The 72,089-nt window shown below is 44.3% G+C and overlaps 1 long non-coding RNA gene across 1 annotated transcript; it reads right to left on the bottom strand.

Moving 5' to 3' along the window:
* Positions 1-48,559: 48,559 nt before the first annotated feature.
* Positions 48,560-54,047, bottom strand: LOC309674832. Its single transcript, XR_014269427.1, has 3 exons — positions 53,998-54,047; positions 49,447-49,546; positions 48,560-48,634 (listed from the first exon to the last, which is right to left on the bottom strand). It is a non-coding gene; the product is annotated as an uncharacterized lncRNA (long non-coding RNA).
* Positions 54,048-72,089: the final 18,042 nt, after the last annotated feature.

Raw genomic sequence — 72,089 nt, 5'->3', positions numbered from 1 at the left:
CTTCTGGTTCAGACTTTGCAAGTCACATAACCAGGAAAAAGCTTTGTTACTAAATCTCAGTGGGATTTTGAAGTAAGCTTGTCATAACTAACAGTATATCTGTTTTTTTTTCTATTATTTTTTATGTTTCCAGGGCTCAGCTTTTCTAGTATTTGAGCTAGCTCATATAAAGCTATCTTAGAAGTCCCTATAGTACATTCAAATTATGAAGCAGATACTCCTCAAGGTGTTCCTTGCCGTGCTGTTGGCTGGGTTGTAGCCAAGTTGAATGCTGAAAACCTAACTTGGGTGCCTATGGATCTTACCACTTCCAGCAGCAATGAGCTGTGATTACACAGGCTCCTCTTCAAGGCTCTTACCTTCTCTCAGCTCATCCAGAGATAAAGGCAAAACAATTTAGGAGTACCTTAATTCAGTGTTCTCCATCAACTCCCCACCATTTTGGCATGCGCATTGTACTGGTTTGAGGCCTAAACCACAACATGCATCAATGGTGCATGACAGGATATTGCCCAGTACCACTGACTTTGTCCCTTTCTCAAAAGTGTGAGAGATTAAACTGGTGGAGGATGATTCTACCTGTGTACCTGCTTTGTACAAGTGGCCTAAAGAGTAATGGTTAGTCCCTCGCCCAGGCATGTCCATGACAAACCCCGGGGCTCCAGGGTGTCTGGGTTACACAAATGCCTCAGCAAACAAGGCAGAGAGTGCTTGGAGGGGCAGGACAGACACCTCGGAGAGGTAAAGAAAATTTCGGTGCCTCATCTAAAACTGATACAGCCACCTTGGGCTGTAAAGGACAAAGGAAAAAAGCTTTGCCAATTTTGGCCATGGACACAGGTTTCAGATATATCAGTGAGTATGAGAAGGTCTCACAGATCAAAACAAAATCACTAGCTCGCACTTACTCAACACTGTTGAGGCTGTTCATTACTACAGCTGTAAGAGCAATCTTTTGTAACAGAGATGCATTTTATACAGCAAAAGTGTTTAGCAAAAGCATTTCCCAAACAGAATAAGCTGGGAAAACCACTTCTTTCTTCCACTACCATGTTTACAGTAAAGTTTTTGGCACTTCAGAAATTGTAAATTAATCACATGTCCAGCTGATATTTGCTATGAGACCTGTCTGCATCTCAGGATGAGTATCTTCAGTCTCTTAAGCACCACCATTCTTCCTACCTAAACCAAGTGCTAACATGTGAGCTAATAACAATCCATATCTCCAGGCTGATCTCCCGAGGAGTGTAGGTGTGTCCAACGGCAATGCCATGCTGTCTCCAAACAGCTGCTCACCTCCCTCATGCCATCAGAGCCTTGAGGGTGCTAATGGACCTTTGTGGACGTCAGCAGTCTCGCCTAGACCCTCCCCACATCCTGCCTATGGGCCTGGTGGCTCCATTTCAGCAGCCTGGAGCTGCCCATCCTGCCCCAACACCACCATGAGATGCCAGTCTCCAGCCCTGCCCAGCTGTGGACCTGTCCATCCAGACCCTGACCTCATTCCAGCTCTGTCGCCATAAACTGATGATCTGATCTCTTGATTGAATGTGTCCACCATCGCCAGGCTGGCCCTGCTCCCTCACTAGGGTGGTGGGATGGATCCTGGCCTGTTGGTCCGGGGATCCCCCACCGCTCCCTGCCCCCCCCCCCAGAGCCCCTGGCCCGTGCTGTGCCCTGTGCTGGTTTGTGCACGTCAGTCACGCTTTCCTCACCCCCAGACGTGGGATGTTGTCATTTAGTTTAGGTTAGCACTGATGTACACTGATGGTTTTGAATAACAATCACAAAACTGGGTTTGGTTGGGGGTTTTTCCCCCTCTTTATTTTGGGGTAAACATAGTAAGGTGAGGTTACATATGCTGCTCTTGGGGAATGAGACTATACTGGCTTTTAGGATGGAGTACCATAATTGAAAGATGATTTTTAGCACAAGTTGCATTTCATATAAGAAGAGTATATGTATAGTCTAATGAAAGAGCGTGATACTCCTGTTACCACACACCTCCGCATTTGTCTTCTGGCTGAGCTTCAAGAAGAGTCACGTAGGCTCAGAGTTTCAGAAACCTATCTGTAATTTCAGAGTAAAACTTCAGAACTAACTACAGTAATGAATAACATCACAGGAAGTGTTTAGCACTTCTTAAAGTCCAGCTTTATAAATCTGAAACTGGATACTCAAAATTTGAGTGTGCATATATATGTATTTCTTATTTATTTAATTAAAAACATCCATTTGTGGCCTACTATTCTAGAAGTAGGGTGCAATAATCTACCATGCAGGGATGTCTGCGGTCTCTGCAGACAAAAAAGAAAATAGCTGTGAACGTGACAGTTGATGTTCCTGCAGCCATATGAGACAAATAGACATATGGCTGCTGTGTCTGAAGTTCCTACAATGCTTTATGTCTTCAAAGTGCAGGAAAACATTGGCTGATTAACATAATTAAAGCATTTTACAAATGATTCCTAATTATTTTTGCAAATGTAAATGATGATGCTGACATGAAGTTTTTTTGCTGTGCATGATGAATACCAAGTTCTTATTTTACTGAGTACTGTAATCAAATTTAGAACAAACGTTATATAAGTGCATAAGCAATCCTAATCCTAATCCCTTTTCTGCTGTCTCACTTTCTCCATCTAGGCCTGCTGCAGCTGTAAATCTATAAATCTCCCATATTTTGTGATTTCCCCACATATTTTCATTTTTGTTTCCCAACCTTCTGTCTTTTTCTGAAAGCAGACATTTTTAGTTGATAATGGTTCTAATGGAATGAGAGGTCTGGTTTTTAGCCTTCTGCCGGCTTCCTTATTATACCGTATGATCACAGCAAAGGTACTTCAGTGATGCTATAGCTATACATTTTCCCAGTCTCATAAGATGTTAAGCCTCACCCTGTTGAAGCACATACTGGAACAAATATAGAGGTCTTTAAACATCTTTTACTCTGGTCTTAGTTGAATACCTATTGTTTTCAATGTTTTATTAATATCAGTAGAGGTTGGCTGAGGGTATGTCAACAATGCATAATTCCAAGTAGCCAGAAGATATCAAAGATAGCTACAAACAACCTAGTTGGTAAGAAATCAGTTCTAGCTTTGGAGCACTAAATTCCCTGTGGGCAACCTGACCCTGTTTCTGATTTTACCCTAGGATTTGTGCCACTGGTATAATAGGAAATTATTTCACTGACTCTATGAAAAATGGCCAGGAGGGACAGGATCCTGTACAGATTTAAATGCTGGACTCGGAAAAACAAAGGAGAGCATGCTAGCGATTCTGTTTTGTGATATATTTCCAGGAGATGTTTTGGAATTTACCAGCTTTGTAAAATTCACCAAAAACTTTATAAAATAATCCACATATCAATTAAATCATCTTATGACAATTATTATTCTTAGTTTTTATGAAAAAGTCCCTTTTATCGCTCTGTATCTTTTATTTGGAATATTTCTAAGGGTGCACAATAGCAAAAGATAAGTATTACAGCTGAGTGGTTCACAGCATATAATTTATCCAGTTAATTTAATTTCTTTGTATTTGTCTACAAATTGCTTATAATTTTATGTAATTAATCCATTACATGAACCTAATTGCTAAAATAGCTGTGAGATCGCCCAGCTGAATAAACAGCAGGGTTTTCTTTGGCTTGAGTGGGAACAGTGCTAGGCCACTGGAGGTTTATCCCTACTCTGTAAATGTTACTGGAGTTATTCTATGGAAGTACTGGAAGAACGAGCTGTTTCATATTTAACATACTACACCTTCTATTCCGTGGTTGCTAAAACAGAAGTAATTCCTAAGCAGAGAATATTCACATTTATAAACTGGAGAGTGACTCCTGCCCGTGTATCTGTTTGCTAAAATATGTGCGGAAGAAACCCAACACAATCACAAAATGTACTTCTGAATTGAAATATATATTTCTAGTAATTCTTTCTGTGGAATCCACACAGATTAACTAAGTACTTTTTTGCCTTGTATAACTAACCCTTGGTGATGTGATATATAATATTATCTGGTCAGAGGCTAAAAGAACTTTCAATACTTTCCAATACTTCAGTATCACTGACATCAATTGTGAGTTACACCACTGTTTTCTAGCAAATAAAATGGTCACAGGTCTTCCAGCCCCACACTCCTGCTCAAGGCAGGACCAGCTGCACCAGCCAAACCTGGTCATCCAGCTGCTCCTGAAAATCAATGACGAAGGCTCAACATCCCCAAAGTACTAAGTTTTTCTGAACCTCTAACCTACGTCTTCTTTGCCAGAGGTTAATTTGTTTGCTTCTTGTCCTTGCCCAAATATGAGGAACAATACTGAGGAATAGCGTTGTAGTATCTGAAAACAGTCCTCCTTTCTTAACCTGAAGAACCCCCAGTTTATTCAAGTTTTGGTCATAATATCTGTGATTAATTTTGTCACTTTCATCTGGACTTTTACCGGTTGGCCACCTCCTTTCCACATTGCCAAGTACCAAACAAGGCCAGTACTTTAACTTAGGTCTTACCAGTGCTGCACAGAGAGGAAAAATCATTTCACTTACCTTGCATATATTTGTGTAACCCATAACAAGATACAGTGTTTTTTCCCCCATTGCTATTACACTGTTGATTACTGGTGAATGCATGCCCTACTATGACTTTTTTTTTTACTTTTTTCCCTGCAGGCCAAATCAGTTATTTTATATCTAATGTTCATGCAATTTATTATTCTTAAGTAAATCCTATTTTTTCCTTCATCAGTTTTTAACACCACCCAGGCTATTTATCTGGTTTGCCAAGATTATTTTGAATTCTGCTCTTTTTCTTCAAAGTGCCTCCCAGCTTGGTATCGTCTGCAAATATAATAACACAATATTCCCTAACCTGAATGCTTGATGAAAATACTGATTAGTATTGGACCTAGAACAGATTCCCACAACGACCATTCTTCCATTTTCACAATGAAAATGGATTTGACTGGCACTAGCTCTTATTATCAACCTGAATTTGAGTAATCCTTAGAAAACAGACAGTTTCCAGTACATCCGACTTGCATGGCTACCCTGGAGCCTTTCTTGAGACAAACAGGATTCTGGGTTAGTCAAAGAATTCATTACAGAGCACACAGATGGCTAAAGCAATAGTTATTGAACTGTGTTAGCCCTTTGGAGAAATGCCACCTGAAAGTACCTGAAAGTGATATGGAGAAAGTGCATCGTCCAACTTGTACAATTTTAATAATATTCTGCAAGGCAAATGTATCGGTGCCAGCTGAGTTAGCCCTTCTGCTTATTGCCAAGAAGATACTGCAGGTGACCCAGAAAGTACAGCAGTTAACAGCTGAGGTTAGATCATCCACACAATTGCTAAGGTTCCTTATGTTCCTTTTTCACTTCTCATTTTATTGCATTTCGAGCTGTGGTGTTGGATTGATGCTACCCTCAGGAATACAAATCTTGGCTGTAAAACTACCATGAAAGCTACCCCAAAGAGATGTGTTCTTGTCTGTCTGCCTTATGTGGTCAGAGCAGCAGGCATTGCTCATGACATTTTGGGAGGAAGACCAGAGAAACTGAGGGACTCATGGTCATGTTCAAAATTCATCAAAGCCGATGCAGTTAGCATTTATTTATTCTTAATAGCTTTTTCTTTCTTGACCTTGCCTATCTTTCTATTTGAACGCATATATTTTTAAGCTGAATAAGGAACTGGGTATTTGCCGGTGTAAAGGCACACGTAAATTAAAGGAAAAAACCCTTCTTCTGATAGAAAAGGCTGTTGCTCAGAAAAAAATCTGTAAGGAAAGATTATTAACTGTTTTATTTCAGATTTGAGAATCTGATTTTCATTCTGAGATTGAAGCACACAATTAACAGTATAATTTAGATATCAGATGTACCTGCTCTCTTCTCCTGCCAGCCTGTATTTGGTTTCAGAGTTCTTATGTTGACTATTAACCTGTTTAAATATTCACCAACAGCCTTCTGCCAAGGCAGATTAATTCACCGTCTCGCATCCCTGTCAAGTTGTCAATTTGTCAGATATTTTTCAGTTGCCAGTGCCCTTTATAGTGACAACGATGGCGTACAGCTGAGCAACAGTTTTTCTGTTGGTATCTCCTGTTACAGAAAAGGTCTGCAATATTTGAGTAGCTAAAGCTTTCTGTCTTGGCAGGTCTGCAAATCATAGAATCATAGAGTTTTTAAGGTTGCAAAGGACCTATAAGATCATTGAGTCCAACCGTTAACCTAATGCTGCCAAGTTACCACTAAACCATGTCCCTCAGCACTACATCCGCATGTCTTTTAAATACCTCCAGGGATGGTGATTCAACCACTTCCCTGGGCAGCCTGTTCCAGTGCTTGACAACCCTTTTGGTGAGGAAAGTTTTCCTCATATCCAACCCAAACCTCCCCTTGTGCAACTTGAGGCCATTTCGTCTTGTCCTGTCACTTGTTACTTGGGAGAAGAGACCGACTCCCTCCTTGCTACACTCTCCTTTCAGGTAGTTGTAGAGAGCAATAAGGTCTCCCCTCAGCCTCCTTTTCTCCAGACTAAACACCCCCAGTTCCCTCAGCAGCTCCTCACAGGACTTGTGCTCCAGACCCCTCACCAGCTTTGTTGCCCTTCTCTGGACACGCTCCAGTACCTCAATGTCTTTCTCATAGCGAGGGACCCAAAACTGAACACAGTATTCGAGGTGGGGCCTCACCAGTGCCGAGTACAGGGGGACAACCACTTCCCTAGTCCTGCTCACCACGCTATTTCTGATACAGGCCAGGATGCTATTGCCTTTTTATAGTCTTTTAACCAAAAAGCAATTGTACACAGAAAGGAACCAATGTACCATCTTGTTTGATTTATGACAGCAGGGACCTGTAATGCTAATAGAAAAGTGACCTCAAAAGCTAAAGAAACACTGTCAGTTTTTATACCCACTTTATTTTTCATCTAGAACTGTGAGAAAAAAACTTTAACATGAATCATGGAAGGATTCTGGCTCTCCCGCCAGTGATGGCCAGAATTAACCCCATGTCAGTCTTTGACAGGATACAGAATCATTAATTTATACACTGAATCAATAATTAATCATGAATTAATGATAATTAATGTTATATTTATTTAATGTAACATATTATGTACGTTATAATTCATACCAGTGCCTTAAAAATATCAGAGTTCTTTTGGTTAACTCAACTTTTAGAACATCTTTCTGGGGGACACTTTAATCAGAAACATTCAAGACATACTCATGGAACTGATGATTAATATATTTTTCATGACAAAAATCAAGTCAGCTGCATCAAGTCCACAAAGCTCCTTTTATAGCTCAAGTGCTTCCAGCTTCCAAGTGAGTATTAAAAAAACAAATTAAATAAAACGGTTTTCCAAAGCAAAGAAACTCTGTTGAAGTTTATAGAGGCAAATGTTTATCTATGTATTTTGGAGGTATGTAGGAATGGGAGTCATTCAGGAAGAAGTCTAGGTAAGCCAGTGGAGTTAAACCAGGGATGTGAATGGGATGTGAGCGAGATGCTTGCGTTCCCAGACATGCTTCCCTCCCCGGGGGCTGTCAACATACCACTGAGGAAAGGGATTTTCCCTCTCTTAGGCATGTGCCCAAAGGCATATCTGATGCAAAGGGCGAATAGAATGCGCTCCAGTCTGACAGCAGGTCAGAGCCCACAATAATTTATTGCAGCCATCCCAGAAAGGCATTGCCAGAAAGTGGTAACAGCAACATGGCCTTTTCAAGCTCAAACCTCCCTAAATCCATCTCTGAGGACATGCACATAAGGACTTAGAAGAAACCCTAGCTTTAGCTAGAGCTCCAGCTAGAAACTGAATTTTCTCCCTAATTACATAGAGGCCCTGACTCCTGACACCCGCTGACTTCCCAGCAGTTTGGTTCCAAGTTTAGAGAAGACCCAGTTTTCATTTAGTTAAACATAGTAGAAACAGAAAAACATTTATTTTGTGTGCAAAAGGACTTACATTCAAGATTATTAGCTATGTTAAAAAAGATGACTAAACACACAAAGTCTGCATAGTTAAAACTCTACTCAGCTGACTGACTAGAAATAAGCTGGGCAGATATCACAGTATCACTGTATCACAGATATCCTGTCCTGTTTGTTGCAAGCAGTTTACGTACAGTGATTGATTTCAATGTAGTCTGCGATTCTGTTCAGCGGGTGCTGTACTAGCAAATCTATCATTAAATAAATATGACACAAATGTAATTCTATACGTGGGGATGCTTTCACGAGGCTTTGGACATGTTACAAATTGGTACACAGATAGGCTGTGCTATATAAGATCAAACAGCTAAGGCTGCAGCCTGTACTGTATACAGTTCCACTCTGGTAGCAATGGAATAATGCTCCTAAGTTAACAGTAATGCCAAAATAAAAATAATCCTGCAAGAGATCCCTATTTCCTGGAGAATAATTAATCTTTTTTTTTTTTTTTTTTCCTTTTTTAAGTTTTAATAGAGGCTGAAGAACAGTGTTCGAATTGGAGAGAGAAAAGGAAGGAAATGATGTGTTGGTAGGGAGAGTCAATCTCTTGGGAGATCAGTTCTAGCAGGTCCATGGAAATGAACCTCTTCCCATCAGCCTCCTGCTCCAGTGATGCTCCTGTAGGTGCTTGGCTGTACGAGCAAGGACTGGGCAAACCAGGAGCCTTCAGGAGCGAAGTTAACGGGGTGCACATTATTTTGCACCCAAAACGAGTTCCAGAAGAAAGCTAGTATGGTCAAATAATTATTTGTATTTGTTTGCATTTTTTTGTTCATATTTAGTCCATAGGGCTGTGAGCTGGCTGCACCAACAGTGTGTTTCCCGAGGGACAACTCATCCCCATCCTTCCAATGCTGCAATTAAAGGAGAGGTAAGATGTTCCTGCAAATGTCACAACCTGGCTTCAAAGTATTCCAGTATTTTATTGTCACCTGTTTGCTTATGGGTTTCCATTTTGTTCAAATGGCAGGTAAAATTTAACTTCTCTTGTTCTGACAAAAATTAACAAAGTTTGACATAGACCATACGGAATAAGATTTTAAATAATTGGTGTTTTATATGCCCCAGTGGGCAGATCTGCCACACAGAGCATACCTCTTCTGCAGTAGTTCTCACACACCAAGAAGTGACAATCCAGCTTGCAGGTTGTAGGAAGATGATCCATTCCGGTCTTCTCATGGGGTTCCTCAATGGCCTGGTGAGTTGGGAGATTTGGGCTTTGTATCTTGTCATAATGTTGTTTTCATTACATTTCCACAGTTCGTTTTTTTACTTTCTCTTCAAGAGCTGCTAGGGAATTGCTAAGTTAATTTTAAAGTGATTGTTTTAGTAGTTAATGATACTGTAGATTCACAGGCCAGTCAGACCTTTTAGTCTAAACTTTCTTCCTGCTGCCAGCCAGGCAGTTTCACTCAGTACCTCCTATATGCAGACCCTACTTTTTGGTGAAACTATGTATTTTTATTCCTTAATAGAAAAAAAGAGCCAATTATTTACTTAATGACTTCAAAAAAGGAGGAGCCCAGCCCTCCCTTGCAAAGCTGTTGCAGAGTCTGATCACTTCTTTGTTAAAAATTGAGGCAAGACTTTAACCTGAATCTGATTTAAGGTCCCCACTGGATTTAAGAATTTTAATTTAAAGTCTAGAGAGTCCAATACTATCAGATATCTTGTTTATGTAAATATTTACAAAATACTGTCTAGTCACCACTTCACCTTCGTGCTAATCCACTAAACGGATTAAGGGTTCCACAATTTTCACTGGGAGCTTTGTTTATTTTCCAGAGCTCCGTTTACTCCTCCCGCTTGGTTTGCAGACAGGCAGCGCTTTGTGGGGAATCAGATGGCCAGAAGCGGAATGAATAAAATATAACAGATCAAAATCAGAAAGAAAGAAGCACCAGCGAAGGCGAAACAACGCTTGAGCGTAATTGCTTGGTGTGGGAAATCAGTAATGCAGCCTGGCACGGCCTGGCCAAACCCAGCTCCCGTGCGGGCACGCTGCCGAGGGGCTTTGCAGAGAGCTGGAGCCACGGCACTTCAGAGGTGAAATACTCTTCAGGGGGCTGCACGGTATAGGGGGAGAGAGAGACACTCTTCCCCAAGGGCCCGGTCGAGGTGTTGTGAGCTGAACGCCGAGAAATGAGTGCAACATGGCAGTTTCGCAGCCGGGTTAAGACGGCAGGGGCTGCCCCGGGCCCTGGGTCCTCCCTGCTCCACTCTCAGCTTGCACCGAGGTGGAAGAGGACTCAGACACCCCTCAGGCTCACCCTTGACTTTCTTATTTATTTATCTTTTGCTGCCCAGACCAGCTTCCCCATTGCGTTTGCCATTAACTGGGCCAATACAGAGAACCTAGAGCACAGGACTTCACTTTTTCTCAGAGGCGCAGCCTGCCGTTGCCGCTGTGGAGCGAGCTGGGGCGAAGCCTCACCCCCTGCGGCTTCCTCACACCTCAGCACCGGAAGCAGAAAAAGGATGTCGCACCCTAAAAACAGCCCCGTCCAACAGTCTCCTGACGCGGACATAAATGCGACCTCCGTCTGGGAGGACGACAGGTCGCTCCCGCCCTTCGGCAGCCCTGGATGCACCACAGTGAATCCGGCTTCTCCTCCCACTCCCCGTGAGCTCATTAGAAAAATATTGCTGCCGGGAAGCAGCAATTTGCAGCGGAGGAGAGGTTTACAAGCACGACTGTGGCTCTGGACCTGCCCCGTCACGTTCAGGCTGGAGGGGGACTCACCCTCCCAGGCTCGCTCCAGCACAGCCCAGGGTTTTGGAAGGGAATGGAGAAGCGACACAATTTTTAAGGGGCAGAAAAGTAATCGGGTAATTGCCTTCATGGTTACACGCTCAGCTTTCCATTGTTTGCAGAAATGAATCACAAAGAGGAAGATTGATACCACTGGAAACCTTGGGCTGCCTCTTGAGGCAGACATAATCGTTCATCACATGCTCAGGCAGTCAGTAAACAAACAATAGTGTTTTACACTTCATTTGTCAGCCTACAGGATATGGGTTGTATCCATGTTTTGTCTCTACACCCATCTTACAGAGTGCTGTCATGCAATTTACACTGATTTTTTGGGGGGGGGATTAGCAATAATTATAAGTAGAAATACACTACTGAGCAAATTATATGGTTGCTTGCCATTTCCCCAAGAAGCACATTGCTGCTCTCTTGTTTCAGTTCTCATACACATCTGCACCCGCTACAGGGGAAAATTCAATGTGGTTGGAAAATATAATCAAAAGCAAGCTGAACCGTTCCAGAGAAGAGTGGTCAGTGTTTGGAAAGCACAAATATTCCTGTACAATAAGCTGGACTAATAAGCATTATTAGCATTTCTCAAGTTACATTGTCAGATACTTGTTACAAATAGGAGACCTTTTTTCAGTTTAAAGCACAGTGAAGAATCAGGAAAAAAAAAAAGGTAATAATGTATTTTTGCTGAAGCAATGATGTCTATTTGCTTGCCCCAGCAAGGCCCCAACAGCTCTGGTCATTTCTGAGAACTTGGAAACATCATGGGAGGACAGACCACTTCCTGCGTGCAGCGGAGACCGTTGCTTAGTGGCCTTTAGCATCTAAATACAAGAGGATGACACAATATTCAGCTCTGGGGGAAAGCAAAACCAAAAGAGACATTGGCTCCAAGTTTGACATTCACTGGTCCTTCTCTGTGGACCATTCTCACTGGCACTGCATGATTCATGGCACTCAGCGGCGCACAGAAAAACTAATATGAATCTTAATGGCATCAACCTGCTCAAGGACGTCTTAGGACTGGGGTGATAAATTTCTGTTCTTATCATGTCATAGACTGTACAAATGGGGCGTGATCGTTTACTCTGCAATACCTGAAGTAGTTCAGGAGCCTCTTCCAGCCATTTTTAAAAGGCTTTAAACTTCCAGCCATTATGCTCACAATAAACTGCCTTTACTCTGCCTGTTCTTCCTTTTGGGCCCTGAACACCGTTTACATTCAAATACAGCCTCAGTGTCAAAGCGTATGGAGTAAGCACAGTCAAAAATCAACATCAGGAAAATGTAAGAAAGGCGTGAGCAGTGATTGTAAGTATCCTGTGCCACTTGTTGGCAGCCAATACGCTAGGAAAAATGTGTAACATTGGCTAAGGAAGAGCTCACGCAGGGAAGGCAACGACAACTATCAGCGTATCTTCAGCTCAGCCTTTATGAATAGGGATCCTGGATATATCCACACCCTGGCAGGATTTCCTTTTCCTGGTCTGGTCCTGTGTCTCACACCATGTCACGTTATTCTGCAAGGAAGACACTGTCAAAGATATCCGTAACCCACTTGTAGCTGTTTGTTATGAAAGCCAATGTAATAGAAACATTTCTCTGTCCTGGAATATGTTTGTAAAGAGCTTGGCACTGTGGAATGAGATCCACTAATTTCTGCAAATAATAGATGACAATCCCTAAAGTGTCCTGCTCATCTGTTACTGTACCCTCGGTGTCATTTCCAGTGCTTATACCCATTTATTTCCTATACTCTGATGCTCCAAAATCTATTAACAAGCTCTGTAAAACTGATGTGTATACACCTATCAGAAATGCATCATATTGCCTCATCTCAGAGGCAAGGTAGTTTAATGCCATCCTTTCCACCAAGGCTCCCACTTCAAATCACTTCTTGCCACTCCCCTGATTCCCGTATTACCTTCTCCCATGCAAGTGGTGGTTTTGTCACGCTGTGCAGCTCCAAGCTGGGGGGGCCCTTTCCCCTGCTATTTCCCCTGCCAGGGCCGTGGCTGAGCCACATAACTTGGGTAAATGGTTCTTTCATATGAAATCCCGCCCGGTTTTGCACTCCAGGTCAAAAGACACCACCAATGAGCAACATCAGCCACGAGACCGGATTCCTCTCCAGCTCTGCTGGGACTCGGGAGAACCATATCCCACTAACACAGGGTTCTCCTGTTATGAGCAATACAGAGGCAGAAGCAGGCTCCAGGCTAGGACCTTTGCTTATAAGGCTCTTTATAAAACAATCACTCTGCTGAAGGGCTTCGGTAAACTCAGTCTCTTATTACAATGGACTCCGTTACAGTCTCCTCTGCTTTCTGGCCATTCCTTATTTATACCACTCAAATTACTTGCCTCATTAGTCTGGCATTATAACAGAAGTCCAGTTGAGTTTAGTTTATTTACTGTTTAATAATAGCCTTTGTTTTAACAAAGTGGCATACGCTTGTCTGCATTTGTAGAAATCTGGAATGTAATGGGAGCGAGAGAGTATAAAAATCCATCAGGGCTTTTAAAGACTTTAATCATCCACATAAACAGCCAGCTGATTGCAGTCATTCAGAATAAAAATAAAATCAAAACACACAGACTTCCCTAGGCAAGTGGATGGCTCTTAAAATGACTAACCAGATAAAGTAACAAGCTAGTTAAAAAAGAATATGGACTGAAGCATACTGTTTTTAGAAACTCTGATAATGAGATAGAGCGCAGAATAAAATAGAAAGATTTTCCAAGTATTCTGGCTGCACTGAAACAAAACAAAGCAGATTGCTTCCACTAAGGAGGCTTCAGCTCTTACTGCTCTTCTTAAAGGGGTTGTGTCACCAGGATTTATTATTAATGTGGACATAAGCTTGCCAAGGCACTCAGCTTTATGTTAAGAGGCCTCAGTGCAGATTTAAGGTGCCAATTTGGTATCATGCATAACTTCGAGCAGTTGCTTAACTTCAGGCTCTGTTATTCCCACTGCTGATCCAACAGAAATCATCAATTTAGATTGCCTACATTGGTACGACAGCATGAACGAGAGCCCCTGAATTAGGGGCTCGTGCCCTCTGTGACACGTGTGGTATCTCCTGTCTGAAAGGCCACATCAACGCGTGGGCAATAGCTTCTTAAATCCTTGCAGATGAATTCAAAGGACATATGCTAGAGAGCTACGCCTCGGCAGTCTGATTTGAAAATTGCGCCCGAACAAATTGTTAAAAGGAGTAAGGCCAAATTTTCCACCTTAAAACTTGCACTGTGACTTTCCATATTGGGATCAGCAACAGGCCAAGTTCTGTGGAAAACAAAAAGCTATCTCTAAACAACTGCAGCCAGTTCCAGGAATGGAGCTGGGAGAAAGAAAAGGCTGTTTGCCACATGGTAAGGTCTTCAGGCAGCCAATGATTTGCAAACCTCCTGGTGCAGGGGCTTGGAAAATGCAACGGGCTTCCTCAAGACAGAGATGTCCCCTTACACCAGAGACAACTAAAAGGGAGAATTAAGGTTTATCATCCTTGGCAAGTGTTTAGTTAGAACTCGTGAAACATGATCATTTAATGTTACCCAGAATCTCACATGATGAGCTGAATACCACAGATGGAAACGATAGCTCCTACCTGATAACTCTTGTTACGTCTCTCTTGTTACACGAGATGTTGGTTTATGGATTCCGCTGTGTAGTAGTATATCCGATTGAATTACTTTATCAACGAGCTCTTAACAAAATGACAATGCAGCTAGGTCAGGATAAACTAAAAATAACTTCTAGAACAAGCTATTGGAAAATTAATTAGTTTGGGGTCTAACCCAGTACTCACTGCACTCTTTGGAAAACCATCACTGGTAAGCGCAAGGACCGGCAGCCCAAGCCTTCGCAAGATTCTTTAAGCCTCGCCAAATTATTACATAAATGCAAATCCAGCATAGCACCACTAAGTAAAGAAATGAGGATCAGAAACTGAGTCTCTCACTAGTAGCCCATTTTAGGCATTTGTTCACTGGTCCTGCTTCTCAACTGAAACCAATTTATTTATTTTACACTTGTGCTGTACCCTGCCAGAGGCGAAACATGAGTTAAGCTTGCTGCTGTGTCCTTAGTGTACTCTGCTGTGTCATGAAGGCACCTTTCCAGCTCAGGGCAAGTTAAGGACAATGTCGATGTTAACTGTGAACTTTCTTGCTTTTGCTACTTTGGTTCATGACCTCAACGTTACTTAAACTAGAAAGGAGAGAGCATTAAAATACATGTCCAAGTAATCCAAGGAGAGAGTGTGAACTGCTTCCTAAACTTTAGTAAACTCTCAGTCCTTTTAGATTCTTCCTGCAATATTTTCCTTCTGTACTTGTGCTAAGTAGCCCTCGACCTCACAGCTATGGATTACTTGCCTCCATTTTTAAGTGTTTCGATGTCAATTATGGTATTGGATTCAAGAACTAAATTCTAATGCTTTATTTTGGTATAACCGTACTGGGGAAGCGCCACAGTTACTATGAACCAGCGCTGTAAATGAATAGTGCTACGCTGATCTACATCTGCTCTGGATCTGCTGCCACCAAACCACTCCTCAGTTACACCAGTGCAAGTGAAAGGAGAACCAAGATCTAAATATCAACTAATAATGATGACTAGCATGCACAGAAGTTTGCAATCTTCTGATACAACAGTATTCATAATATGAAGAATACGTAAAAATAATGCAGTTGCATTCCTTGGGTATAAGTAGGAATTTCTGGCAAAGTAATGGAAGATTGGCGAGGAGGACTGTAAACACGCTCAAGTGACTTGCAGCTGAAGGTGTCAAAAAACACATCTATCACACTAATTGTTGTTTAGTCTTGTGTGCTTGACAAGTAGAACATCTGCACTTAGATAGCACAGGCCTGTGATGGACTCAGAGGCACATTGTCAAACATGCTTGAGATTCCTGCCCTGCTGCCGGAAAGATCAAAGCACAGTGGAAAACTACGTCTGCTTGAATCCCCGATATACAGGCGAGAACAGCAGGTTTGGACTCTCTCTCTCGCTAGCAAGGACTCTCTCGTTAACACGTGGAAACTCTCTAGCAAGGACCGAGCTCCGCGGTGCCTGTGTTCCCGCTCGGGTGCCTCTGCCCAGGTGCTGCTTCAGAGATCCCTCGCTTCGCAAGGTATCGAGATTAAATCTACTCTTTGCATTTCATCCGCGGTTTTGTGGTTGTGCCTGCATCCTGCCTGTGTCGGCCCACACAGAATTAGCAGCTCAGTAGCGCGCAGAAGGATGCAGAGTTACTCTAGATTTGCTTGATTTACTCCAATTTCTTTCTCACTCATTTCTGTGCCTCGGAGTCCGAGGTCTCTCTTCTAAGCACGTTAAGCACTTCACAGGGGATATCCTTAGAAACCAAGCGAAGAGAGCAACCTGAGCCAGGAGTGAAAGGCAGACCCGAATCTAGATCACTTCTCTTCTAGGAGAAAGCTCTGATGATGAAGCAGCAGTGTCCTGGGGGATGCAGCCTGCCTACTGAAACGGTTTTTCAGTGAATCAGAAAAATAATCACTGGGACACAGAGAGAGTCTGGTTTGCTTCACATACCAGTTAGGACTTACTTGAGATGTGTGTCCAGGTCCTTGTTCCATAAAAGTGTTGGACCACCTCTGCACTGCATAAACAAAGGAGAGATTTAGAAAGATTCCTTCTCAACAGCCCATAGCCCAACGACTACACGCCTTTAAGTACTTCTGCAATATAAATCAATAATTGTGGTTAAAATAACACTATTACAGCAATTGAGACTTTTACGTGGAAGCTCCAATATTTTTTATAAGCGATACAGTTCAGATGATGTATCATTGAATCCATTTAATTTTCTGTCCTTTCATCTGCTTGAGCGTTTGTGCAAATGGGGCTTGTGACTGACTTCCCAATAATAAAAATGTAATTATTCCCCTACTTCACATTGTAAAATTGTAACTTTTTATTTCATCAATATAAAAGATTAAGTGGTAACATCAAGGAGGAGCAGCTACGTATCAGCTGAGCTATAAGTGACCTACATCAGTGATTGATCTTGCTCTTGATTAGTGTAAGCTTTAAAGCTCATAAGCCGCATTCTGCACTAGGACAGGCATTTAATAAGAGTGATAATTAGCTAATAGCTTGCAGTTTTCTAGTACTAAAGGCTACCTAAGAACATCACAAATCTATATTTCTCTCTATACATGATGTTAACCACAAATTTTGAGCTACTCTGAAATTACATATATTCATATGTGACTCGGGTACAATTCTCTTCTCATCAATATATAGCATTAACAATGATTATGTTATCTAAACAAAATTGCTAATTCAAAACCTCTAATAAGCCCTGTCTGAGGTTGATGGCTTTCTTGACTCTATTGGGGATAGCTATAAAGCAATCTCATAGGAAAATATTTATGTATATAAATACATACATATGAACAGCTTGTAATACGTACATATGAACATACACACATATGAACATCAGTTTACTTTGTAATCTGATGGCAGTTTTAGGCAATATATTTGGACATTGTAGTCATTGTCAATCTTGGGTATTCTGCAAGGGAGGAGTTTCAAAACTGATCTTGGCTAGGTGGGGGCGACAGAAACCCCAGGGCTTTCTATTTCTTAACCATCCCTTCCGGTACAGATATACTCCCTGTGTAACTGCCATGTATTTCCCTTGCTCACGGCTAGGGTTAATCTGTCTGCAACGGGAAGCGTGAGGATGCAGTGGCTGCAGATGAAATGGGAAGAGAAAGAAACCCCATGGCTGCAAGAGAAACTCTGTTTTCTTAAAGGCAGAATCCCCTGCACCATGTTACGCCCTTGCCTCCGCACCCAGAGTACTGGCTGGGCGCCCAAGTGGAAGGAAGATGCTCTATGAAACAGGGTCAGGTACTGAGGGGATAGATTTTTAAACTATTTAAATGGCTAATGGTGCAGACAGGCAATTAGGGGGATTTTCAAATTGCATTTCCTAATTGCACAGTTAAATACTTGAACGCACTTCATAAAATTTGGTCTTTATTCCTTCTAAGATCAAAGCGAGGGGAGAATAGGACAAATTTCAATCCAGCATGTAATCAGACAGTCTAATTTTGTGTGCCTAAATAAGATGCCCATGTGAGAAGTGCAGTTTCTCACATCTTCCCCAGTATTACCAGTTCTGCCTGGCTTTGCAGGGTTGAGCTGGAGGCCACAGCTGGGCTGGAGCTCACCCACAACCCATCCCAGCTTCCAAGCGGCGTGGGCTGCCGTCCTGGGCTAAGCCAGCCCCACCTGTAAGTTGGATCCTTAGGGTGTGAATTGGAGCCACATAGCAGGGCTGAGGGTAGCGAGAGGCTTGTTTTGAGACAGTTATCATGATTTCTTCTCCGTCTTTCACAGATTCAGTTAACAATCCAGGTTGGACATGGCGGCAATGCAAAGGCTGTCTCCAAACTGGGGAGGGGTAGGAGTGGGACCTTGAGGGTGAGATGAAACAGAGAGGTAACACTCAGACCTACAATACATTAAAAAATCAAAGACTTTCTGTGATTCAGAGCAGTTTTTCTGGCTAGTTTAAATATCTGTGGCAGACACTGGAAGTTACATGATGTGAATACCCCGTCAGAGACAATTATTTTGCCGATTTGTTCTTGTGACAGCTCAGTTACACACCAGCACTTACAGAGAATAACAGAACAAAAAAACCACCCAACTCGCAGCATAGCCTGAAGTGAAATGACAAGAGAGATTCATCTCTGGAGAAAATAATAAGGAAATACATTTGAAAACAGGAGCATTAGAGGGTTCAGAAAGTCACTGCCGAGCGTGGGAGGGCAGGCGGCAAAGGCGGCTGACAAACTAACGCACGGATGGCGAGATGAAGAGCTCCCCTCCGGAGGAGACAGCAGTCTCTGCAGAAACACAGCCCAGCGCCCAGGAACCTGCTACGTGGCTTTGGCTACGAGTTTTGCACTGACTCTGACTCCCCCATTGCTCCTTAGCGCCGCTGTTGCGCTGTAGCTGGATCCTTATCCCCAAGGGAGAATTGCTCCTCACCCTCTAACTCGTCAAATCAACAACCCCGATCTGCACTCGCCTGAGCCTGGCCGTTATATTCGTGGTATGCTCTGAGACTGTGTGTCTCTCCCCGGCGTGCTCGGAGGACTTCCCCTGCTCCAGCTGAGAGGTGCAAATCCCTGTGGGTATTATCATTACTGCAGGCAGGCAGATGGGAAGATGCAAGATAAAAAGGGTTTGGGAGCACTAGGCTCGCTCTTCTACTCTCTCGTTCCAGCCCCAGTTGAAAACAGAAGCACCCTTCTCTGTCCCCCTCCGTGCGTACAAATAGGAAAAAAACAGGAGTGTGAGAATGCTTTAAATAGTCGGATCGGAGATGTCTGTCTGACAGCTCCTGCGCTCCGCGGGGAGGATGTGTTCTGGGTACGTGATAGACTTCTTGCCGCCTTCTGAACAAATCTTGGACTTTTTCTGACTTCAGTCCTAAACGCACTTGCCTCTCTGGCTTTCAGATGCTCGGCTCATACCGCCAGCCTCAGGCCGGTGGATCTGGCATTTAACCTGTGGAGATGCCTTTGAAAATGCCGAAGCTGAGCAATATCGTCCAAGTACTTTTCCCTTCAGGAAAGTCCTGGAAATGCAAAGCAGCACTGGGGGGATGGCCCTGAAACGGCGATATGTTTGCTTCTGAGCATTTGCAGGATAACTTTTCCCTCTTTTTTCCAGTGCTACAGCTGACTCTTCGGGTGCCTTTGACAAACCAGCTGTAACAGCATAATCACAACATCAGGTGGATCATTATGTTACTGGCTGCCAGTCAACCTTTTTTTTCCCCCCTGCAACCACAAACCATTTTAAAAGCAGCCCTCCTGCAACACTGAGGGGCATTTCTCACTGTCATTATCTGTTTGAGTCCAGTTGTAAAGTTATATTTTTTCCAGAACTGTTAAAGAGCTTTATTTTAAATCCCTCCGATTTAAAAGAACAATGGCCAATCAGCTGACTGGCAAGCAAACAATGTCGCCATCAGCTTTGGAAACCAAACACACTTTCAAAAATAACGAGAGAACAAGAGAAGCAAAAAGCCAATGCCTTTTGTGACTGAAGCCTGCGACAGAGGCAGGCTGTAAAAAGCATCACTTTGGGTAGTTCCCAGCATACATTTGTTATCCCTGCAATCAGTACGTTGGGGGAGCTAATGTAATAGAAGCCATTCCTGAGGACACTCTTCGCTGGGGAGGACAGCGCACAATAGGCGGATCATTTTGGGCTCAATCACAATTAAGCACTTTGCAAGTGGAGTCAGAAAACTGACACTCACGTCGAGCCGGGGAATGCCTGCGGAAGGCTCAGAGGTGAGCCGCTCGTCAGGCTCGCAGGCGTGCCTGGGCTTTCAAGGATGTCTGATGCAGTTTTGGCAGAAATCGTCATTTGCAGCAGAATGACTGCTATGTCAACAGCAAGTTTCCAGATCTCCTGCTCAGGAGAAGGGAAAACACCCTTCGATAGAATTTTAATGGTGATCAGTAAAATTCAGCTTGAGAAGCGTCTTGAATTTTAAGGCTGATAAATTGCCTAGCAACTAAAGCTTTGATTTAGAACAAAACAGCCTGGAAATAACGTTTACTATCTGATGTTTCGCTAAGGAATCGTGCTTGCTCAGTGCACTCTCCAGTTATGCACGCTTCCCATTGGTATTACTGTGATTTCCAAGAGGTTGCAGTGTATTCAGGCTGAGCTAGAAGCTGTACAGACTCACAGAACGAGCCAGGTGGGCTTAGTCCCGCTGAGGGTGCTCAATCCTATAGTCAGAATTGTTGGATATTACAGAGACCTCACTTGTTCATAGTATTATATCACAGGTTTAATATAGACACAGATTAATACAGATTAATAACACAGTTTTCCCTAACTGTATAGGGGAAATGATTCTTAGGAGAGGACCATTTCAGTTAAATAACAAGTTCTCAGCTTTTACCTGTATGAGAAAGAAACAGTCACATTTTTTCCCTTGTGTGAGCTTGTTTAAAAAGATTGATTTATTATTTCCTCAGTGATATAGAGAGGCCCAGGTCTGGGAAAATCAGCAGCTTCACTTTAAGCTTTACTTCCCTGAGCACTGAACGCCTTCTGCAGCTGCTAAGTCCCTCCTCCCTCGCTAACAGAAACTCCTTTCCCTTTCAGAGAGCTTCAAGATTTCACTCATGGAAGTACAAATACACAGTATAAAACCAGCTGAAGTTAGTATATGCCAAGGTTGAGAAGGGCACAGATATAGTTTTAAAAACTCAGAAAAATACCCAGTGAGCTTGTTGCTGATTTTCAGAAGATATGAGGATAGGGATGTTTTTTTTTTTCTCTTCTTTGTGGATGGTAAAATCAAGTTTGAGTTTTTTTCCTCAGGAAACGCAGTTAAACTTCTTATACCCATCAGGCTCCAGCAAAATATCGACTATCAGATTGGTCTTCACGGAGCCCCTCACAGAGCGGTTTTCCTATCTGTCTAGAACCATTTGCAGTGATTTTGAGTACTGACATGAACCATACTGTAACTGAGCTTCAGAGCTAACATGCACCACAGTGTGAGTAGCAGACAGTGCTCCTTCTCCCAGTGTTATCATCACTCGGGGGCTGTGGATTCAGACAATCTGCCATCAAATGGCATTGTGCCAGAGCAGAGCCCAGCCATATTTTGGAAGTTAATTTCCCAACCATACAGCCAAAAGCTTACGCTGGAACACAGCTACACTGCAGAATTCCAAAATAAAAACACTCAAAGACATGCAAATTGCCTCATTTTATATGTGACATGATGGTGCTCTGCAGATAAGCGTGTGAACTCAGGAATCAGCTCGTGGCATCTCCGGTTTTCCACTGAGCAATAATTTGTTGCTGCTGCTGTTTTCAGCAGAGGAAAAGACATGTGTGATTAGTGATACGGCATGGCAAGCAAGATGCCAAGGGTGCAAGCCAATAGCCAAACCTGCACTGCTGGATGCTTCTGCTTCCAAAGCCCTGAGCTGGGCTCCCTGGCAGAGCCGGGACTGCCAGGACAGATCGTCAGGGCTCCCAGCGGCAGGGCTGTGCCGTGAAGAGATGTTCAAGCACCATCTAGTGGAAAAAAAAATAATCTGCGTAAGGTCAGACTTACACGGACACGCGGAAAAAGAAACAAACGCCGGTATGGGCTTGATTGCCTGGGAACACATGTTCTCTCTTCTCTTTGGGAGGGAGTCAGGGTATAAACTGTAACTGAGAAAAGAAGTTGGGGTTAGAAAAAAAGGAAAAAGGTGACTACCTACCGGGATGTAACGATTTAAGCTTTCTCTCCATTGCTCATGCCATACCCACCTTGAGCTTCTCATGTGTTCTCACTGCTGCTTACAGTCCTTCCCCACCACAGGCCATGTACCAGCTGGCACAGGCTGACCATACGAGCAAGACCAAGGGGATTTAAGGAAAAGCTTTTGTTCATTTGGCTCCATGCTACCATATCAGAACAGGGTGGTAAACCACCTTTCCCATGCAGTGTCGCGGTCTCTGCAGGCCTTGTTCTCCTGGCACACGCAGGGTCCAACAGCACAGGGGTGCCACTGGCTCTTTGAATTTATCCCTTTATAGCCAGGGCTCTCCCAGCAAGGGCAACATGAATCGAGCAGTCCTTCTCTTCTGAGGGTGGTACAAAGGTCTGTAAGTGATGGTTGGGTTTTCCAGTAGACACAGCCACGATGGCTGCTAGCACCTTGCTCAGTTGGCACAACAGAGAGGTCTCAGATGGAGACTTCTGAGGCTGCTCTGCCAGATGGCATTAGGAGCATGTACGGGAGGGATGTGGAGAGCCAGCACAGCCACAGCCAATATTCCTGTCATTCCTGTCCCTGTTTATCCATAGAATCATAGACTGGTTTGGGTTGGAAGGGACCTTAAAGATCATCTAATCCACCCCCCTGCCGTGGACAGGGACACCTTCCACTAGACCAGGTTGCTCAAACCCCCTTCCAACCTGGCCTTGAGCACCTCCAGGGAAGGAGCTTCCACAACATCTCTGGGCAACCTGTTTCAGTGCCTTAGCACCCTCAAATTGAAAAATTTCTTGCTAATATCTAATCTAAATCTACCCTCTTCCATTTTGAAGCCATTCCTCCTCATCCTATCGCTACATGCCCGTGTTTCAAGGGGAGAAGTGCATGTGCTGGACTCGCAGAGATCCAGTCTACCTTGACATTTGAAGGTTAGGACCCAAACCAGAACCGTGACTCCTAATAGGACCATGGCCCAGCCCACACCCTGGACTTGCATCATGAGAACAAGCAATACGTTTGGGCCTGGCTTGTCTCAAGATGCCCAGAGTTTCTGCTCGGCTTCCAGATTCCATTAATAGATGATGCATGTGTGTAAATCCTCCCTATGGCTCCAAAAAAACCTTGATGCAGAGCTTTAGAAAAAATGGAGATAAAAACTTAATACCTTAGGTTATTAAAATCTCAGCACTTCCTTTACTGCAGCAGCTTTTTGCAATATCTACTAATCCTTTTCCTCCATAAAACTCCATATCCTATCTCACAATATACTTTGCTGTGTTACTGCTAATCTTAAAATTTGTGCATGTTCTTCAGTAGGTGGACATTAACACAGGCACTGTGAGAGTATTAAATGTAGAGTATGTTGGGTGTATTGGCTTCAGCAGCAAAGTCAGGGTAAGAAATGTCTCCCCCCCCCGGTCTACCAGCACTGGGGTAGGAACGGCAGCAGGGGAGTAAGAAGCAGCAGCAGGTTGGATAGGGGAGAGGAATTTTTAGTGGTGCTTCCCTGCCAAAGCCAGGGCATTACGGATGCAGACACCAACATCTTTTAGAAAGCAGCTTATTCTGCAAATGGTGGGGTGTTCTTTGCATATTGCAACTGCTCCTTCGGCTCTGCTTTGCAAGAATGAAACAATAAAAGAGAGAGCTCTAAAGTCTGGTGCTACAAAGCCGCGGGTTGTGTTTACAACACTTACATGTTCAGCAGTGTCAGCTTGTGGAGTTTTGTTCGTGTCTCTACCAATAAAGATGAAGAGAAACTTGCAGTTCTTTTCCTGAAAGAGAAACTTGCAGTTCTTTTCCTGAAAAACAACATGCTTTTTTGCCCTTCAAGGAATTTTTTAAAAAGAGAGAAAAATTATAAAGTTTGAATTAAACTGTATTTGCCTATAGAAATAATTTTTCAATAAACTTTGTGGTTGGCTACATACAAAACAGAAGTTCATGCTAAGTAAGGTACATGTCGCTGGACAAACAGAACATTGTTCTGCTAATTGTCATAGAAAACCTCCCTCTGGTGCATTTTCTTGTACTCATAATGCTCATAATAGTACAAACACAGGGTTGATCATATTCTAAACTCAAAGAACTGCTTCTAGAGATGAGACTTTTCAGAAAAAGAACACATCAGACCGCAATTTACATATTAAAAAAGCAATTAACTATAAAGAATATATTAGAAAGTAGAAAAAAATATAGAATTGGGGTGGGATAAGAAATAAAACCACGAAAAGTCATAATACACCAGTGCATGCGGACATAGGCTGTGGCATGGCCAGACCTACATAGGACACAGCAGAAGTTAACTGAGAAGTTTCAGTCTGATCCTATCTTTAAATTATCTGCATTTTCCCCCTTCTCTGCCTGGGCCCATTCTGTCTCCTGCTGAAATGAGAAGCAAAGCAGATGCTGGTACAGCCACGACAGTGTCCTTCAGTCTTTCGGTATTGCTCTTTTCTGCTTCAAACACAGCTGCAATCTCCTCTGCCTTTGTTTCACTTCATCAGTAGTTCAGAAGCTCACATCCTCCAACCGACTCGGTAACACGAGAGCTTGTCCCACCTTTTGGGCCGCTGCTGTATTATCAGAACCATGAGAGAAGGCCTTCAAAACGCTTGTCCAGCACTTTCATTTGTTGTGCTGTAATGTGGCCGCTGTAGTCGCTGAATATGTAGATTTAAAAGTAAGTTTTTTAAAGCGGTGCTCGGGAGGTATGCGTGTTAATCCCATTATCTGATAAACGGATTTGTGAACACACCTCCTGCCATCCTGCATTAATAACGTATCCCTCGGTGTCACTAGGAAATGTAATTTAAATGCTCGTGAGGAGTCGATAGACCATATGTTCAAAACCATGGAATCAAACAAAACAAGTTTATGGAAAGTTGCAACGTTGTCAAGATCTTATCCCCTGCTCTCTCCTGCCAGCTCCCCCATCCTTCAAAGTCACCAATTAGACTCACTACTGATATTCTGCACAGTTGTCACATGTGCTACCACATGCAACTATTCTTCCCCCCTGGAAGCCGAGAGCTCCAACACGAGACCTGACCACTCTTGGGATGGAGGAAATTTAGATTCTCATCCAAAGCTGGGCACTGGCTCCTGCTCCCAAGGAAGCCGTTGATGCTTTATCTTCTTCTAAAGCACAACAAATTCTCTAATATGTGGGGTTCAAATTCACACGTGTACTCTAATATGCCTGCCTGTTATCAGTATTTTTCCATCACATCACTGCAAAGGACAGTAAAGAACTTTTGGGGGCCAGACCGCCAAAGCACTGTATACTGAAATCATACATTTTGCATACAGGCCATCAGTCCAAACTCACTAGAGGCTGCCAGTAACTCAGACTATTGGTTTTCATTTATCTGTACTAAATGGATATGGAGACTCATCTTACATTCTCCTTTACATTCTTCTTGCAATCCCAAGCACAAATACAGGCTCGATGCGGAATGCCTGGAGAGGGGCCCTGAGGAGAAGGACCTGGGTGTGCTGACTGATGAGAAGCTCAACATGAGCCAGCAGTGTGTGATCGCAGCCCAGAAGGCCAACCGTATCCTGGGCTGCATCAAAAGAAGTGTGGCCAGCAGGTCAAAGGAGGTGATTCTGCCCCTCTACTCCACTCTCGTGAGACCCCACCTGGAGTACTGCATCCACCTCTGGAGTCCCCAACATAAGAAGGACATGGACCTGCTGGAGCGTGTCCAGAGGAGAGCCACGAGGATAGTCCGAGGGCTGGAGCACCTCCTCTATGAGGAGAGGCTGCAAGAGCTGGGGCTGTTCAGCCTGGAGAAGAGAAGGCTCCAGGGAGATCTCGTTGTGGCCTTCTAGCACCTAAAGGAGGCCTACAGGAGAGCTTTTTACTAGGGCATGTAGCGATAGGACGAGGGGGAATGGCCTTAAACTGGAAGAGGGCAGGTTCAGATGAAACATTAGGAAGAAGTTTTTCACTTTGAGGGTGGTAAAGCACTGGAACACGTTGCCCAGAGAGGTTGTTGAGGCCCCATCCCTGGAGGTGTTCAAGGCCAGGATGGACGTGGCCTTGGGTAATGTGGGAGGTGTCCCTGCCTATGGCAGGGGGCTTGGAACTCGATGATCTTCAAGGTCCTTTCCAACCTAAACAATTCTATGATTCTATAATTTATCAAGACATACTTTCAGGGAGGAGACACTTAGTGCTCTTTGGATACTTATTATGAGTGCCATAGATTACTTCCTTAAAAATCTGTGATGCCATACATTGCAGTGCGAATTTTGGTGGTCAAAGGGAAGTCTGGAGTTCAGCAAGGCAAGTACTTTTGGCATGCTAGACTCAAGGTAAGGGATCGGAAAGGGGTCTGTAAGCTAAGAATAAAATATTTGTCAAAGAAAAAAATGCAAGGCAGACATGTAAGCAACACTCGTCACCTCAGCAGTTCAGGCCAAATGCTAGAGCGATGACTTCACTCACAAAGCAAAAAACCCCAACAGAAATAAAACAGTTCCCATGAATAATGGATGCAAATCTAAAATTTGCATGGGATCTACGGGGAAGAAGAAATCTTAGAAGGACATTTTTTGTCACAGCCTGAAAAGGTCAATATATGACCTTTCAAGCGTTTTATGTACAGAAGCGTAACTCAATCAGGTTTTCATTGTCAATATTTCCATTCACAGTTGCTCTGGTCATTCACTTAGCTCTTAACAGGCACTTTCAATTCCAGAATTGTATCGTGGTTTATAAGTTGTATGTCAAGGCTTTGCAGCAGCAGGTAACTCCTTGGGAGCTTCTAAGTGCCCTCAGTAGGCAGGGCAATTTACAAAGGATCAGGCTTGTAACAATTTTCCCCCAATATTCAGATGTATAAACAAATGGACTCTATGTCATCAACTCAAGAACTTGATGACAATGTACACAAGTTGCTGGGAATAGGCTGGAGTTCAAACACGGTATCTGACCCACCTCACCTCACAGGCAGCCGTGGCGTGCAGGAGAGGCTGGAGTAGGATCCACTCCCAAAGTGTGGGCTCAGGTAAGCAGAAGTCACATGCCAGAGGCAGCCCATCTGTTTCCAAGGACTCATCGTTGACATTGCTGTCCTACATCCTGTCCTACTTTTCCAGAGAAGTCAGCGCAGTCTGCCCATGGGGTCAAGGGGGAGAGAGGCTGTATGATACAGTGCTGCAAATGCCCCAGATGCACCCACCGCAGTAAGTGGGGAGAGGGAAGGTGAAACAAGCGAGTCACACTCTCAGCACTTGAGATGTAAGAGGCCCACGGTGCGTCCTTGGAGTGACAGGGTAATTCACACCCAGCGGAGAGAGAAGACAATTCCTTCCCTTCCACCTGTCAGGTCCTCTGGTGGCCTCTTTTACTCCCCGCAGGTAAATACTTGGGTCTTGAGGTCTTCCATTATCCTGGGCTGGAGGCACACAGTAGCAGAGCACATTTGGTTTTGTAACCCACTTGACCAAGGAAGGAAAGAGCTGTTTCACGTCACAGCAGTCCCAGCTCTATAAGCTTAGCATTAAAGAGGCACTTGCTTTCCAAATCAAGCAGAAGAACCCCCTCAGCTGGGGGGTTGCAACTGACCAAGGACTCCAGCTTTTTGCTCAGCAAACTATTGCAAACAAAGGAAAGGTCGGTCTTCCGGTTACCAGGTGGCAGTTGGGAGAACTGGCGTCTGTCCCCATCTTTAACAGAGACTTCACGATAAGATTCGTGTCAACACTGCTGAAACCCGGGATTTACGTTAACAGTTGTATACTGATAGGGAAATGGGTTGCATAACGGCATTTCATATTCTCTAAGCTGCAGCGATTTGAAGTCACCAGGAGCCAAACCCCAAGCTGCAGTGCACCGCACACCTCGGGCCGCTAAGGGGCGCTCCAGGCTCAGCGCTCAGCACTGGCTCCCATTGAAGCGAACGTCACCCAAACCGATTTCTTTCCTCTTGCAGTAACCAGGTACATAGAATAAACGGTGCGCTTACAGGGACGTTTGTGACATGTAATTCTGCTCCTTAACCTTGGGTTTGCAATACAGCAGCCACAAATTTTGGGGGGAGCTCGGCACACCTTGAGGAGGCATGAGGCTTACGCAGCGTTTCACTGGGTATTTCCTGGGAATGTCTTCAAGATACATTTTAGTTTGGAGCCATAGTCATGGGTGTTAGAAAATACTTATATCCTAAGCTTGTCAACATAGACCTAACAAAACCTCAATCCCGTTCATCTCTTTTTGAAGGCTAAGGTTTTAAAAACACTGCTATGCAACACATACAACAGAAACAGGTGAGTCTGGAATAAAGTACATCTCTACTGATTTAATCTGAACGGCTTTGAAGGGGTGATGTAGAACACCTGAATATTTTAGAGTTACAAAGCCAGGGTCTGCCAAGTTGCACATTACCCTTTCATACTAAAGCACAAGGCAGTTTCAGATGCCTGTAGTGCAATCACTGCCCGTTAGTGCAAATACACTGCAACAGGTAAGCAGAACAGATCAAGCAGAAACATCCACTGGACTCTTATGACCAGGAAAACACCACACACAAAAAAAGACCTAATTGTTTTGCAACAGCAGCGTGATTTAAAAATCAAGCAGCTAAAAACTCCAGGGAGCAGCATCCACAATGCGTGGCAAGCACAGCCTCATAATTTAAGTGTCCCTGAGGTTAAAAAAAAAAAATCAAAACACGTATAACAGCCAGAAAGGACCTGAACAGGCAGAGTGATGGTCGGGAAGCGCTGCTCCCGGGGCTGGGGACCAGGCGGGAGAGTATTTCTCATTTTGTTTAAGTGTTTCTAGCCGGTGATGGAGCTATAGAAGGAGCCACTCTCCTGGTATGAGCAGTGGTGCCCTTCCCAATTTTGCCAGCCCTCCTGAGGGAGCTCTGATTAGCCAGTTTTGTTCAGTCGCTGCTGGAGTCAACTGTTTATTAATAAGTGAATCCCCCTGTTTTCTACCTTCTCTTCCTAAAAAAAAAAAAATAATAAAAATCCATGGGCTTCTTTGGGAGGTGGTTAGAAACAGGCAACCTTGAGGTACTTTTTGCACATTCTTTGTCTTAAAGAGACTCATGAGTCAATAGTATTGTCATGATCATTATACTTTCAATCCAAAGCCGTACCTACAGTGCAGAAAGCAGTAGGGACACGCAGGCAGTCTCAGCAAGGGCTAAGAAATGTCTGAGAGGAAGGAAATTCCCACCACCAGCCTGTCTATCATGCCAAACCCACGCCTGTATAGATGCAAAGCTGTGGGTATGCCAGACAACTCATGATTCACTTGTTTTAAATCATTGCAGACATTTACAGGAAAGCAAGGGCTTTGTTTTTCTTAAGGGCTATTTACTCCAGCCCTGGCTCCTCACCTGAGGAGCTTTGCTGCAGCTGCAGTGGAGATAAGGGACAGTTTCTTGACCAAGCTTTGAAAAAGCCCCAGCCGACTCCATCCAAGTTGATGGCCTGCAGGTTTCTCAGCCACCCTTTAGGAAGAATAAAATCCTCCAATCAAATCCGATAAAGAAAACCCCTAAAATCAGACCCTGTACTTAATAAGAGAAGGTTATCTGCTGCTAACCCTGGCTGACTGCTCTCCACAGGGCACGGGTAGATGTGGCATCAGGAGGGAGGTGGGGAAAGAAAAAACTCCCTTAGTTCACACTAGTGCAGCAGAGCTCATTACGTGCCCTGCTGCCTATTGCTGCGAGAGGTTAGAAATGCTTCTTTATTTCCCCTGCCCTAATGCACTCGCTGCCTTCCCCAGTCTGTTTATTTTGTGCCACCAAAGCAGTAACAATCCGCCGTGTGAAACATTATTCCCCAGCCTCCTTTCTGAGGTGAGCGCGGTCCTGAAAACGGGAGCAACTTCCAAAAAAAAGAGAAAAAATTACCGCCACATCAATTTCTATTCAAATCGCTTGGCAGATTTCTCTGGTTCCTTTGCTGCAGACCAAGGTTCACTTCCAGCTCCCCAGCCTTCAATACCTCAGGACACTGAGTGCTGGCACAAACTGAAACCTGGTGACCTTCCTTTGAGAATATTAAGTCTTGCCGGAGTTTCTGTGAGGTTAATCGATTCCACCCGGTCCTCTCTCGTGAAATCCTCGGACAGGAAAGAATAAGGAGAGAAAAAAACAAAGGAGATTTTCATGCAATCCCTATTGCTTCAGGATTGCTTCAATTTTTAGTAGTATTTGTCTCAGTCTCACCCTCTATGAAAGTATGCTTCTAGATATTCATATTATTCCTTAAATAAAAACACACATGAAACACTATATAGCAAGGTACAGTACAACATCATGTCAGTTAACAGAATTGCTCGAGATGCTATCTTACTTAGAGAAGAGATTTATCTTGTATAGCCTGGCACCCAAAATAGCATTGAGTGCGAGGAAGCCAGTTCAAGTGGTTATAGTCACATGGAGATTGATGTGTTAAACATCATCATGCCGATCGAGCCATCCAGGCATCAACGAGCCTAATCAACTTGCCAAACCCTCTTTCCTCTTTGCCCCAGTTGCCAACACAATTTCTGTTGAGTGGGCACTCGCAAATGCAATTTTGTTACTGAAAGGCCCAAACCCCTCATCACTTTGCTGGAGCTCACTGGTACCTCTGTATTTCTCTGTTCCCTCTCACTGTGACCTGCACCACACCTGGGGCAGTGGTGGACCTTCGTATAACAGTAACATTCCACATGATGCAAAAGCAAACACTGCGTCAGCTGAAATACTAAAGAATGCGAAGCATTAAATACCCTTAGCTCCCCCCCCGGGTAAACAGGTCTCCAAAAGGCTCTCCTGTCAAAGGCGCTGATCTTGTATCCAAGTTTGGTAACACTTTAGGTTATGCACAATATTGGGCGCATGAGTGCTTGAGTTGTGTACGCACTTTTGGGCTGAAATGGGGCCGCTGGCCTGCTCAGGGCCAGCAAAGTCCATTCCTTCAGGCTCCCAGCATACACAGAGCTGCAGAACATATGAGGCATCATTAAAAACAACAGAACTGACCACAAGAATTTTTCTGCTGCCAAAACATCCCCATCCTAATGTCTGTGCCTTGCCTTCTGTGATCAGTGCTGCCTTCAATTTGATCAGGATCACTGTGTCCTACAGGTCCCCAGCCAAACCATCCGGCAGCATCAGCAGAAGAATCCACGTGGGATAACTGGGCAAGCAGTGCTGGCACAGACCAGCTTTGCACAGCACTCACAACCCTAAATAGCAGTATGAATAAAAATAGTTCAGTTTGGACATCTAGAAACCAAACCAATATATTTAAATCAAGAGGAAATTTCTAAAATGCAGTGTGATCCCTTATTACTTGCCACTGTTCATGAGGTTGCACTGAGGGATGCTACTTCATCTCATCACTTGCAACCCTCTGAAATGCTACGCAAATGTCACACGAGTAGCTGAAATGTTGAGCACTACTCTTTCCATTCATTCAACCTAAAAATCTTAATTTTTCTTCTATGTTACAGACACTGATCACGGTGCTATATAATCTTTGGATTCTTCTGTCCAACAATCATCTAATTAACTAATCATTGATAATTAAAATGACCTCCTTTTGACTGATACCTGATCTCAGAAAGGTTCAAAAGAAACTTGACACATGTTGTGTCATGTTCCAGCACAACCCACTACAGGTATGTTATCATGTTATGCCACATCTGGTTTCCAGAGAACAAAATGAACCGAGGAGCAAATTAAAGGAGGAACCAGTTGTACACGTATCGGATCTAACCAGTTCAAATATCTGCCAAAGTACAGGAGCAGGTGAACTTCCAGTGTACGTGTAGGACTATCATTAAGCCCAGAAATGGCATTATTTTTAGATATGTCTAAGCATGGGCATCTGATAATACCATATTATCTGTACACCCCCTGCTATACTTAGGTGCTAGAAGAACCCTTTTGAGAAAAAATCTGGCCAAAATCTCAGCTAACCTGACAAGAGGGAAAAGCATTTCTCACATTTTGCCTGCACAAGCACTGAAAGCCTATAAACATTGAATCCGAGATGCGCAGACCTTAAGGAACGTGAAGGAACTGGCCATCCCATATGTCCCGTGATTGTCTTAAGCAGCTCCCTATCAGTCTTACATGGGAACTGCAGACTGAGCCACTCCTCCTTTGCTGCCCTTCCTGGTCACCGTGGGATGCCGGCTCTCAGGTGTCTTGGATGAAATGTCACCGTGAGAATCTCAGTTCTCTAACTATGCTAAAAATTCCTGTTCCAGGGAAAGCTGCTACCCCCCAGGGCAGTCCAAACCTCAGACAGTGAAAACAATGTGTCTCAAAGGCGCACAGCACTCAGCCCTCATTTGCCTTCTCAGTAGTATCCACCTGGAAAAGCAATGCACAGCCCTGACTTCACCCTTTAGATTCATTAAAAGGCAGCGATAGCATTTTCTTCTCTCTTAATGTTTTTTTTTTTTTGGTCATTTTGGGAAAGAAAAGCATTTTGTAAGAACAATAGTGTCAGCTACAGAGGTGTAATCCTACCTTTCTCACGGCAGCACAATTGAGGTGGCAGCACCATTGAGCTGACCAACTTGACTGGGTGAAAGCAGAAATAAACATGTACTTTCTTAAAAAAGCATGAAACATTAGTGAACCAAGGGGTTTAGGGGCAGAAAAGCTATGCAACTGTAATAAGTTGTGGGTCTCCTCCCAACAGGATATTGGTTTTCAGTATATAATTAATAACAAGAAAACTGTATCCTGACTTTGGGGTCTGCATGAGCATCCTGGAACAAAAAGGGCCATAAATTAGCATCAATTATGTATTAAAGTTCCAATTAACCTGGCTGACACTGATATACTTTAACAAGGTACACTTAGATAAAAGAAGCAACTCTCTAATTACTTGGAACGGGACCTCCTGACCCATTCTGCTCTTTTATCCCAATGCCAACCTAATGAGGAAGGAAGTGAGAGGTAGGAAACTGTGCATGAGGCAAGGCTGTAGCACCACAAGATGCCCCTTGGGAAATGCTTTTACTTCTTAAAACTGCCAATGATTAATATTTTATTGCTCTCAGTGCCTTTTAACTGTTTTCAGAAGAAATGTTTTTGAGGCTGAAATTGCTAATGTTCATTTTAATGTGGAAATCTGCCATCTAATGAAGGTCCTGGTGACCCGTTCCTGCTCTGTAACACACCACATACACAGTGTTTGTGGTGACGGCACCCAGGGTTCCTATATACAGATTTAAAGGGTACTCCTTGAAGTGAAGTATCTTAGTCCAGGCAAGAGAAAGAATATCGCAATTAATTTTACACCTTAACCAGAAGAGTTGGTTTAAAAGCATTTTTCAGCACTGAAATTTTGTGCAAAGACCAATGGCAAAAGATAGACCTGTATAGAACCTGCGCCGCTGGTAGGGAGAGCTACAACAAGGTGAGGAGTGAGGACCCAGTCGGGAAGGTATAAACAGAGCATCTAACAAGGCACATCATTTTTCTTCCTATTTATGCTGGTTGAAATCAGGTAACTCTGGACAGTCAGTATGCCTGGTTAAAAAGGGAATAAATCCCCACGCATCTCCTGTCCCTTAAAATAAGTGGATACTTACAGAGAGCGTACAGCCAGGCAGTCTGGTCTTGTTCAGTTCTGTTCAGTGCTCAACTCTTCTACCCTTGACTGGCCGACCAGACTTTGAACATATGCAATTATACAAAGGGCAAAGAGGGCTGGTTTTTCTGGTGTTTGGGTTTTTAAATCACTTGAAAAGATTGTACTTTACAGTCCTCCAGAGCAAGGCAATTCCTGTAATGAGAACTGTAGAAGAACTAACTTGTCCTTGCAGAACAATTCTTTCTCAGTGCCAATCCTTTCTCTGTGTCACGTTATCAGCACTGTAAATAGTTTTAAATTAATGATGACGCTGTCCCCTTCTTTATGGTTTTCTAATGCAATACAGTTGGAGTCGCAGCTTTCACAGTTGATCTCCCACTAGCCACAAGCTTGACTTCTGTCCTCTGGGAGGAGAGGTGTTGGTGGAATCCATCAAAGGCACCTCCTAATTATAGTCAGTCTTCAAAACGCAGAGGGAAGCAAACTCGGCGCTGGGATTTCAGCTGGACGACTCCTGTGGTGAGCACTTTCCTGGGTCCTTGCAGTCAAAGGTTATCTTTCACGTAAGCCAAGTCAAAGTTTAAACTTAAACATATTGGGTCATGCTCTTCCCTAGGTGGAATTTCACTGCAGAGGGAGGGAGTGCTGCCAAAATGCACAGTACTGGAAGAGAAGTTTAACAGCTCCTGGGCCCCAAATTGCGACTCCTTTCCCAAGCTAGGGCTGTTGGATGTGATGCACTCCATCAGCAAAAGCAGTCAGCAGACAATTGCCCAAATTACAGCCTCTCCAGCAAGATTTTCAGTATTTCTTTGCTTTAGTTGGGAATTTTGTCTTTATCATCTTCCCCATAACTTTGAGCCGCTCCGCCAAAGGCAGCTGAGAAAGAAGACAGAAACGTAAAAGAAACACTCATGTCTCTTTAGTTGCTCAAAGGGTCAGAGTCAGGTCACCTGCAAGATTTGAACCGTTCATCGATGTCCCGAGCTAACACTGCCACATGCATTATTTTCCTCCCCTGCATACCCTGCATTTTCTGGAGGAATACGACTGGATCATTCAGATGGCTTGTGAAGATTGAAAGTGAACTTCTACAATCAATTTTGGCCTTCCGTGACATCCCCAGTTACTTCAGTAAGGCCTTGTGGAAAAAGACACATCCATAGTTCATACACGACACATACCCCTTGATCCATCTCCATTTAAACCAACGTCTGGTTTAAACATCTGTGGGAATTGGATCAGACCGACAGACTATTATATACACACCATAGGGGACTCGCTCATAAGTCTCTTGTGGCAAACATGCTACTTATACAGTATCTCATTCAGATAAGTGACCTACTTATTGGTTGCACTTTGTAAGCTGTTTTGATGAGAGCAATGTGATCCTTGCTGTTCTGCTTTGAGTATACTTTAGTCTTTGGGTATAAGAGGAGGAAAGTTTGACATCCATGTAATAGAGGACAGCCATATACTATCAGAGTGGGATTTTTCAAAACCATTCATCCCTGGCCTGAAATCAAACATTGCTAGGACAGCAGTGAGCTCTTTAAAAAAAAAAAAAAAAAAAATCCTGCCCAAGGTATATTGACACATAAAGTACTTTGTTGTGAAGCACTTGTGCGATTTGCAAAGCAACACAGCTGCCAGAAAATGAGAAGCAAAGCTAAGAGCACACATCCTCACCTCCACCCAAACACCCATCTTACCATTACCAGAGCTGTATCGCTCAGACTACACACCGTGTCAGTGCACCCTTTTTTTATTCTACACGCACTCCATTACCACATCATTTTGTCAACCCCATCAATAAGAGTGAAATGTTTCTTTTATCAACTGCTCAGTGTTTCCAGGAGACTACCTACAGAAAGGGCTCTGAAGAACTGCAATGAAAGCGTGCAGGCAGAGTTAAGTTGGTAACTCATAGCACACTGCAGCTCAGTGTTTGTACATATGCAGTATTGATGCTACGCATACAATGAGTTGTGAAAAGTAAGTACAGAAAGGTGAAAGAAAGAATTCACAAAGCCCTGGTGCGCACAGGAACACGGTCACTTAATAAATATCTAGGTGGCTTTATTCTCTATCACACTGCTTAGAAATGAGCCAAGGACCTGGGAAAATATGACAATTGTTTGGTACTGCTCAGCTGCAGGTGTACAGGAACATTAAGGAGCTTTGCCATCTCTATTTCTTACCATTTGCAAGGAAAAACTCCAATTTCTACTGGAATATCACTAATGTGAAATGATGGGAAATGACAGGATTTCAACTTTTTGCCAGTTTATGCTGTTGATGAAGTAAGTCCAACATCTTCTCTGTAAGACTTTGCGTAGAAGTGAACAGATGTGAAATCCACCACAGCATATTCAAAGAAAAACATCCTTTTAAAATGACATGGAGGGGGAAAAAAGAAGTGTCGTCCTTGAGATCTTATCTCTTTTCCTTCCAGCTTTACCCCTCCATGGTTTTATTCAAAGCAAAGTATCATCAAACCCCAGGAAGAGTTATCCTTATCAGCTAGGGCTGTCGTGGTACGGTATAAATACACGCACGCCCTGGTTCCCAGTTCAGATGACTCCATCCAATGGTGAGCAGTATGTGAAAGCCCTTCAAAGCTCTTCAGTGAGCCAAGTGTGACAGTTTGCTCAATCTTTTGTAGCTCCTCTGACCCTGCCTTGTTCAAAGGAAAGCTTTTTTTTTTCTTCTTAATTCCCCCCACTCCCTCTTTTAGAGGAATGAGAGAAAATTTAAGTGCCCTGCTTTGACACTCAGCTTGCTGCTTGCGTGCAGTCAGACCAGCTGCCTCCCCAGATCTCCACTGCATTGACGATATGCTTCTCTTGTGCCAAGACAAAATTTATAAATAGATTTGCCCAGTCAGTAAGCCCTTTCTCTTTAGAAAGACAGGGATTCAGGCAAAAAGAGGATTATTGATAACATGCAATATCTTTATTATAGCAGAGACTGCTACTGCTACTATAGTTAAGGACCTGTCAGCATTTCCATTGTAAGATTTTTTTTGTGTGTGTGCAAGGGTTTAACTTGGCAGTAAAAATTTAAATATTCTTGAGGCTGTCCTTTTTCTTGCAAGAATTCAGCAAGAGAGTTAAACACGGGGCGCTCTCCTCTACCCCTTCCTAATTAACAATGAATTCAGTGAGTTTTAGAGCTTCTCATGTGAATATGCCTCTCCTCTTTTCTGGACAGTGGGGAGTAACCCCTCATACAGCATCGAGTAGTACAGAGCAGAGAGAAGAGCACAGGACAAACATGCAGGGCCAAATCCTGCCCTTATTCGTACTGGTGCTTGAAAAACATTTGGCCATTCCAGGAATACATAGCTTTTGGCCAACATCCCGTATTTTCCTCTACCAAAAAACCAGCTGAGTGAGATGCTAAAAAAAGTCCTTTCAAAATCATCTCATTTAGGTAGTTAATTTTCCCTGCAATGCATGCTGGTAGGACAGCAATCTGCCAATTGATGAATACATCTTGGGAGTCACCAGCTCCACCTCTTTCCCCTTGTAGCCTGTGCCTCTCTGTTCAGCCTCTGGCAAATCGCTAAATTTCTGCTCTGCCTCAATTTCAGCATTCAGGATGGAAAACAGTAAAACTCACGCAAATGGTTCTGCACGGAGAATTCATTCTGCTGCAGCTCAAGCACTTGCTGGCAGGAAGTAATCCGGCTCCCTTTGACTTCAGCAGTAATTAGCCTGAGTGCAGAGCCACGGCTTGTTATTGCAGAGTTGCTGGTGGCATCCGTAGACTTGAGTAACTTCAAGGAGTCTCAGTCTCGAGCACAAGACTGCTACGATGCTGCAGTGGAGCATACACGAGCTTCACCAGAATAAGGCCATCTTTGCTTTCAACCATGCTCACAAACACGTGGAAGTAAGTAGTGATGTGTCCTCTGATAAATTTTCCCCTCTTCGGGCTTTAAAAAAAAAGGGAGAAAGTATTAATGCTTTTCCCATTTTTTGTGGGAAGGAAAAAAGATGATAGGTACGTTGAAATACAGACAGATATTCACGAAGATTTGTGAAAAAGGGGTATTGAATTGAGGTCCGGAGGGATGAAGGAAGGAGTGGGAGATTTTTTTCCCTCCACCATGACTCTCAGTGGGATGCTGCATGTCTTTTTCAGACAACTGACACAGCAGAACGTTTTGCTTTCACAGTCTGAACAGCTATGCTCTCTCAGCCTGAAGTCAAACCCTTAATATTAGGAGAACGTGGGCCTTTTTTTGGGGTGCTTTAAGCCCAGTGCAAGTTAACATAAAGTCCTTTACACACATGGTACAAAATGTTCTTTGGCTTCCACCTCTCAACATTTGTATTTGTGGTCAACTGAGTGGTATATTTTGTGCACTGATCCCTACAAAAGAATAATATTCTGTTTTGTCTGTTGACAAGATCTTCAAATCCTACCGCCCCTCTGACACATAATCAAAATTTAAAAGAGTACATTTCTGTCTACTTTTATTTTTATGCTATGAGGATTTAGCCAAGACTTTGACACCATGGAAACTAGACACAGGACATGATCCTGTTCTAGCTAAATATATCCCCCGACTTTCAATCACACTTGCCTCTTTTATATTTCATGAAAACTGCTCTTTAGTTTCTCCCATCTATGCAACTTTTTTTGGCCAGCAGAATCACCTTGCGCCCATCCCTTAGCTTTCATCACCAGCCATTACCACTTCAAGAGAGAATCACACGTGTGAGTGCAGAGGAGGCAAGTCAAGAATCCAGGCCCTTATGAAACTTTGATGTAGCATATCATTAGGGTAATTCTCAAAAAAATTAAATGTTATATGGAAAGCAACTTTTAACCCTCCTAACAGTGCCAAATGCAGCTTTAATTAAGAGAAGCAAATCAGCTTTTTCCTTTTGTTGTAACAAGAACAGGCTGTCCATTTCTTAAACCATCAGCTCCACCATAGATCTTTGGTACTTGCTTGTTACTGTCTTTGGGCATTGGGTTTTATGGGTTGTTACAGCTTGCAATCATAACGCTCATTTACCCTTCTTATCTACAGAGCTAGGACACTAGCACTCATTCATTTTATTTTTTTTTTAAACCACCAAACTGTCCCTTGGCTGTATTTCACGCCAAACCTGCCTGAGAAAGGAGGTGGGAGGGACAAGCCTGAAACGCAGCTTGATGAAAACAAATTTCCCATTTCGGTTTGAATTTAGATAGCTGCACTTCTGGAGACAGCAAAGCTATATCTATCTCTCAAAACCAGCTTCGTGGGCTGATCTGGGTTTTCCCACAACTGTGAAAACAGGACACACAAATTGAGGCCAGAGTTAAGAAACTTAAAATAGTTACCAGGCAGCACTGGCAGCAGTGTGGAGAGGGGCAGCGCTCGGCATGGAAGATGGGGCCGCCCTTCCTTTCCACTCTACCAGAGGCAGCAAACACAGCCCTAGCAAGGCCAAAAAAAATCCCCTCCAAACAAACAAAATACAGTATTTTTACCCACTCTGGGCTGACTGGCTACTTTTAAACAGCTTGTTTAAACAGCCACGAAAGCGGCAGGACAGTTAGGAGGAGTTGGAACAAATGTCTTAAATTTTTGAACCTGTCTGTTTTGCCAGTGACCCATACAGTGAGTAGCTGTGTCAGCTAATCGCCTAGCTGGCCGCTGCTGACAGACAAATACCTTGTGGTGACATCTGATGGAGCTGTTACAAAGCGCCAACCTTTCAGGGGCTTGCACGCTGCCCGAGCTGCAGGTTGTGCCCGCGCACGTTGTGCGGGAGAACGCGGCCGTTGTGCATAGAGGGACAGCAGAGCCGTAACAAGTCCTCAACAACACACAGGCAAACTCAGAAGCATTCAGATGCATTCTTGAAAGAGAAGGCGTCTGTATTTACTTGGGCATTTGTATTTTAATCCAGTGATGATAATTAACTGATTAATAATATCACAGCCATCAAAAGCGATAGCATGTTTTCAAGGAGTATGCAACAATAGCTAGCCGCTTTTATGGCTTTAATTGTAAAAGCAAATAATTACATCCTTTTCAAGGCTTGAAGAGAATTACTTTCAACCGTAAACAGAAACTACAAAAAGAAAATTCTCCAACACAATACCCATTTTTAAATGGCCACTTTTTCTAAAAAAAGCTTGTAACAGCTGTGTTTCAGGTGCATATTTAGGGAATAATTACAGATATAGACAGTACTCAGACAATCAGCTCATCATCAGGGTATCTTTAGCCACAGATGGATTTGGCCCATGTCATCATCTTTGTTTTTTTTTTTAAATCCCTACAGGGCTCCACGTGCGATGCTGACCACACTGGGAGGAATGCAGATAACCTCAGGACTGAGACAGTTCTCTCAGTTCCTCCACAAACCACTGCAATGACTGGTTCATTTTTCTTCTTTCCAGTTCCCCTCCCAGCACCTGACAAAATTCACATTCTTCGCGCGCAGTGAAACAGGGACTCATTGAAAATTCTGGATGCAAACCATAGAATAAGGCAAAGCGTGAATGCAGCTCTGCCATTTGCCACACAAACCTTTTATATTCTGATGGAATTTGGTGCCTGTGACTGATCTATCTATAAGCTGCAGAAGCCTAACACAGACACGTCACCAAGGACCAGCCAAAACCCAAACCTATTTACCTATACGTTCCACCTGACCCGCTCAGTTAGCAGGGGGTTTTTATGTCATCTTTCTTCTACCCTGACTTCTCTGGGGTCTGACCCAATCCCCCCAGAGTGGCAACAGAACTACCGGATTCAACTGGCCCAGAGTTGGGTCGAGCTTTGCAAACAAGTGATACCCCATTCAGTAAACAAAGTTTGGTCTCAAAACTCAAGTGCTTTAAAAGCCCGTTTTTGGGTGCTTACACAGAAACAAGCTTGCCAACCTGTGTGTGAGGTAGGAAGTGTACGTAGAGTATGGAACTAGACCAAAAGTCCCTTTCACATCAGCAATCTTAAGCACTCAGCACTGAGCATTGTTGCTCTGAATGTTTCCAGCTCCTGAAGCAATTCCAGGCAGACATGCTGACAAAAGAATAATTTTATCAGCATATGGCTGATCACAGCATCCAATTCCACCAGTATGAAATGGCCCCGTAGCGCACACTAGCATTTCTGCACACAAGTGGAACAGATGCTGTAGAGATCAATGTAATAACAGTTTAATTAATTTTAGTGTCAAAGTCAAATGCTTCCTTATTTCCAGTTGCCACGTGCCTAATTTCATGGTTGGGTCTATAAATTTTGAAAACAGGAGGAGAAATTTGATCCCAGAGTTAAATACTGCAGAAAGGCCTGGTGAAATGCAAGAGAAGCACTTCACTATTTTTGTAATCTTCATGATCTTGAAGTCATAGTATTGTCCATTGTCCACACTTTGTTATAAAGGTTTTACAGGCACAGTTTCACTTTTACAAAGCAGACCCTTTCACCTCTTAGTGCGAGCAGTCCTTTTGCATAAACGTGCGGTAGCATCATGGAGCTCCAACCCCAGAACAAGATCCTATTGCAGATGACATACTGGGCCAGGAGTCAAGAGACTTGGCTCCAGTCCTCACTCTGCAAGTGTCAAGAAAAGGTACATCCATTGAAACTCCTGAGAATCAATTTATCACTAAAAAAACCCACCCCTTGTTGTATTAGTGAGATGTTATATCCCACAGCACTGGATAAACAATCTGCATTGTAATGCTCCTGCCCTAAAAAGATAATAGTGTTCAGCAAATGAGCTGGAGAGGTGGAGAAAGGGAGGATACTTATGGCCTTGGACAAGTCGTTTTATGTATTTCAGGTCACCGATATCACCAAGCCCTCTCTGCATATTATGCTAGTGGAAGGGCTGCATGTCCTGCATCTCCCGTCAGTGCCCTGCTGTCCAGCGCCAGGGAACAGGTAGGGGGAAAACAGCACAGTGAACTCAAATACATTCAACAAGCAAACATTGCACTCTGACTTCTGGTCAAGAGAAGAGAAGTTAAGCAGTTTATCAGTAAAACACTTCTGGGAGACATTGACATAGTTGTGGTCTGGGTAGGATTTGAATTGTCACAACAGCGAGAAGAGGCAGAGGGTGGTGAGCGATCGCTTGCTGCACAAAGTGTTACTGCGCTGAAGTGCGTTCAGCAAATGTTTATTCCACAGGCAGGAACTACTCGTGCCTGTAGTGGTCACTTAGGCCTGAAACCCAAGATTTCAGCAGTTTCATCTGAATGCATTTGCTGAGCACGGGGTGACATTCACCAACACAGGCAGCTTCTCAGGTTTCAGCAGGAACTAATCTACCATCCTCCTGCATCTATCACGTCCAATGACCCAAACTAAAGAGCATCACGCACACCCCGCCTGCTCTGACACTCGGTGGGGTATCACCGCACAATTAGGACTCTTCAACCCAACGTATTTCATTAGCAAGAGGAGAAGGTGACCAGGACTCTGCACACGTTGTCAAACAAAGAGTGCCCGGATCACAGCAGGCGCCGCCACAGAACCTCCACCCCCCCCCCCCACCCCTCCAGCAGCCTCCTCGCAACTTGAAACAAAGACAGGTTGAGGGGAGAAGTGACCAGGACGGGAAGGAGGGAACCCTTAGCAATGCTTAAGCAAACACATTTGGAATGAGGCTTAAGTTACTACACGTCAAAGGCTTTTTTTCTTCCTCCTCCCCCTCATCATCATGTTGGCAAACTGTTGATGACCACAGGCACGGAGGCCTCCCAACAGGGGGCCAGCAGAGCCCAGAGGCAAAAGGATGGGGGTTTCCTTGTGCAAAGGAGAGCATCTGAAAAGGCACATCCTCTGGGTGCTTTTGTTTGAGGGCTATGCTTGACTAGCAAATCCTGTTGCGCTAAGATTGCAGGCTGCAGATATCCTAACGAAAACAAAACCGGAGCACTGCCTGTACATCCAAATGATTTCAGGGAAGAGCTGTTAACAGCAGGATGACAAACACCACAGTCCTTGAGCTTATGTGTGCAAATCTGAAACAACTCCTTGCGTTAGGATATCACACAGAAAAATCCCACAAATCAAACACAGTAATACCAAGTGCTTGTATAGCATGTTTTACCTGCAGCTCTTGGATCGATCACAAAGAGAAATGAAGAAGAAAGGCTCATTACCACCATTTCACAGATAAGGAAACTGTGGCACAGAAAGGAAGCGATTTGTCCTGCAGCCCAGTGGAAGAACAGGGCAGTCAAGTCAAGCCTCTTAAGTCCCAGTCCGATGCCCTCTCCCCTGAACTATTGTAGCTGACTCTGACCCTGCAGGAACTTCACATTTGTCATTATGCTTTACACCTTGATCATGAGGCTGGGTGCCTTCAAAGCACTGCCCTCAGCTCCTTGGCCAGGAGAGGAAAAAGCTCCCATGTACCTAATCAAATATAATTGCCATTCCTGGAGAAAAGAGATTCCTTCTCAACTCCTCTGGATGATAATTCACCCTGTGTTCAGGTGTAAATGTAATGCTGTATGTAAGCCAAGATAAAAGTATCTCCTCTGACCACTTTTAACTCAACATCCCTTATGCAGTAAATTTCATACATAGCTATTGAAATAGTACCAAGAATTGGCTGTAATTTTTGTTGTCTATTAATACAATTTCATATAGCAATTTTAGAGTATTTTTACTAAAATGTAGGCTCCAGGGAAAGCTTGTTTAACAATAAAAGCCCTTCACCTTTAAACACACAGATAGCAGAGGATTAGTTTAACTATTGAACTGCAACTGGGGGACCAGTTTCCAAGAAGGCACTGGCCCAGCACAGATCCTGCATCCTTTGAGGCTCAGGCACAACACTGCTATCCGCTACATCTACAGCTGTATCACAGCGTAACGGAGAAATAGCCAGGACAGGAATATGGGTCAAAATCAGCACTTAAAAGTTAACCCGGAACACAGTAAATCACCAGTAGAGATTCCAGAGTGTGAGCACAGAGTGCTTGAAAAGAGGGATGCTGCTTAACAAGTCATTTGCAGAGCGTCGCTCCCCCGACAAGAGGTGCGGATTTAGGATGTACACAGGAATACAGTCTCACGAGGCAGATGAGACCACCGTGGTGGGTAGATGGCAGGTTTCTTCCCTGTGTTGCTACCAAAAGGTCGTTACTGTGACCGAGTCAGACAGTTAAATTATCAGACATGAACAGTCGACAAACCGGGCCAGGGAGGAACGAGGAACGGATGTTTTCCCTTCAGCGCCTCGTGTAAACTTGCAGCCTGCTACGCACTAAAGGTGGCCATAGGTGACTTGTAATCCAGGCCAAAAGCAGACAATCACAGGATTGAAAGTGGGTGGTCAGATCATTCATTTGACTTGTAGGGAAAAAAGCCCCACGATATCCACTCGGAGACGACAAGCAGTTTTGCAGGGAACAAAGAAATCTCTCTCACAGACAAAATTGGTCTGCCAGGAACTGAGCCCATCTAGCTCCCCACCTCCCCACCACCCTCCCCATATCTTCCCCTCTAAAAGGATCTTTTCTGGGATTCAGGGAATGCGTGTTTATAAAATAGTTCCATTCAATTAGGGCACAGAGTACAGCAGCTTTATATCAGAGGCAACCCAGAGCGAGAGCTCTGTGGAAGTGCAGGTACACGGTAATGATGACAACCCTGCACTGGTTGTAGTGTCATCACCTCTTATTCTTAATCAAAAGGCTTCCAATCCCTTCTCGACGTGTGCACTCGGAAATGAAGGGACTGCTGGAGAATCATTTGAATGTGGCAGCCCTAGATAATGATGAAACGAATAAAAGGCTCACTTTTTTGTTTAGGTTTGAGGAAGAATTCAGGATTCCTCTCGTGAAAAGGCAGCAGTTTAATAGCAGCGAGGCAGAAGGGCTTCTCGTTATCTGCAGAGGCTGCTGTCGGTGCAGCGCTAATGGCCACGGCACGGGCTTCCCCAGAACGCTCCCCACGCCGCAGCGCCCCGAGGAACCCGCGCGCCGGCGGGGTGAAAGGAGCCTGCTTCAAGAGACTCGCCGCGGTTCTGGGAAGCAGTGCTGGGCTCGAGCACGTGGGCTTTGCTTGGTGGAGAAGGCAGAGGGCCGTTTTTCTGGGCTGCACTGGGTGATGCAAGCCACGCAAACCCACAGCTGGCCGGCCGAGCGCGGTGCGTCGGCGCCTCTGCCCCCCGATTCTTTATCCCCCGCTGGGGTGGCAACTGCGTAAGGAAATGTGATGCTGCATGCAGTGGAAAGACCATGTAAATCAACTACGGGGCAGGAATTGCTTCCGTGGAATAAGGGCCTAGGGCAGGCACATAACATCGCTGAGCCTGGAAACAGCCCACTGATAAGCTGTATCGTTCCATGCGCTGCCCTGCAAGGCTGATTTTGATACTGCATTTGGGTGAAAAGAACGAAAAGCACCTGACCACTTTGCTTCTCCCTATAGCTCATACATACCTCTCAACACAATCTTATTAATATCTCCTGCCATACGTTTTTGCAGCGTCTTTTGTACACCCCAGGAACCAGCCAGTGTAACTCATAGACCTTTTGTCTGAGGGAGGCCGAGAGCTGTGCTGAATCACCTGTTGGATACCTGCTGGTTCCGTTCGGGGAATACAAATGCCACGCCAGGCAAAAGCCATGGTTTTTTGTTTGGTTGGTTGATTCAAAAGGGTATTATTTAAGAAAAGGAAGTTGAGTAACAGAGTTTTTCAGTGACTTATCAACCCACGGAAATAATTTTTGCTGCTATTTCATTATTGCCCTCTTTGTCCAAAAGTAAAATTTTTCCCCCCCAAATTCCTGACATTTGCAAAATTGCAACTATCTTTAGCGTTTTGCCCAGCCCTTCTCAGGCATTCACATTTATCTATACCAGAGTAAAACATGCAAAACAAAATTCAAAACAGCTTCTGTTTAACACTAGTTGAAGTTACTCTATTCACTGCAGTAACATTTGCCCCAAATGCAGAGCTAGCAAGGTCAACACTTTCGCTTTTGTGCTTCAGCTGCATTAATATAACAGTTTGCCATTCCTCTCTATTACTATATATGTTCAAAGCTTCATAAGCCATCATGAACAGCCTGATCTCTGACACGCAAGACATGTTAACAACAGCTTTTTCCATTCAGAAAGCCAGCAAGAAAGAGAAGTCAGACCTTTCAATGTATGTTAAGTAACAAATATAAGATCTCCATGATGTCCTACATGATGAAACACCTTACAGCAGGTTAGAAAAGGACATATGTGGAATCAATACATTTCTTCTCACAGTTACATAGCTGCATACATCACCACTTTTAACTTCACTGTCTTCAATCCAGCCCACTGTGTCCACAAGTAACATCATAGGGACAAGGCTATAGAAAAGCCAAGGACATTATAAACGAACAATGTGGTTATTCAGTGCATATATCTAGGGTTAGGGCAGAGTGACCAGTGATATAAAAAGCCCAGAACACTGCGATGAGATTTCAGTGCATAGCAATACTCGTTAGTATGAACGCCTAATAAGAAAAAACCGCCGATAAAATGAGCTTATAGAACACATACAATAAACATAGTCAAGCAGAAATATAGAGTACATACGTACGTGGTTTCAAGACATTTTTCCCCCCATTCACAAAACCAAAGTGTATCAATTAAAACAGTTGTACTGGGTTTATGTGGCAAGGTTTTGGTAGTGGGGGGTGGGCTGCAGGGGTGGCCCCTGTGAGAAGAGGCCAGGAGCTGCCCCCATGTCGGACAGACCCAGTTCCAGCCAGCTCCAGAATGGACTCACCACTGGCCAAAGCTGAGCCCATCAGTGATGCTGGTGGCACCTCTGTGAAAACACATTTAAGAAGCGGTAACAAACACTGCACAACAGCTACGATAGAGAGGAGTGAGGAAAAAGTGCAAGAGAAAAGGCCTGCAGACACCAAGGTCAGGGAAGGAGGGGAAGGAGGTGCTCCGGGCACTGGAGCAGAGATTCCCTTGCAGCCCATGGAGAAGGCCATGGTGAAGTAGGTTGTGCCCCCTGCAGCTCATGAAGGATGACATCGAAGCAGATTACCACACTGCAACAGGTGGATGGATCCTGAAGGAAGCTGCAGCCCATGGAGAGCCTCCATAGGAACAAGTTTCCCAGCAGGAACTGTTGCCCATGGGGGACCCTTGCTGGAGCAGCCCATTCCTGAAGGACTGACTGCATCCCGTGGAAACAACCCATGCTGGAGCAGTTCTTGAAGAACTGCAGCCCATGGGAAAGGACCCATGTTGGAGCAGTTTCTGAAGGACTGTATCCCATGGCAGGGTCCCCATGCTGGAGCAAATGAAAAGTTCAAGGAAGGAATGACAGAGACCAAGTGTTATGAACTGACCACAAACCCCCATTCCCCTGGGCCAACTAGGGGGAGATGGTAGAAAAGTTGGGAACAAAGGAGCGAGGTTGAGCCTGGGAAGAAGGGGTGGGGTAAGTGTTTTTATTTCTATTATTCCCTATTTTAAAATTTGTAATACATTAATTTCCCCCCAAAGGAATTCTTTCTGTTTTGCTAGTGATGCTAATTGGTAAGCAATCTCCCTGTCTTTATCTCAGCCCATGAGCTTTTTTACATTTCATTTTCTCCTCCTGCCCTGTAAAGGAGGGGGAGCAACAGAGCAGCTTGGTGGGCATCTAGCAGACAGCCAAGGTTATCCCACAAGACCAGCATTGCCTCCTACATGATAAAGAAGAAAAAAAAAGCTCCACAGCTCCCTAGAAATCAGGGTTCACTCAGAAATGTACATCAGATCAAGAGAAGTAAAGTATTATATAAAAAAAAGAACAGATTAGAATTAAAATAGCAACCCCTTTTTCTTTTTTTTTTTACTGCAAACCAAGTGAATTAGAGCATCCCATACAATAACTTTTTTTTTTTATAAAATTACTCCCACGTGCTCACTTCTGACAAAAATACCTTCCATCTCTTTCCTCCTTTTCCAGCCTCTCCACCATCCTGACAGGCAGAAAGTTACCTCACCTGTGGGTTAACAAGCCCAACACTCTCTTTTTCTATTGGTCTGCTTCTTCCTCAGGCATTTTCAAAGGAGTAATTAAAGGCTCAACCAGCTCAAGGTGTTCTTCACCTGATTTGCAGGTAGCTTGGTGAAACACATAGCAAGGAGTCAGCAGATGAATTTACGCGTGAACTTTAATCAGCACAAATCCCCGAGAAAACATTTTTATCTTGGATTATAATAGCTGGTTTGGGTTGAGCTGAGATTGTTTCCTAATAAATTTAAGCTTCATCAGTCATAAAAGTGTCCACTCCTGCATGAATTTTATGAAACCAACACATGATCTCATAATAACTTTCTTATAAACCAGTTGAGGATCAGCCCTAATTATGGACCTAGGAAAGCTTCAGCAAATACAAAACATGGGAAAATAGACTATATTTTTACTGTGGTTCAGTTATTAGATGGACACCTTAAGAAAAGCTGAGTTGAGAAGGGCTGTTTTAATGTTACCTGGGCAAAGAAAAAGTATCTTTTCCTGTTGCACGTTAATGCCAATAAGGTCAGATATCAGGAGAAAAGACCCTGCACCTACGCTTCTCTAAAGCATGATGAAATCCTCTCACAAAGCTGCTGTGTGGATGTATACTCTTACCAGGGTAAATGAGCACCTTAGTTAACTATAAATTAACTGTAGACAGTTAAGCACCCTGCTTAGCTGTAATCCCCTATTTGTATTAATATATTGCTCCAATTAAATGTGCCATTTTGGGTGCTAATGAGTAAACTGCAGTGTATTTTACTTAGACTGAATAAACATCTTGTAATTAGTACTAACCCACCTCGTTCAACATTGTGGTCTCCTACAGCTGCCAGTAGCTTTTGCCAGTTGATAATAGCAGGGGCACATTTTGGCCACAAAACAGCAGCTTTTCAGCACAGTCCTTATATTCACTTTTGAGAACGCCATCACCGGCCTCTCCCTCAAAGGGTGCTCCACGGAGGCTCCATCGCAGCCCGTTGGGACCCCTGGGGAATGGAGCAATGGAAAAAATAAGTCTCTCTGAGGAAGCCTAAAACTGACCGACAAATTATGCTTCTGATGTATAGAAACTGCAAACTTGGGTGGCATTCAGTGAATTGTGCAAGCTTAAAAATATCAGTGTGTCAAAACATCAAATTTACATAATGCCGTGTTTTGCTTCAGAAAATTCCGGTGTGTCTTCTCTAGACACAAAACATTTTAAGGCAAAAAACTTAGTGATTTAGAAAGCACAAACCAAGGCAATCTGCAGTGACCTAGAGTGGCAGTGCCCTCTCCCACCGTCCCCCTGTGGGCAGCGCTCCCAGGACAGTCGCAAGGCTGAGCGGTGCCAGCTCCTCCCGGGCGCTTCCCACAAGGTGTTAATCCCAAAGCTCAGCGATAGCGTTTTAATGTCACCGCTCATCACAGCAGCAAAGCAGCCGCTAGTCTGGTTATAAAATAGATGTATTTTAAGTGCACTGTCCTACTTTGTTCTGTCCAGGGAAGAGATTAGGAGAGGACCTGTGCCCAGACATCGCTCACGCCTCGTGGCATCCTTTCGCTAGGAACCGTTCTTGGTTTTCTATTATTTCTTTATGAGTACAGTAAAAATGCTCTGGAGAGGGTCTCCTGTTTTGCAACCTGAATAGCCACAGCTGACACACGAAGGTCAGTTTCAGACTAGTTTAGAGCAGTGGTAAAAAACATATTGCACTTCTGTTTGGTTCAGTTTAGATGATGTCCGCTGTGTTCAGATACAGCAAAAAACCAGAGGGGAACGGGATGAAAATAAAAATCTATTCCAAGTATTACATACCTGGGATCAGCTTGCTTACATCAGGCCCAAATTCAATCCAGAGAATCAAACCACAATGTGTCAACGTAAATTAAACAGGCCCTCTTCAGTGGTGGAGCATCTGTAACCATGCCACAATAAAATTGTTGATGATGGACTGAAAACAAGGTAATTTTGTCACCTTCATTTTCTTTCTGCTCAAGTGGGAAACAGGAATGCTGCAGTGCTGGGAGATGGCACCCACAGGGCTGTGGCGTAGCGGCTGAGCCTGAGGAAAGCCTGGCTGCCCCTTATGGGCTGGGAAATCCAAAGCTTTAAATGTTTTCCAAAGAGGCTGAAGGAATGACAAAACACGTACCTTCTCATCAGCAGAAGGTGCTTAGATGTGCTCTGAGGCTCAAAGTAGAATGGAGCAAGCAAAGGTATACAGCCCGATTTTCATTTTTTTTTTTTAATATACATTAATGGCATAATTAAAATTAAGCAGGGCTGCCACTGCTTTTTTGCCTTTATGGGCAATTCCTTGCCCCCCAGTTTCAGACAGTTACCCAGTTATTGGAAGAGGAAAGCACATTTCTCTGGAAACTCCCCAGGAAACGCTGCTGCCAGCTGTCACAACTTCTATATAGCTCACTCGGCCGGACACGTCGTACAAGGGAGGCCACAGCCCAGGGCTGCAGAAGCTGGATGCCCCTGGGGAGAAGGAGCTCCTCCACCAGCACCCGAGCTCCTCGCCTGCCATGCACCCATTGCTGCCCGCTGTCTCATGCACAGGCAAGAGGAGCTTCAGCCAGTGAAAGGTTTCAAGCATCGTTAGCAAAGACAAATGAGCAATCTTAGGTGTGAATGGATTTGTTGAATATAGTGGGAAGAACAGCTGTGCATTCCCAGGATGTGTCAGAGAAGGCCTTTCTAAGAGGAAGGGAGCGGTGCTGGGAGAGGGGAGCAGGGAGGCAGCAGGCTCCTTTGGTTAGGACTCTGGGGCTCAGAAGACGTGGGTCCAGCCTCTAGTTCCACTAGAGAGGTCTCAAGTGACCTTGAGAAAAGCATTTACTCTCGACGTTTCCTAGCTATAAGAATTGCAGATCAAATTATATCTATTATATTATTTCTTCCAACCTTCTGCCTCATCTGTTTAGCTTCTCAACCCTTTCAGGGGCCAAGTGCGTGGCGGCCACAGTCTCAGCAAAGGAATACATATAACCTCGGAAAGATTATTCTGTGACTGTCTGAATTGCTTTCCCTGCCTTTTTGGTTGCGAAGTGCTAGTGGCAGGCATTAGAAGATTTTCAGGCTATTGTGCTTTTATTTTGGACTCAGACCTAGATCTTATCACGTGAAAATGCCGCAGCTAATGCATAGTAGGATGTGATAGCCTGCATTTTGCACCTCTGTATCATTAGCTGGAGGAAAGAGGGAAAAGGGGGGACAAAAAATATTCCACCTTTGTGTAACTAAAAACCTCTCAGTGGGATTTATTTAGTGTGAAAGAATGATTAGTAATTTTTAGTGATTAGCAATTTTCTCCCTCAGGTGGCTTTTCTGCATTCCCGTAGAGCTCACGTACACAACAGACCTGCCAAATGGGACGAAAAAGCTGAGACAGAAAACACCATGCAGCAGCAAAAACTCTAGCTGGCATTTAAAACAGATATATTTTACTATTTTTAAACAACAGGTCTAATCAACAGAAGGAATGTAATCCTTTTTTTCTAAATCACTCTGTGCAAAATTCCTCCTAAATACCTCCAGACCTCATACTGGTGACAAAATCAACCTAGGGAGCACAAATATATCTATCTACATAGACAATTATCTCTATATCTAGATATAGATTATAGATATAGACATATCTAGATATATATATCTAGATATATAGATGTGCTTTCCCCTCTTCCCTATATCATTTAGAACTGAGCAGAGATGAAAGAGACCTCTTGGTTACGCCAATTTTTTTTCCCCCTGTGACATGCTGAGGAAATTGTACTCTGGTGTCTAGTAGGACTGGTTTTCACTGCCCCATTGTGCAACAAAAAGGTGATTATTTTTAATGTGGGTTAGAAAGAAGCATATTTTTTTTCCTTCCCCTTTTCCAATTGATTCTGCTGCAGGAGGGATCTTGCTTTATTTTATGAGTGAGGAACATGGGGCCAGATTCACACGGGGGTATCTTTTACTGAAGATGGTGGAGTTGCATCAGGGATGGATTTGACCCATGATCTGTTATTTTTCCCCTTAACTGCAGCTCCCCTGCAAAACCTCAGTCATTACACCTGGTTAGACTAGAGACTTGACAACCTGTGTGGCCTCAGCGTTTCCTTTTATGAATCATCCCGTCTCATATAAAGAAATCCAAGGCAAGCTGAACAAGGCTGCTTAGTTTGATGGCAATCACACACTTTGCCCACCTCAGGGCTGTGTGTCTAACCCTTCCCAGGAGCTGGGAAAATATTCTCGGTTTAAAACACCCCATTTAATGCTGCCTTTAGAACATGAACAAGAATCTCCACGGCATTTACTGCGGGGAAAGGTGCTGGAATGAAACCATTGGAAGACCGAAGTCCTACATGTACAGAAGTTTTGCCACCTCCTCCTGGTTGCCTCATTAATGTCCTGCCCTGGTAGCCCGCCCCAAGGAACACGAGGGCAAATCGGTGTCTACACCCAGCCAGCCTTAACCCAGTAATGCCAGCAGCAGTGGTGGGTTTTCACGTGTGAAAATGACCTGAGATCTGCTAACGTTGGAGATACCACTGAATGGCCCCTGGCTCGAAGCCAGCTCCCAAAGCTCCCCCATGTTTTCTCACGGAAAGGCATGACCTTCAGGACTGGATATGAACTGGTGATGTATAGATAAAAAGCATATTTCATAGCACTCCTGGAAAATCTGAATGGGCAGCTGAGAGGGAAGCCGAAGAAATGTGGAGTCTTTCATAGTTCCTCCAGGCTTAGATTTCTAACTTCTCTTTGCAACTCAGAAATAGAATACATTGTCTAGAAATATTGTTTTATAATTAAAAAAGACTGTTCCAGTCAATACTTTTGTTACCTCTGAAGCATGATTTCACATTAAAAGACACGAGGAATGGAAAGTTTCCAAACCGGTGCTTATGTTTTTGTGCACACACACACACGTACACGCGGTATTTCACGACCGGCTCGCTTCCTCAGCTTGCTGCTTGCCTTGATTCTTCATTTGTCCAGACAGCCCGAGGGACGGATGTTAACGTGATTATATTTTTATATCCTCTCCTGGCTGCCAGAGGTTTCCCATCCACCTGAGCGATGCAATTTGCCTTTTCGGCAACGGTATTTGCCCACGCAGTCGTCTTCGCCCACCATTTGGCGTATGTGTGTATAAATGGGTCCATATGGGGCTTAGGAGCACTCGTGCATGCTGCTATCGCAGAGGGACGGGAATTTTGTACGCAGGCAACAGCACTCTCAGCTTTAGGCAGGCTGCCTGGCAAAACCCCTCTTAGCACGATACCTGCGTCCCCGGGGGACCTGGCAGCCCACCCGGGGCTCGGCGTGGTGCCATTACAGCGCATGGATACGGGAGCACACGCAGCCAGGAGGCCAAGCAAGAGCATCCAACGAGTTTGCTGACAGCAGGGATGGATCCAGCCTGGGAATGTTAAGATGTTTGGGTGGTCATTACACACCGTTACAGAAATATGCCAGCCCTCCTCAGACTTCCAATTAGATGTTCTTGGCTGAAGAAATTATGATTTCCTGGTAGAAAAAGAGTTACAGAAATATGCCAGCCCTCCTCAGACTTACGATTAGATGTTCTTGGCTGAAGAAGTTATGATATCCTGGTAGAAAAAAGAGTTACTTTTTTTTTTTTAATTATTGTTAAATATAAATCGCAGGCTTTACTACAAGTATCTCCATAAAGAAGCAAAAGATTCCACAGAATTGGTAAATTTCTATTTGTTTAATATTAGAGTTAGCAGTTATTTACAGGGGAGGAGGCCTCTCTTGAGAGCAGCATTTTCTGGGTGCTACTTATATTTCTTCCTTCTGTTGTTCCCAGGAGTGGGATCCTTGATCCATTCAGGTTTTTTTGCTCACTGTTCTTTGCACTTGTAACTCACGTGGGAAGATTCTGACCTCACATGCTGCTTTTATGTATAACTGAACTCAACGGAATTCCTCCCCATGTACACTTTACTGAGCAAAGGAATTAGTATCACCTTCTCTTTGAGAAGAGAAAAATTATAAGTGTCTGACTTAGTAATGATTTGACTATCTGAGAGAGGGCAGCTAAGGAAAGAGCTCTGAGATCTCAAGAATGGGACCACTGTGGAAAGTCGGTGTAGAACTTACACTAGTGGAGGAGTAAACTGAGGCACAGAGTAATCAAAGTGATACGCCTAAGTCTGCGCCAGCTGATGCCCACAGTGAGGACCAGTAGAAGATGGTGCCTTCCACTGATTTGATCCCTGGGAACTGGTCCAAGACGACTAGTACAAAAAGGAAAAATGAAATAGTTTGAAGGAAGACTGCACTAAACAGAGTAAATACAGTTATGCCAGTGTTTGTTTTGGAAATAGAGTGTATACTCACGTGAGAAAGTGTCCTGACTTGCAGCATATTTTAACTTGCCTGTATACAGATCTCCACGGACTTTTCATGATAATCGCTTTCAACCTTTAGAAGGATGACAGACCATCCATTTGATACATGACAAAAATGAAGAAAACAGAGGCCAAACACAAACTTAGCAGAACAACTTGCCTTACATATTTTCCTTTTACTTGGAAGGTAATTACATGCTAGAGTTCAGGTTTCCTGAACTATGAAAATTAGATATTTATCATTTTGACTACAATTCTAACATTCCTTCACGCATTCTTCAAAACGCTTTGGCTTATTGCTTTGAACAAATCCATGTCAACATAAGACCTGGGTCTAAAAGTTCAGTCTGAGAGTGGTCCCCCAGCCAGCATGCTGGAGGCCAAAGATAGAGGACCTGCAGGTCAGGGGCATCATATCCCTTTGCATCTTTCTCTTCCTCACCATCTCACATGATCTGCCTCTTCTTCATGACTGGTCTCTATGTCAAGAAGCAGCTGACAATGTTCTGCTGGCCAACTGTTGAGCTTTCAGACAGGTGCTTTTGCATTTTCCCACCTGCTGCCTCTTGGACAGGGAAGAACCACCTCTGGAACCATGCTTTTACTCTCCTTCAGGTTCTTTTTCAATGTGCCTCCAAGATTTCAATCCCTTGTGCACCTGCTACTGTCTGTGTCCTGTGTTATCTCCTGTCAAACCCCTGAAAGGGATGCGTACAATGACTGAAGCCTCCATGCTCTACCACCGCACAAATGTATTTTTCAATTAGTTTCAGCATGCTGGGAAGAATTTTCCATGGGGAACGTGCAGCCCCCCATTCGGATCTCAGCTACTCTTAGACAAATCATGAATGAAACCAGTGAAATCATGGTTTTGCCTGTATCGGCCATGTAACTGATGACAGAGCCTTTGGCAGGACTTGCTGTAATTATAGGCAGAGTAGTTGGCCGAGACAGCAAATCCACAGATTTCATCAAGAGAAACCAGCCCAGGGGTGCATAGTAGACATGCATATGGTGGACATGGGTAAGAGACAACAGATATTAAACTGGAAGAAAAGTAGTTCTGACTAGATATAAAGAAAAACTATACTACTGTGAGGCCAGTCAAGCTTTGGAACAGGTTGCCCAGAAAGGTTGTGCCATCTCTCTCCATCCTCTGGGGTTTGTGATAAACAGCCTGCCCTGGTCTCAGATGACCCTGCTTTGAGCAGAAGGTTGGACTGGAAACCTCCCCAGATCCTTTCCCACCTGAATTACCTTATGATTCCACGATCCAGCAGCAGCCAAGGGACCATATCTGCCTACACTGGGTGATAACAGCAGAGAACCATCCTGCCCAAATGTCTGAGGAAGGATGAGCTCCCTGCTCCCACTGACAGGTTCCTCGCTGCCTCCCCTGCCCCTCGGTGCTGTGCCCTCACTGCCCCACCAAGATGAGCCATATGGGCAGCAGCTACATTAAGGCGTGAGGAAAGCAGTAGTGATATTAGAGGGGTTTTCAGAAAAAAACAAATGCAATTGTAACTATAGAGTTGAGATGTCCAACCCTGCTCCAAGGATCTGCTCACAAACTGCAGCGATGGCCTTACAGGAAGAATAAAGTGGGTAGTGAGAGGGTATCCCCCCATGTTTGTTTTGTTTAGAAACCAAGTTACCCGAGTTCTCACCTTTGTTGCTTGAATTCCACTTTTCTTTTTTTCCCCGAAGAGTTCCTAGGAGCATGAAGAATGTTTCTCTGCATAATTCTTGGCTTAATTCTGTTTATATTAATTTCTTCCTCCAGTGCTTTGGTTCAAATTCAGATTTACTCCAAGGGATCCTGACAGCAAGTTAGTCAGCAAGCATAAGCCTAAGTACTCTAAGTGGTCTTCAGGATATCTATTCTCCTTTAGTTTTCAGGAGCGTATCCTCCTTCTGGAGCATTTTACCCTTGACTGAGGCTATCACGCCCCGAATTTCCAACCCCTTACTTCCAACTCTTCAAGCCTTGTCGTACCTCCTGTCCTTTCTAGGCAACTTTCCCCATAGATACCTACCACCATATCCCCAAAGTCATCATCCCAGCCTCTCAGAATGAGAGATTTTTCCACGGAACTTATACTCTTTCTTTCTCCATCATTCAGATGCTCTCTGCCAAATCTCTCACCCAAATACTTTGCCATTTTCTACTTTTACAGCTCAGGAACCTCAGCTGATGACACGGCAAAGGCACCTACTGACTTTCTCTTGTTTTCTGTGCGCGGAGAGGGGCAGCTGATGGTGCAGGAGATGATGTGGAGCCCGGTACACATATAGACATCCAGGAAATGAGTATTTCCCGTTGTGCTGCTTTAACCTTTCACTGTTCAGGCACTGAGCTGGAGAATCTGTTCTCCCCTTTTGTGTCCGCTGATGTGACTGGATCTGTGCCCGTGCACATGACTTACATATTCCAGCTCAGTGCTGGTCACCACATTATGCATCTTTAGTTCTGCAGCGATTTGGAAATAATCCCATTTCACAGTGTAGGGCTCTTTCCAATTTGAAATAATATTTCTCTAGGACAAAATGGATAAACCACACGGATGAACTTCTTCGCCAGTTTGGGAAAAATTGATGCCGTTTATCCACTAGGTGACACTGTTTACCTACAGATCTTGTTCAATTTGCGTGAAACCCCACAAATCTTTCAAAAGTAGCATACAATATATTTTGCTCTTAAAGAAAAAGGAGACTGGTTTCAGAGGAGAAGGAAAATGGACTGTCAGTGAGGTACAATTAAGGGCAAACCTACAGTATGAGACTTTATGGTCTGGTTTCAAACTATTTACTAAAATGAATTTTAAAAGCTGCTTTTTATCAGCCCTATTTCAATGACTTAGGCAGTTGTTTTATTTAAAGAAAGAAAAAAAAAAGGCAGGCACTCACCATCAGCACAAATCTCAGCCTGGCTCAGATTTTGTCCTGGAGAACAGCATGAACAGAATTGCATGGTAACAGAGCCAGGGAGGAAGGAGAAAACAGAAGAATTTCTGCAATCTCATCGGAGGAGAGCTTGGTAGAAAACTGTTTTCCAGCGTTGCAAAGATTTTAGAATTTCACATTTTCTCCCCAGTCTTAAATAGGACCAGAAATGGCAATCTCAATTTCTGAAAACTGGTAATCTGAAAGAAACAAAACCTGGTTTAGATGCTGCTTGGATCTTAATGAAGCATTTTGGCATTATTTCTTGCTTAAATATTATCTTTTATGTAATATATTTTTCCTATAGAATCATATGTTTCTATTGAAAAAAAAAATCTTTCATTATAAAATGCTGACCAAGTCAATATGTTTTAAACTGAAAATGAGATATGCCAAAACCAACAGCTTCCCACAAGAAGTATCAGTTTTTAATTAATATTTTTGAATTAGAAAAACAATTAATTGGAAAATTCCTATACACATCTGCTTCTACACACTGACAAGCCCACTAACAAGGGCTCGATGCAGAAATGATGTGGTTGGCGATGGCATTAGGGCAGTCTGTACTAGACTTAGCTGTGAGCTGGAACCCACGCTAGCAAGGAAACTGGACAAATCTGTTTGAATTGGGCATGCAGTTTGGAAAAACTTTGGAGAACTCCACTTTCTTTCTTCTCCTTTGTGCTACTGAAAGGCCAAAAGAAACACCTCTCATCTGATGCTCTTAAGTCAGTCTTTCAGAAATACTAACGACCTGCAAGTGTCGAGGGAAGTATACAGGAGCACTGGGTGTCCAGGATCTCTAGGAACAGGCTTGGCACCTCCGGAAGGCGGGGAAGATTGCATGGGAACGTTCCAACCCAACCCCCTCCCACTGTGAGTCAGCCCTTTTTTTTTTTTTTTTTTCCCGGTAACCACAGCCCATAAGAAGCTTATGGCCCAGTTCATGTTTAAACACAGCCATAGCTTTCAGAGATCACCTTTAATTCCAAGTAGAAACCAAGTGTCTAGCCACATTCAAATACAGGATTTGGCTATGGCTCCAAGCACTCTCACCAAATACAGTTTTGAGGAACATTTCTGTATGATACTGTTCACACCTGTATGGGAAGATCTTCCTTTTCCCTATCATTTGGGCTACTGGGCATGTCCAGCCTTGGTTCTGAAATAAACAACTAGATAGATTAAAGTTGAGAGTTTATTTTCAGAAGCCCTCTTCCTCATCTGCCCTCATCAGATCCTCCATGTGCCAAACTCTAAGGTGCCCAGCCTTGGCTAACGTTAATGAAGCAGAGCATCAAGTCTCTGAGATACAAACCCACCTTCCCACACTACTTCCAACATAGGGACCACAGTTGGTCCCTATTAAAGCCAGAAGACTGTCCACATACCCCAACTGAAGCAAGGCCTTCTTCATGCTTCCCACTGAGCATTGGCCTCTCTTCATTTCGAATTGCTCATACTGTAGCTCAGGGGTTTTCTAGATGTTTGCAGATATCTGGAAATATATTAGATTGAGTCCCACTCATCATTGCTGGGAACATTTGGTTCACCAGTAGTGATGATGGAGCAAAAGGCAAGCCTTGCTTCAAAGCTCTTCTGATCAGAGCGCAGAAGATAGGAGGGCAACAGAGGTACAGGGATGGTCTGGGGATTTCTGCCCCTGAGCCGGGAGCCTGCAGCAGAGCCGAGGGGCATGTAGACCTCCCGCCAACCAGGCACGGCCACGCTACCGCTGCTGTTTGTGCGCTCTGCCACGTGGCCCGTGTTTCAGACACTGCCTTTTTTGAAATCCACACAGCATAATTGATAATTGTGTGAAAAGCCTTGGGGGTTGGACAAGATAATAGCAGTTTTACACAAGACTAGAAGACACGGAAAACTTTTATGGTGTTTTTGATGTAAAATTATTATTTTTCCCTGCTGTTCAATGCACACAGTAGCTGCTGGCACGGTTTCAATGGTTAGGGGGATGACATGTTATTTTTACAGTTTTGAAGTGATTTTTGGGCCTGGCTCTCACACACATTACAGGGAGAGAAAGAGGAACAGGGGCTCTGTTAAGGACCAGCGAATCCCCTGATTTGTCTTCCAGTGTGGACGGAACCAAATTTTGTTTAGACTGTAGCCCCAAGTTGAACTGCAGCTCCACTCTCTGCAAGCTTTTGACTGGGTCACTCTTCCAAAATTGTTTCTACCATAGGGGTAAATAGCCAGGGGAAGGCACTGAGGTTAAGCGCCTTGGTTTAAGAAGATGCAGGGCAAATCAGCCCAGCAGAAGCTTCTTCTACCAATGTTCCTCAGTCTCAAATCAGAACACATCATGGATTTCAGCCCTGTTTGGGGCTCTCCTTAGTCATGATTTCTACAAACAGAAAACATTTCAAACAATGTGACAGCTTTGCAACGGAAAGCAGAAAAAAAAACCTCCAAACCCAAGAAAAAGGAACTAGTTCTCTGGAGAGCTGAGTCTAACAAACTTGTTGCATTGGTGACACCATCCAGATTTGAGACTGCACCTCCAAAGGCAGAGGGCAGGAGCTAGTTTGTTTAATTTTGAATATTTGCATATCTCTTTCTCTCACTGCATTGATATCAGATCTGCAACAATCTCTTAAAGCTTTCATTTGAATAGCCATTATATGCCTGAGAATGGAGACTGGGCTCCTTGGGGGCGCTTAGGAATAAACAAATCATTTGTGGCACATGTGTTGTTCAAGCTTCAAGCAAGGTAAATGGAAAATACAGATTATGGTGCCTCAAGTCCTCTCCATTTTCCCCTCTTGTCAAACATTCCCAGATTCTTCAAAAGGAGAATCTAGCCATATTATTAGCAATAAAATGGCTTATAGCTTAAATTTTGAAAAGATTTAACAATGTTCTTTGCAGGAATTGTGTTTTCTCATTACATAAATCTCCAGGCTCTCAGGCAAACCACCACCACAGCGAGCCATTATGTCCTGCTGTGGCGGTGTCTCTACTTTAAAAAGGTAAAGATTCAGGGCTTTTTGACTTTCTTGTTCTCCATTTTTTTTCCTTTTAAAGGAAAAAACCCACCACAAACCCACAACAAACCAAACAGTATATTCACCACAGAAAAGTCCCCGCAGATTCACCTGCACTGTGGCAGATTCAGTCCCCATTTACACTAGTGACCCATGAATGGCCAGGGCTGGAGGGAGGACATCGATGGATGGATGGGGGGGAAGGTGGGCTCCCACCCCACCCTACTCCCCCCCAACCCTGACGGTGCTGGGAGGGAGATGGGGGCAGACACAGGCTCCAAAAAACCCAACACACTGTCCAACAGCTAAGCCAGCAGCAACCTCCTTGCCCTCCACTGTGTCTCTTGCACCTGCCCTTCAGAGCAACGTAAAAGCTGAAATTGCCACTTAGCTTAAGCCTGAGCGTTTCTGCCGATGCTCCGAGCCTGCCATCCGAGAAGGATGTGTCCCACAGGCTTTATCCCTGCTACTGATGTCTGCTGCATTTTGACCACCTTCTCCTTGAACTTCTGCACACGGACTGCTGAACCTGAGATGTGCTTGGTCAAAGGGAGGGTGGGGATCCTTGGTGGCCTGCTAATGTGGCTTGGAAAGCAAATACTAGGAGCAAAATAAAATAAGATAAAGTGAAATCACAACAATCAGATGCTGGAGCTGATGCAACCAAATCTTTTAAATCTTCTGTTGAAAAATATGCTGTCAATTTGCCAGGCAAATTTCTCAGGTTGATATGGCAACTGGAAACACTGGAAATCAAAAAGCTGAGCAAATGTTCTTATAGGAGAAAAATAGTCTCGCTCCTGATCAGCAGGGATTTCCATACTCTGTTCCTCAGCCTGCCTTCTTTTAAATTCACAACCTACAGGAACAGCAGTGTCATGAGATGACGCTGATTTTCTTTCCATCATCAGAGGCTGTTTCTTGGAGGCTGCAGTAACACCTTTGGGCTTTTGTGTGATGGATCTATAGTCACAGCATAGCTCTTAGCCTCTCTTCAGCAGTGGCATCCACCTGCTAGCATGGCCTGATGCCCCCACCAAAGTAATAATATTACTCTTTCATTAAACACTGCCAATACGTGGAGGGTAGGGTGGGAAAAGAGACAGAGCTCCTGGTTATCTGTATTATGACTGTATCACTTATATCACTTCTAGTCTCAGCAGAAAGCTAGTAATGTCCCAACAGTCCTGATACCTCCCGAACACATCCCGTAGTGTGGCTCAGTGGCAACGGATCAGCAGCCCACACGAAGGGAACAGCTCAAACTGGGCAGGAGAGCCGCCAGCTGGCAGGTTGGCTGGGAACAAAGGAATTAATGACCCATAGGTGTCCAAAGAGCAGCTACAGGAAGAACATAAACAGTATTTGCTTAGTTTATGCACTGCCTCTCCTCCATGCCCAGCCAATTTAGTACGAAACAGGAGAGGGAAATGGTCATTAAGCACCCAAAGCTGCTGCTTGGGAAGAAGAACTAAACAGGACATTCACATTCGTATGCCAGCTTCTTATTCCAAAAAGATTTAGAGGGCAGAACTAGGATGAGATGAAAGAAGGCATAGCTTGAAGGCAGCATTTCTGCAGAACTTGAATGCTGAACTCACAGCCCTAACAGCTGGAACAAAAATAAGGGACCTCAAAACAGACGAGATGACTAGGAAGTTATCCACCTCTTAAGATAAACCAAGACTATACTAGCCTAGTATCTAATAAATTTTTTCATTTCTAACCTTTTGCTTTCAACTTCAATTGCTTAATAAATAATAGAATTTACCAATAAAGGTATAACTTACTGATAAAAGTGACGCATTCTGGACACACTAAAAAAAGTGGCGGGCGCAGCTGCCAGGGGTGCTGGGCAAAGGAAGATGGTGCTTGCCATAAAATGCTATGGTCTGTGACATGGACTTTGCTGCTTTGTGCTAAACTTTGGGGCAGGCAGAAGGAGATATCTGCCTTGCAAGGTGCAGATGGCAGCATCCTCTACGGCTCTGGACAAAGCCGGAAGACTCATGCATACTCTGATCATCATGGGGTTTGACTGGACCACACAGTCCCACACAGCCTAGGACGCAGGGACAGGAGGAGACCAGAAGCGCTTGGGGCAGTTTTAAGCTTGGAGTCTCTCTGCCAAACCTCAGAGAGCCCCGTGCTGCTTCCCGTCATAGCCTCCCTGCTGATTAATTAGTGTCCTAGGACAGGGGGCTGCCTACTGTGACCGTGCCAGCGGGGACAGAGGTGGTGCCAAACACCTGGCAGGAGCCTGCTTTCTGGGAGGACACCTACTCATGCGGACAAACCCTCCTGCCTCCTTTGCCCTCTCCCCTCACAAATGCTGAAAGAGTTTGATAATCATGAGAAAGCCTCTCAGATCCAACTGACCATATCTTCTCAAGCCCAAGTCCCACAGATCAGAGTCAATTAATAATTACCTTCTGAAGGGGAGAAGAGAACATTAAAAAACCCACATCAGAAAACCAGAGGGGGCAATCAGTTCTTATTTTATATTTATTTTATCTTTTCTTTAAACAAAGGGTTGCTATTCTTTTCTCTCCCCACAACGAAGTTAATAGATTTATTCATCAAGTTTTCCAAATTTAGACATCAAACTGATGTTTTTCTCCCACTGCTACTTTTATTCTTAGCAACACTTACATAAAGGCAAGTATTGCAATATGACAAAAATACAAACCTCCTCTGACCTGGAATGTACCAGCAGGTAAAGTACAGGGGAAAGTACAGGCAACTTCTCAACCAGGCTCTCCAAACCAGCAAGCCTTAAAACAGGACTTAGGGTTTTTTAACACCATTTTCTCTCAAGATCTACATCTGACCTATCTGTCTTTGTAGTCTGGCCCTGGACTACTAGGTTGTGCCCTCGCTTTAACACAGTGGTTCTGGATGATGCTGTGCGTGCAGGAAGGCCAGGGTTCCTGGCCTCAGTTCAGCGAGCAGCAACTCGTCCCCGTGTGGGTTACATGCCTGTTCACAGAGGCCATGTCCATGCTCTCAGTTTGTTAGGTGTCAGCCTCTTCCTAAATCCTGATTTTCCTCCCAACCTGTTTCTCTGCAAGCACAGTCACGGTCAGACCTAGACTGAGATCCCAAGCACACACCTTAAGTTTGTGTTCTTGCACTGGCCCAGTTTGGATGATTTGGGCCCAGGCAAAGCAAAAGCGGCCCCAGCCCTGCGCCCTCCTCCAGCTCCTCCCGAGCACAGCAGGTTCTCTGCACTCGGAGGCGGTGGCCAGCAATCCCCTGGAGGGCCAGCACACAGCGGAGGAGCTGTGCCTCCCACCGCTCTTCTTACAGAGCAGGTGACCTGCAAGAAACTCTCACTGCGGCGTCTCTGCTTTTTCCCACTTCACAAATGGGTCCTGTTTAATGTCGGTGAAAAGGCTGCTGCCCGCCTCAGCCACCTGCGGGCTGCCTGCTAAAGAGCCAAAAATACACCCGTACGTATGCCCCAGAGAAAAAGCCACAGGGCCAACTTCAGGAGCCAGTGCAGAAACACACTGAGCAAAAGCCAAGAGCAAACCTAGCTTTAAACCCTGCTGAGCACACAAGACACTATCACATGTAATTACCACCAGAAGAGGGCAATTTGGGGTGCTGTCATCAGCGATGGTGAACTCACTCTGCACTGTTCATTTCTATGACGCCACCTGTTCCTGTGCACCCCATCCTGTGGCATCCTGCATCTTTGCCTGGCAAAACAAACCCCAGCCCCCAGTAAAAGCTGCAGGTTTCTACCGGCTTTCGCGACGCCCGAGTCCCACACATTCCCATTGGCCCCGGTCGTGCCTCATTAGTTTGGCTTAATCAAGTGACGAGCATCGCTCAAGGCTGGGGAACTGCTGTAGTCAATGCGGTCTATTCTCCGCTGGATAGACACATGTCACACCCATTAGCATCAATGGGAGTTACAAATGCACAGCGGAGAAAGGCCCCAATGTGTCTAACGCACATTAGGAAGGAACAGAGGGGCCAGTTCAGCCCTGGGGTAAGAGCCTGCAGCTCAGTCATGCCTTGCAGCCGAGCTGAAATTCAACTCGGCTTCAATCCAGCCCAGTGGGATAATCACCAAAGCCAAAAAAAAAAAAAAAACCAAACGCCCAAACAAAAAACTGGTATCACCTGGTGGGTGGCTGAGCCCTATGTAAAACCCCCAAAGAAGCGGGCTGAGGGCCGTGGCATGGGCAGCAGACGGGTGTCCAAACACCAGCACGCACTCGTGCTGAACGGCATCGGGGCTGCAGCATTTCGGCAATGCAGCATCAGGGAAATTTCCACTTCTGCGGTACTTCTGTGTCGGATAAAAAGCCCTCAGTCTCTAGGGTTGTCAAAGTGATATTTCTCAACAGACCTGGAAAAAAAAAAGGCCAACAAGAAAGAAAAGGGGACAGGATGGAGGCCCTGAGGACAGCCTAGGGGACAGCCAAAACAAGCAGGCTGTGTGTCAACAGCAAGTGCAAGAGAGGGGCCATCATGTCCTCTGCGCGCGTGTTCAGGCCCCATCCTCAGCTGACAAAAGAGGGACTTGTCATTGAAATCAGCTTACTCCTGGCAAGGATCTGGCCTCGTGTGAGTTAAGTCTGAGCTAAAATAGTCAACCGAATCTTTGAGTTTCCCAGTTTGGGGGAGGCTTTTTACTTTCCTTTTTCTTCTTTCTTTTTCCATTTGAGTTGCTACTCACTCTCTTTGATATTTAAAATATAATTTAAACAGATATTTTGAAAATGCATTTCTTTAAATATTATCCCACCTTGGGAGTTCTCGTCCATGTTCACACTGTGAAGAGTGAGCCTGGAGGGTGTCATGGCGCATATTTCAGTGGTGTGCGTATCAGAAATGTCAGGATGTTACACCAAATGGTTTGTAAACATTTGCTTTTCAATTTGTCCTTCAATGAATGCAACACCATAACTATTACCACTGGATACTTGGGTCATACCTATCCCTCATGACACCGTTTCACATGCTGGTGTATTACCTAGACACAGGGCATGGTCCTCCCTGCATCTGCACCTTTCCCATCGAAATTTCCCCTAGAACTTCAGTGATGTGGGGCTTGACTTACCTTTCACGAAACAAAAATCTCATCCAAAATATGTAGCTCTATATCAGACTATAGGTATTGCACTGGTACTTCTAGAGTTAATAGCCATAATATATATCCCAACAAACTGTCTTTAGCTTTCTCCATATGTTAATTCCCTCTAATCCTGTTATCAGTACAGGTAGTTGGACAAACAGTATGATAATAAAGCAGTATTTATAATACATGTCCTTGAGTCCTAGATTAACCACGAGATTTCCCAAGCACCTAGGGATTTGATTTACCTACTGTGTGCAAATCGCCAGTAAAAAGAAAGTACCCAGGAAAAGATATTTACTCCCACACTGTATTGTTTACCATCCGCTTTCCCCTTGATCTGTACGTATGTCTGATCTACGCAATTTATTTATTCTAGCCCTTGATGATAGTTTAATGCAGGCTCTAAAGATCTGGGACATTATCAACACGCTGAAGGAGTTTTCTATAAGCATCAGCCACGCTCCTTCGCGTCTCCCAAGCACTGCCCCTTTCACCACAATCAAGAGTTTAAAAAGCCAAAAGAAGAAAAAATGAAGAAGCTCTTTTCCCCATGACTGCTACAGGTGCTTACTGGGTTCTGGATAAATACAGCCCCCTCCCCCCAACCCACCACCATTTTTTTTTTAATTCCTCTCAACGTGTCGTAGCTTTATATGAGGCTAATGGAGCAAGGCAATGCTCAAACGTCAAATTAAACTGCACAGCTCTGTAATCACTCAGACTGACATGGCATAAAAGGATAATTAGTAGTTCATTACATGGAACATTGTTTGTTCAGCTAAATTGATTTCTCTCAGCTGCCCATGTTTTCTGTTTACTTAGTGAGTGCTCCACTGCACATTCTTATTTGTGAACTAGGAAATCCCTTCCCCTGAACTTTTTTTTTTTCTCCTCTAATCAGCACTGAGTTTTTAAATATAGTTTGCTGGAGGTAGATGAACCTCCAAAATTACAGACAGGTGCGTGGCAACAATGGCCCGCATGGTGCGATACGCAGTGCAAAACAAGCTGCGGTTAAGGAGACCTGCCCAAGTATCCCAAAAAGGGCCATGTGCGTCCATCTGCTTTGTACATAGAAATTCCTAGCCTGTGTTTGCTTTTCAACTTACAGTGAACTTGCCTGTCTCTCATGGGGGGGGGGGGGGGGGGGGGGGGGGGAAAGTGGGGCTATAATCCTTCAGTGCTGGGAGTGGAAATTCTGCAAAAAAGTCTTCTTTAAAGCCTCCCGTTTGCTCACTGGGACCCACAGAAAAGAGACGGTAGTTTTAAACGTGCTTTTCTTGTGGCTTGCAATTAGCGCTGAGGCACAACTACCCAACTTCAAATGTTTCTAAACTAGCTGCCTCATGAAACCTCTTGACTCAACTGAATTTCAAAATCCCGACAGTAGTTACAAGTAAATGTGTTGGAGTTATCAACTCCCAACACTTCTAATGTCAGTCTCTATTTTGCTTAAAGCCCTAACGTCTAAAGTAATTTTGATTACAATTTAAAAAGTGTTCTTGTTTAGGTAGAAAATGTGATCCTTAGTAAGTCAGAACATGGAAGAAAACCAGACAAATTACTTATTTTTTGAAGCCTATTTGAAACCTTTTGCTTCAGTGCTGCCTACAGCATCCCAGCTGCCACCCAAAGACACCAACTGCACCCCTTTCCCGTGGGCCTTGCAGAGACTACACTTTCAGTGCTGGCGTGTTTGAGTTGGAAGCCACGATTGCTTTAACCTGATTTCTGAAAGAAATTTACGCTGTTTCTCACAGGGACCCTGTAAGAAAAGCAGTGCTCACTTTCTCTAAGTTTCAGTGACATTTAAGGGCAGGCTCCTACCTTTGATGGCAATATCAAACTAAAAATATTCCCACGCCCTGCTGCTCGTTCCAGCCTCCACCCCCCTCTCGGATGTGTTGCCACAACACTGTGAAGTGTATCACAGAGCTGATGCAGATGAAAAAAAATAATTTCATTTGTGCCAGGTTATTTTCCGGGAAGATCAGATGCCTCAGCCAGCTCGCAACATGGCCCCACGGATGGCTGCTTCACCGGCCGGGAGGGGGACAGGAGGGAGCAAGCAGGACGAGCCGGTGGGTGGCAACTGCTTGGGCTCACGGCATCGTGAGAAAACGAACTTGGAGCTGCGGGTAAATCAACCCCTCGCAACAATTCCACCCCGGCTTTACTCATCGCCTCCGTGGAGCCTAAGGCGGTGCCGCAATCCGCAGCACATCCTAGCCAGTGACATGAGAAAGCAAGGCAATTTTAGCGCCATGTAAATCTCTCCAAATTTTTTCCTCCTTCTCTCAGTCACGTGGCAGGGACCACTTTCACTATGTCCACAGCAACAAATCGTTTTCTTTTTCTGTTAATCACTATCTTTTTCTACCTGAGGATAGCTGCCCTCAGCATCCCTTGATTTATCCCCATCGCCTAAACAAAGATCACCTTTAAACTTACGTTTTTTGCCACTGTGACCAAACCACTTCCAACCACGTGTTACAAAGATACCAGGGTCTCCCCTTTGGGAATCCCTAAGCAGCTCTGGAGGCCATTTCAGCGACAGCACACCCAGTCCTTCAGCAGCAAACCCAGGCACGCTTGCACATTTAACAACTCAGGGCGACAGGAAACCCCTCATCTCCTTTGGACACATATATTCCCCCGAGCAGCTATTTCTTTGCTCACTCGGTTAGGGCAGGTTCGCAATTAGTCTCCCAATGAACCAGTCTGCACAGGGCCACACCACCGGCATGCACGTGCTCGAGCCTGCCTGGTCCCACGGGAGGGGAGCACCACGCGAGCTCCAGCCCCACCGCGAGCTCCCTCTCTGCATACGCAAGTCTGGAGAGCCATGGGATGGAGATATGTTTTCTGCTGGCTAAGGCTGGGCAAGCATTAACCATTTTGACTGCTGAAACAAAACCTGCTTAGAAAAGGGCAGAATAAAACCAGTGTATTTCTCCTTTCTTAACAAAATGGGGGGGAAAAAAAAGAAAAAAAAAAAAAGGAAAAAGACACATGCTTTATGTAGGGGTATGTAGAGGGATATTATTGATTTGGCTCCTTCTGCCCTGAAATGAAATAAAAATAAAATTCTGTTCGAGTAGTTGTGAGAAAAACAAAGGGTGAAGGATAAACCTTGAAATATCTTGTCAATGGTCTTTTCCTTCAATTACCAGCTGAGTGACAGAGCCTGCACCAAAGGCATCAGCGATTTCACTCCAATTCCTTCCTCTGCTGAAACTATTTGAAAAAATGACTTGAAATTTTTGATTTCCACCTGTGATTACCTTCAGTGTGATGGAAACCTCATTTTTTGAATGAGGAAACTATTTGCTAAAAGAAAATAGGTCCAGAGTGCATCCTGACCGCAAATACGAGTATCAGTGACAACAATCCCTGTCAGAGTAACACCGCTCAGGGACCACTTCCAGAAGTACCTCCTCAGCAGCGATCTAATTCCTGTAAAGAAAGTGGAGGCTTTTCTGCGGTCAGGCATCACCCTTTCAAGACATTGTATGGTATTTGTGCTATTGCCCTCTCCAGTAGCACTGAGAAGCATTTTACTATAGGGCTTATTTCTCGGATGTTATTTTTGTTTTGGGTCTTGCTCTGCCTCTGCTCCAGGCTGCTCAGAGCAGAGCCAGCAGATGCTTACCCATACTGTCATGGCTTGAACTAATTCACCTTCCTTCCCATCATGGCTTGCTACTTTCTGCCATACTAACGAAGCTTCTCACCTGGACCTGGCTGGTGCAGAACGTGGGTGAATCACTGCCATGGCCAAGCTGCAGGCTTCCCAAGCTGATTTTGCCATTCCCCAGCTATGGGTACAGCTCTTCAGCAGATCCTTCTGATAGAAACCTTGGCAAATCACCATCTCCTCCACCTGCACTGGTGTTTCCTTGATTCTCTGGTTCATTCATGTCAGAGCGGAGCTTCTCTCTGCTTCTGGCTTCTTCTCAGAAATGTGGATTTGGAAAATCATAGAATCATAGAACAGTTTAAGTTGGAAGGGACCTTAAAGATCATCTAGTTCCAAACTCCCTGCCATGGGCAGGGACACCTTCCACTGGACCAGGTTGCTCAAAGCCCCATCCAACCTGGCCTTGAACACTTCCAGGCATGGGGCATCCACAGCTTCTCTGGGCAGCCTGTTCCAGTGTCTCACCACCCTCACAGTAAAGAATTTCTTCCTTATATCTTACTTAAATCTACCATCTTCCAGTGTAAAACCATTACCCCTTGTCCTATTGCTACACTCCCTGATAGACAGTCCTTCTCCACCTTTTCTGTAGGCTCCCTTTGAGTACTAAAAGACTGCTATAAGGTCTTCCTTCTCTTCTCCAGACTGAACAACCCCAACTTTCTCAGCCTGTCTTCATAGGAGAGGTGCTCCAGCCCTCTGACCATCTTTGTGGCCCTCCTCTGGACATGCTCCAACAGCTCCATGCCCTTCCTGTGCTGGGGGCCCAGAGCTGGACACAAAACTCCAGGTGGGGTCTCACGAGAGCGGAGTAGAGGGGCAGAATCACGTCCCTTGACCTGCTGGCCAGGCTTCTTTTGATGCAGCCCAGAGTGCAGTTGGCTTTCTGGGCTGTGAGCACACATTGCCGGCTCATGCTGAGCTTCTCGTCCACCAACACCCCCATGTCCTTCTCTTCAGCAGTGCTCTCAATCCATTTTCCTCCCAGCCTGTGTTTGAGCTTGGGATTGCCCCGACCCATGTGCAGGACCTTGCATATAGTCCCGTTTCTACTGCAGACCAATGTGAGTTTGCACAGCTAAAATCTCCGCCAAAGCGCTCGATCTTTAAACAGGTTTCAGTCTTTTTTTTTTTTTCTGGAAAACTCCTGCAGCATGTAGCCGTTATTACACTATCTGTCCCTGGACAATTTGTTCACAGCAAACTAATTGCCTGCGAATCATTTGTTTGATCCAAGACACATCTTTAAAGGGAGTTTCCACTGGCTGTTCCTGGCATTTAATACAAAATTACCAGTCATAAAGAAATCCAAACAAATCATTAGCTCATCTGCTATCTCAGCTATCCAGACTTTATTTTTTGCTCCAAGGGTGCAAACTTCCAAGTATTTGGACAATTGCACCTTCCTCCATAACTGTCTCCATTCGAGGGCAATTAGGTCATTTGGGTTTGGACACCTCATTGCATAGACTTCTGAATGTGTCTGGTCTAGTAACAGCTCTGCTGGAGCCAGCAGCCACTGTCCCCACGCATTTCCCACATCCTACTGCCCTTTCAGCAACCAAACTTCTCCTATGGTTGTTTAACCACCCAAAACGGAACAAGCAGTTCTGCGAGCTAAGGAAGCTAATGAAGCCTGGTTTCCTACACATTTACCTCTCATCATTGCCTTTGGTGTCTGAGGTGTCCAAGGATGAAGGTCCAGTAGAAGTATTTGACATAATTGGTCATTTACATGGTGGTTTTTTTTCTCTTCTATATTGATTTTCTACAGTTTGGGCCCCTGCCTCAAGACTAATTGGAAACCTCTTGAAACCTGTAGGAACTTAGTGATCTTTGAGATCTTGCCAAGGTCAGATGAAATCAGCAAATGAGTTCAAAAGTCATTAGCATGAGACACACACATGGATGTGGACAGCATACCTTTGTAAGCCTTTGGTTCCCCAGGCAAACAGATGAGCACTGCAACTCCCACCATGCCACCTCACCTGGCAGAAACCCTCCACCAGACTGGGAGAGGGATGCTTGTAGACACTGGTGACAATCCTTTCTGGCCCACCTTTAAGAGTCCTTTATGCGGCATCTTTCACAGTACTGGTGTGTAAGTGAACTGCTCCCGCTAGGTATTACACTACTGCAAATTGCTTTCATTTGACTAAATTAACTTGTATTGTTACAAGCTGTCTGAAAGCAGACTAGAATCCCCTTTCCCTTCTCTCGTACTTGACACAGATTCACATGCTGCGTTCTTGGTAGTCATCTTCCGCAGTTCTTCTAAACTGGTACTAGAGATTGAATGATGTTGAGTAAGAAGCTGTTTGTTGGTTTTGCCTTTCTTTTAAGCTACTGGACAATTTTTGCACCCCAAAGATTAACATTACCCTTCCCAAATGATTTTAGACCATTAAACAGACATATATATTTTAAAAGCATGTTCAAAACACATTAGTGTGTACCGAGTAGAGCAAGCTTCTAAGGATAATTCAGTGCTATCACAAAAGCATTGACTGATCCACGTTTTGCTTGCAGACAAGTCACAAGAGGAAAGCAGAAGTTCGAACACTGGTGAGAAGCTGACTTGATGTCAGCAGAGCCAAGGACCAGAAGACTTACAAGGTGGAGTAAACCCACTGTAAGCTGTTCTGACAATAAATAGTTAATTTTGAACTGGTACCTTTAAAGAACTTTAGCCTTAGCTGAAAAGATCTATACACCATACATAAAGGTCACTAGGGAGTAGGTATTAAACACCACCAGCCACAAAAAGCCCCCTCTCTACATGGTATCCATCTCCCTCCCTTCTCTTGGAGTATTCTGCATAGAATAGCAATGCTGCAATGAATAATTTTTCTCATGGGGATGAATACAAAATTAGCTAATAAATGCATCTCTGAATCCTTGAGAGTAGAGTTGCCATCCACTCTGTATAATGAAGGCTGGAGAGGAGCTAATTCACCTGTCACCGACTACATTCTCGCTTACTTAAGTTTGCATAAAAAAAAAAAAAAAAAAGGCAGCCAGAAACCCAGCAATCTCTTATGTCTGTGCCACTTGTTCCTGTGAAAGGGCTACCCATCCCGAGACCTGCAAACAAGTGCCTCTTCCCCACCCTTCATCCAACTTACTGCTTACTGACATGAGAGAATATAACTTCTGCCGTTGGGCTATAACTAATGAAGTGTTAAAGCGACTGCTCGTACTTCTGCGTCTGCTGTGGAGGCTGCACAGGGAGAGAAAACAAGTCCTGCGGCAGAGCCAAACACACGACCGCCAAAAGCCTTCTAGGACTGGGTGATGGAAACTCGAGTCAGACACTGAGGCTTGTTGGTTCTCCCGGT

This window comes from Vanellus vanellus, assembly GCF_965231255.1.
Source record: "Vanellus vanellus genome assembly, chromosome: 8".
Lineage (NCBI taxonomy): Eukaryota > Metazoa > Chordata > Aves > Charadriiformes > Charadriidae > Vanellus > Vanellus vanellus.
Note: the sequence above shows the minus strand (reverse complement) of the source record. Positions and strands in the feature narration are given on the sequence as shown.